General features: G+C 48.3%; 1 protein-coding gene and 3 long non-coding RNA genes across 4 annotated transcripts; 3 read left to right on the forward strand and 1 right to left on the reverse strand.

Annotated features, from left to right (window-relative positions):
• The first annotated feature begins 8146 nt into the window (after positions 1 to 8146).
• LOC128897911 (uncharacterized) lies at positions 8147 to 18309 on the forward strand. Its single transcript, XR_008462635.1, has 4 exons — positions 8147 to 8298; positions 8577 to 8724; positions 16400 to 16491; positions 18203 to 18309. It is a non-coding gene; the product is annotated as an uncharacterized LOC128897911 (long non-coding RNA).
• Positions 18310 to 18799: 490 nt separating this feature from the next.
• Positions 18800 to 35871, forward strand: LOC128897912 (uncharacterized). Its single transcript, XR_008462636.1, has 3 exons — positions 18800 to 18910; positions 34450 to 34588; positions 35826 to 35871. It is a non-coding gene; the product is annotated as an uncharacterized LOC128897912 (long non-coding RNA).
• An 8510-nt stretch (positions 35872 to 44381) lies between these two features.
• On the forward strand, positions 44382 to 46448 carry LOC128897913 (uncharacterized). The gene is made up of 3 exons (XR_008462637.1): positions 44382 to 44587; positions 45175 to 45395; positions 45949 to 46448. It is a non-coding gene; the product is annotated as an uncharacterized LOC128897913 (long non-coding RNA).
• Positions 46449 to 52049: 5601 nt separating this feature from the next.
• On the reverse strand, positions 52050 to 53605 carry ARL4C (ADP ribosylation factor like GTPase 4C). The gene has a single exon (XM_009910113.2). It carries the CDS (start codon positions 53388 to 53390, stop codon positions 52812 to 52814), a length of 579 nt encoding a protein of 192 aa, XP_009908415.1. The 5' UTR covers positions 53391 to 53605; the 3' UTR covers positions 52050 to 52811.
• Between the last annotated feature and the right edge of the window lie 17347 nt (positions 53606 to 70952).

Genomic DNA, 70952 nt, shown 5'->3' on the forward strand with positions numbered 1-70952 from the left:
CCTGTAAGGCTTTTGATGCAAGTCAGGGGGAGAGCAGGCAAATGTTTTCTAGCAGGGGTAGGAAAACCCTGCGATAGCCTGTCTTAACCCTTGCACCTCTACTAATGTCTCTGGTGTGGGGTGACCAAAGCAGGTAGAAACCTGACTTACTTACAAAGGTTTGCTGGAGACCATCTCTCTCTGCAGCTGAAAAATGAAGGGCAGCCTCCTCAGGGATTGGATGGAAATAAGAGCCTGGATAACAACAGATTAGGGAATCAGCGTGTTTCATAAGCAACTGGTCCTCAGAGACCATTTCTCCGCAGAGAGGAGGAGAGAGCTTGGGGGAAGCTCTTTTGGAGGAAAAGCATCTTTTGCCACAGCAGGCTCAGAAGAAGGGAGGGGAGATGTACCAGAGAGACAGCTGGTGGGTGGGAGGAGGGAAGATGTGGAGCTTCACAGCAGGGCAGCAAGCGACGTGTATGTTTGCAGGATGGGAATTTTTGAGCCTGGATACAGGAATTTGCTTATTTGTAACAACCGAGATTTTACTGGTAGAGGAAGATTTCTTCTCCACCATACCAGGCCCCTTCCAGAGCCAAACCCCAGTGTTGCTAACAGTCTATAGCAGCAGCTCATTGTTTGCCTTTTTCTCAAAACCTCAGCTCTGAAATATAATTGCATGAGAATATCTGCTTTAGCCTTTTCAGAAGGGTGGTTTTCAAACAGGTTTGTGAACAACCCTGCTTGATCTAGAAAGAAGCTTTAAAACCATGAAAGCCCAGAAGACAGAGGGACACTGTGAACAATTATAAAATCTCTCCAACAAGCCACTCATCTTTCAGGGACATTCACAATGCTTGAATGCATGTGGCTGGCAGGACTGCAACTCCAAACCACAGCTGCTGGAGCTGTTGAAAGAAACACCACCATCTCAGTCACTGCTGTGACAGTTAAAAGCTTGCCTCTGGTCCTCTTCCCTCTTCTCTCTCCAAAATCTGCCATTTCTGGTGCAAATAAAAGTCACCTTCTTTTATGTGAACACTGGAAGCTACCAGCAGACACAGCCTGGCTTTGACAGCCCATCTGCTGGGGGCAGCCTTGCTACCAACAGGGTGGTGAAGGCCACCAGCAGCTACTAGACAGTTCTCACTGCAGCCTCTTCCCCTGTGCTAGCATGATCAGTGTGGACCTCAAAGATTCCTCCCCTCATGGAGAAGTGTATTAATTATCCCTCATAAAAGCCCTGCTCATATCTTTTTCTCCCTCTGGGTTTTGCTTTTCTCCTGGCCCGCTATCTATTCATGGCAGCACATTACTTCTTGGTTCTTCATGCCCACCCTCCTTCATGGCTTGTGCTCTGGGCTATGCACAAGATCCACACAAATGCCTGCTTCTCTGGCTTCCCATCCCCGAAACACTCAGCAAATGCAGCTTCACACTTGTGGTCCCTTCAGTGCCTGGGCTATGATTCTTCTGCTGTAGGTTCATCTGTCCTGCACACCTTTCCTAGCCCAGCCAGAGTCTCACCACCAGTATCACCACCACCTCTTGACATTTCCACTGTTGACACTGTCACTTGTCAGGAACCTTTGCATTGCTACAGCTCCCAAGACAGGATTTGTCCCTGCAGCCATCTCTGTGCCAAGCTCTCCTGCAGCATCACTTTGCATCATGCATATGTGCCATTTGCAAACTATGGAACAAAGCAGCCACTCCTCTGCCACTGTGTCTGTCTTTTCCCTCTGAGGTGCAGCATCCTCTCGCAGCTTTTTGAAGGGGCTGTAGCAGGGGAAGAGGGGAAGCATGGCCACTCACCACAGGCTGTCAGCTGAAAGGCAAAGACTGCAACCAGGTAGCCCAGGCTGAGAGTGACAAGAACGGTGATTAGGCTGGGCAAAGGCTGTGAGAGATTCCAACTTCAGGCCCAGGAAAAATACTCTGAAGAAATTACTTGGTCTCAGCCATCCAGTCAGTCTTTCAACGAGCTAACAGTACACTGGTGCAAGCCATGAGAAGCCAATGTCTTCAGGAGAATCATGTGGGAAACTGGTGTCAAAGGCATTACTAAAGTTGACGTAAACAATATCTACAGCCTTTTCTTCATCCACTGAGTGGGTCACCTTGTCACAGAAGAGGATCAGGTTCATCAAGCAGGACCTGCCTTTCATAAACACTTGCTGACTGCATCTGATTGCCTGGTTGTACTATGTATGTTGTGTGATGGCACTTAAGATGACTTGCTTTCTATGACTTTCCCTGGTACTGAGGTCAGACTGACAGGCGTATAGCTCTTCAGATCCAGTTTCTGGCCCTTCTTGTAGATGTTAACTGCTAGTCTGCTGAGACTGATGGGCTGTTAGACATGTAGAACTCAGTTGGTAGCACATAAGACCCTTAATGGGAAGCTTGTGAGTTCAAGCCTGCAGTGGGCACTATTGTCCTCCCTACTCTAGTCATGGAGTCTGTGGTGACAGGTTGGACTCGATGATCTTTGAGGTCTCTTCCAACCTTGGTGATACTGATACTGAATACTAACCAAAAGCAGAAGTGTAGTTGTGTAGATGTGGCACTTAGGGACATGGTTTAGTGGTAGACTTGTCAGCGCTGGGTTTATGGTTGGAATCTATAATCTTAAAGATCTTTTCCAACCCATATGGTTGGATTCTATCTTTCTATGATACTGCTTGTGCTGCAGACAGGGCATTGCTCAGCCCTGAGGGTGTGTGGTTTAGTGTTGCTTATTTCCATGGGAAATACTCACTCTTCTCTTTAGCCTGGTGCCTGGCTTCTGCAGCTGCTCTCACAGTTTGGTAGTGTCTTGGCCTTGCTGAGGATGTTTCCTACACATTGCTGACCACTGAAGCTGAATTTTCATTTCTTTAGTAGACCCAGACTATTCATGGCCAGGGTTTTCTTTGCCATCTTTTCCTGGGTTTGCTGTCTCTGGACTCAAGCTGAGCTGGTGCAGAGTCTCTGAAGCTGTACCCTGCATACGTGGGCTGCTGTGGTCCTGCCAAAGGACTCCGTGGCTTTCTGTGCCACTGACAGTCATTTGTGGCTACAATAATTATAAGGAAGTGCTTGAACGTCAGGGGAGACCTAACTGTATTTAAATTTTGGGGATTGGGCAGCTTTCTTCCTCTGTTAAATTGTCCTTAATAACACTTGCTTAAAGAGGTGGGATAGTTGCAAGGAGTGGTTGGTAGATAGAGCAGGAGGAATCATGATGTCTGTTTATGTCCTTCTCTGCTACAGATTGACTACCTCTGGTAGTACTCTTGGCAGACCCCACCAAGCATTAAAGGTGCTTTTGTTAAATTGTCTGACAACATGCAGTAAAAAAAAGAGCAGATGATGGAAGGTGCCTTTGAGTTTTCTGGAAATGAGTATAACCTGCATGTGTTGGCTTGGCTACTTCAGGTTTGGGCAAAGCACAGAGCTGTTGAGACAAGCCAGAGAGAAGCAGGGTGGCTAGAAGGACCAGGCTGCAGTAGTGAAGGAAGAAGAGCTACCTCTGAATTTAGTACAGTCATTTGATAGGTGCTAGGGGCTGTTTGTTTCCTTATCCTCACACCCTGGCTCCAGGCAGTGTTAACGCAGAGACCCTCTACATCACCCACTATGCAAACTGAAGGGAGGAGGAGGGGTGTCCAACCAGCCCAGCACACAGGGATGCAGTGACTCAGCTGTGGCATGTAGCAAAGATGAGAGCTTCTCTCCAAAGATTCAGTTAAAGGGACAGCAGAGAAGCTCCTGGCTTGGTTGTGTCTCCCATCAAGATCACTGCGAGCTAAAAGCAGTGTCAGTCTCTGGGATCACAGTCCCAGAGGGACTCCAGTGACTGTCCAGTTAACACCTGAGAGAGTCCTTCCTTGCATGGGAGCAGGTGCTGGATACAGTATTTCATTGAGCTACAAGTAGGACACTGAGCCCCAGCTCTTGCCTACACAAGGTTGAGGGATTCAGTAATTCTCTGAGCTCCCTGCCCACTGGAGCATGCATTTCATAGGGCTGAGTCTTCCAGTAACATGTTTTCCCTCATTCTTTCTGTCCTTTGCCTGGGGAGAGCTTTCCTGTGCTGCAGAGATGAAGTGGGTTTTGTTTCTCAGGAGAGATCAGGTTGCAGTCATCCCAAACACAGCCCTTTCTTCCCCAAACAGCTGAGAGTACTCCCTCCTGCCCCTGGCCCTGCTCTGTCATCCATCATTAGGAATCTTTAATGCAATTCCTACAGGGCTGCTATGGATGGGAACAGATGATGCCAAGGCAAAGGTTAGGCAGGTAGTTTCGCTCAGTGTTGCAATAAGGGCATGCAGGTGCATCTCCTTTGCAGGCATGTTGTTATTATTCACAACCTTCCAAAAATCACTGCTCTGCCCCAGCTGCTCTTTGCCTGTAGGAGTAGTTTGAAAGCCACATTGCCTTTCCTCATAGCCTCTAGTCATGCATCTTCTGTGAACTGGCTCATCCCCTACCTAAGAGACAGACCTAGCAAAACCTCTGGGAGCTCACAGCAATGGTTCCGTTTTCCGTTCTGCTGGGTAGGGAGTTAGGAGGATCTGCTTCTGAAAACCCTCTCCCAGGCCATGTTAGCTGTCCCCAGGTGGCTTTATGCCCCTTTCACTGGGAGGTTTCCACAGTGCTCTGCTTGTCCACAGGTAGGACACGGTAACTGAAGCAGGGGTGGGGAGAAAAGCAAGTCACTCCCCCAGGTCACCATCTGAGCAGCAGCTCAGGTGTGGATGAGCCCCTTCTGAGCAGATGACATGCTGGATTTAGGAGTTCCCTCTTTTCTGGTGGTGGACAGGCATCCAAACACAAGCCCAAGTGGCCATCCTGTGAGTAACTCTGTAACAAGTTGTGCAATCATGAGAATAGATCTCACATATAATCTTCCATGGCGGAAATATTCCACTTATTTTTATCCTTGTTTCCCGTCTGTTAGCCAGTTAATTATTCCTCAGAGGACTTTCTCTAAGTCTCTTTTGGGAAGGAAACTTGGCAAATGGTGCCTGAATGTCCTTGTCTGTTCAAATGAGAACAGAGGGTTCAATTTTAGTATCTTCTGGAGAAAAAAATCTTTTTCTTGTTGAGACTATGTGGTTGTTTCTTCTTCTGACTGCAGCAAGCTGCTAGTAGAAATGCTTTTCTCTTTGGATCTTCTCTGCTACAACAGGAGTGTGAAGAGGAGGCTCTTGTATTTCAGCATGTCCATGCTTCAAATGGATAGACACCTGGGCTTGCTCCCAAGCTGCTTGTACCATTATGGGGCCATCATGTTGCATCACATCCCTCCATTCTGATTATCAGCCTCTTTAATAGATGTCCTTGAGGAAACATTTTTAAATGCATAACATTTTTTGTTGCCATAGCAACCACTCTTCTGGAAATGGAAAAAAACTGTGCATCCCTTGGAGGGTCAGGCCACCTTGGCAGATGCTGTGGGTTTGTGGTGGGTGCTGGTAGCAAGATCACAGGTTGCAGCTGCCTGCCCCAGGTTCTTCACTGCTGCTGTAGGGCTGTGTGGGAGTCCCACTGCCAGGTCTCAGTGCCTCCTGAGAGGAACAGCATGGGCTTAACTCACAGATACCTCCAGTATCCACCACCCCTCAGGCTCCTGCAAGCCCAAGCGGCAACTTCCAGACAAGAAGGCGTGACTTAGAGTTTCCCCACAGGCTCAGAATTAGCACAGGGCTGCCATGTGAAAGAACAAAGCATAGTCACTGCATCCTCCCTGCCATCATCTGTCCTTTTGCCACAGACAGGCAGGGACTGGGTGCCAGTGTCTCCAGTTTTCCACTTGCAGACTGATGCTATTAACTCAGAGAAGTCACTCACACAGTAGTCCTCATGCCATGCTTGGGATGATAGATGGCAAATTTCTCATTTAGCATTCCCATCAAGACAAGGGAACCTGTCCAACCTTCTGAAGCTGAGGACTCAAGTGCAAACACAGAAAAGTGCTGGCAGCAAACCCACTGCAACCTTCACCTGCTTCCAAAACCACAGATGGTAGCATTTAACCAGATTACCCCCAAACACCTTGTGGATACTGTTTCTGTGCAAATATACAGGGAAACTTGGGATACACTTTTAGGTTGTTAGCATAGCAATGGAAAAGGTACTTCCAGAGCATGGCCACTAAGTGCGTTCCCCAGCAGGACGATTCAGAGCTGCCAGACTCTCTGCTGAGCACATATATGACCAGGGCCAGACCTTTGGCAGGCAAAGATGCTGAGATTCTGGAGTTCCTTCCACACTGGAGTTGTGAGCTAGAAGGGACTGGGGAGGGAGTGCATGATTTAGCAGCACTTACAAAAGTCCCCTCCAGTTGAGGTGGCTGCTTTGTAACATGTAATCTGTGCATCTGCAGTGTGCTGAACTCAAATGGCCTCTTTGGATCAAGCCCCAGGGGAAAGCTGCCAAGGCTGGTAGTGCGCTGCTGGAATTGCCCTCCTGGACCTTACTCCTACCTGTGCAGAATACACTGAGGCGTGAAGCGGAGGGAACTGGTCTGGGCATTGCTTTAGTGCCTGAATGATCTCTGCTCATCTTTGAAAGTCTTGTACAAAGAAGAGGAAGTTGCTTTATCTCTGAGGCACCTCAAATACTCAATCATTGATCTGGGGGGGTCTGTCCTCTGTCCTGACTCTGTAGAAGAGATGGTCTTCTCCTAGTGCAAGTTAGTGAAACTTCCCATGAAGCCAAGAAGGACATCAACCCTTGACTTTTAATTGTTTTGGCTTTTGACTCTCGTATGGCTCCACCAGACAATTAATGCACAAAAGTTTGCCTAGGGCAACTGCTTCCCTGTCTCCAGAAATTATTTCCAGTCTTGTCTGACACCAAGACACAGATAGGCAGAGCCTGGAAGCCAACCAAACTGTTGCACCTTCATAGATTACGGACTGTAACTGAATCACAGCAGCAGGATGTGCATGTGCTGTTAGGCAGCAAGATGTTTGAGGTACAAAATGCTCTTGGACCTTCATCTGCATTGCAGTCATATATGTCCCAGAAAGCTCATATAAAATGCTGCATGTATTTTTAAAGTGTCATCATCTCTCTTTTGCCTTCAATATGCTGAGTGAGCAGTTCTCCATCTAGGAGGAATTCTGCTGAGATCTGTGAGTGATCAGTAAAGAGCAGTAAGTGTTGCCCAAGGAAGGACAAAGCAGTGATCCTTCTGAGATACAGAGATGTTGCTGGGGTGGTGGTGGTGTCACAACATTTCTCATGATGGATTCCTGTTAAATTATCTCTCAGCAAGAATGCAGAAGATCTTACGTATTTGCTCTTGTGTGAAATCTCCAGTCCTGAAATGTCCAGTTATGCTTCCATCTCTCCTCTCTTTCCCAGGGATGTCTGCAGTGGCCCCATGTGCTCACGTGAGATGGGCAGGACCCAGCAGATCTGGCAGCTGTATGCTATTGACAGGAGGATGGTGTAAACCTGAGCATCTTAGTCATGTTCAACACAGTGCCTGTGGGCTTTACTCCATGTATCCGTGGTTGAATGCACATAGAATAGACTAGAATAGACCAGACCAGACCAGACCAGGCCAGGTTGGAAGAGACCTTTGAGATCATCATGTCTAACCCATCATCCAACACCATCTAATCAACTAAACCATGGCACCAAGCACCCCATCAAGTTTCCTTCTAAACACCTGCAGTGATGGTGACTCCACCACCTCCCCAGGCAGCCCATTCCTCTATTAGATGTCACTCTTTCAGTCTCAGAGCATTTGGGGTGAGGATCTCCGGTTCTGTGGAAATTAGTGAAGCTTTTGACTTCCAAACAGTCAAGGTCCTGTTGCTTTGCTCCCTGAAACACAAACACATGACTCTCCTGTCCTTGCAAGATAGAGCAGTTTTCCTGGAAATGGTAATCTGTAATACTTCTTATCACTGATATCATTAGCCTCAACAGATTTGATTTGGGTTTTTTTAGCTGAGTTTTGGACCTGTTCTGATTTGGCCTTGGTGCCTTTGGCTCTGCCAGGGATGTTCTTCACAGAAGAATACATCATTGAGTATTTGTGCCAAAGGAGTGGGACCATTAATTTCCTTTCCATTTATAGACCCAGCTGCATGCACATCTTTTGAAAGCAAAGAAGTCATTAATGTAGAATTTTCTTCTCCAGCTGTAGAAGCATCACTGACTTCTACACATCCATGCACACATTGGTGCTTCCACCCCCCTCCACAGCCCAAGCCATTGACAAGACACCTAGCTTGAGACCCAATCTCTTGTATCAAGCTCCTCTGACCTACTGGTAGGACTCCTTGGATGGAAGGACTGATTTCAGACAAGGTAAGCTATGACAGTGTTTTGAGCAAGTGCTCATATGAGCAGCTCATCTGAACATTTGTGTGATATTGCACACTTAAATATATGAAGCCAAAACAACTTAGCACTTTTTATTTCTAATTCTACTGAAGTGAGTAAACCTGAACCTTGTTACAGAAATATCAAGTGGGTGAGAAATAGGATGAGAGAGAGTCAACAGGATGTGTTCAGAAGTGACCAGCACTGCTCAAGGATTCCTTCTGGAACCTGTCTTCATTGATATCTTTCTTAATGTGTCCTAGGCACACATGGAAGAGTGTACTAATTGCTTCTGCAGATGGGACAGTTGAGAGCATTGCCAGTCTGGAAGAGGACCTGAATGTCACACAGGGTGGATGGAGCAACCTTGAGGATTGTTTACAAGAAGTGGTGTGAGATCTTGCAACTCAGGTAGTGTGTTTGGATCTATTAATAAAACCTTATTCCATGTGCTTGACTCTCATCCTTGTGAATTGCCAGAGGAAGAGGAAGTGGAGTACTAACTAATTGCAGGATGACTATAGGCACAGGCAGATATTGCTAATGCAGTTCTGCGAGATGTATTTAGCAGAGAGGGAAATGTTGTTGCCTCCATATGAAGCTCTGATTAGACTTTCTCCAGAATGTTTCTTATAGCTCAGGAGGAGCAAACTGCCAGTAGAAATGGTATGGAGGAGCAGGCAGTGGAGATCCTGTCCTACAAGGGGATGCTAAAGTGTGGGCTTGTGGAAACAGCAAACTGAATGTGGGTACAGTTCTGCCCCTTATCTGCTTTCCTTGCAAAGGCCACTACATTAAGATACTGTGTCACAGAACAGGTGAACGTGGGCTGGATATGAGGCAGGCATGTGGCTGGAAATTCAGCAGTCTCTCTACCATCCCCCTAGTGAGGACATCAGTGCTGCCATGAAAGTGTTTTACCTGTGTAGAGCTATTTCCACTCAGAAAAATTGCTGTTGTAGTGTGAAGGCATGCCTAGGGCAGACTGAAAATTGGCAAAAAAGTGAAGGCTGCAACCTGATGACTTCACTTTACCAGTGTGACACCCATGCCTACATGTGGGCACTTGTCTGTGTGCACCTGTATCTCCTCCAATAATCTTAGCTGGTTCCATTTCCAGCTTCTCTAAACCTGTAAACTTTCTGTTAGCTGCCTTCCCAGCTTGACACACAGGAGTATCATTAAGGCTATCAAGGCAAGGAAATGATCCTACATGGCTTTTGTGAAGTAGTGTAATCCTGGAGTAATTAACTCATGTAATTCTTAACGTGAATGCTCCTGCTGCCAGAAATTAGTGCCTTTGTGGTCTAGTGCCCCACCACCACTGCACTGCTTGAATTGCTCTCCATAGGAGGTTTATGCTTGAGGCTGCTCAGCAACAGTGCTCTCTGCCTTCAGGAGGGAGTGGATAGAAGCAGGGTAAGAAGTGCACTCTCAGCAAGCTGCCAGCTTGGGAAAAGTGTGCATGCAGCTTCACAAGTCTCTCTGCCCTGCAGGGTTTCCTGGACCCAGCCCAGGACATGCTCTAGCATAGGGCTCACTCCTGACACCAAGCACAGATGACTTTCTGTAGCAAAGCTATAAGCTCTTTGGATCTAGCAGAACATACAGAGCACATCTTGGCTTTCCAGGGAAGCTGATCTGTCCTGGAGCTCTTGTTCAACTCTTGTTCATCCTATCCAACTTTCCTCTGGGACCTCTTCAGAGCCCTTTGTGTTTAGCCCTCATACCTCATCTGCAGCAACCAAAATGAATACTGGCAAGGAAAGGCATCCTTGATGTGTTTGTGAAACTCCTTTGGGCAGGTGCTAGCTAATAAATCTATAAAGAAAGATTTTTCTCAGTGAAACTAAATCAACCCTTGATGAGGGCCCACAAAGCACAATCATGGTGCCTGTTGCTTCTGTTGCTTTTTTCAACATGCAGGCACCAGATACTGTATTCAGCTCAAAGGTGTTAATGTAAATCTCTTTTTTTCCATCAGTGTTAACATCATCAAATACTCATTTACAGCACATGCTGGCAAATACAGGCTTAACATAAAATAATTTCCCCTTGGTATGTAGCATTTAATGTGATTATTCTTCAGAGTAATCAAGCCTCCTTTGGCAAAAGTCAGCTGAGGTTTCAGGAACTCACCAAGCAGGCAGAGGTTTGGGTGGGCGGTGGATGGTGGGAGCATCCCAGCCCCAAGTGGACAAGCAAGTTATCTTGAGTGTAGTGACCCTGGCTGGCAGCACCAGCAGCAACTCTCCAAAGCCCTGGTGGTCCTGCACTGCCCAGCTCCAAAAGCAGGATGTGGCTGGGCCTATGTGGCAGATGAACACATCTAGATAGACAATTTAATGATGAACTCTTGGTGACCTCCAAGCACTAGAAGAAGCAAAAGCAGTGGGAGGCTGTTTCAAACAAAGCCCATGGGATTCCTGGCTGCCAGCTGGTGCTGACACCAAACACTCTGCATGAAGCTGAATGAGAGGTGATGCCCACACAGGCAACAGAGCTGGAAGCTTTTCACTCCTACATCTCTTGGAGGATTAGAGATGGGAGAAGCTTTGGACATCAGAACCTGGCTCTGTTGCAGATTTTAGGAAGAGTTCACTAGGAGCTTCTTCTGGAAGCAAGTGGGTCATTGCTGTCCCTCCAGATATATGTCTAAATGGTGCACTGCTCCAAGACACATGTTGATTGCACTGTTCCTCTGTCAAGGCAAGGCATGGAAAAAAGGAGTCTCATCTGCCCAGGATGGACAAAGTGCTCATACAGTCAAGAAGTTGTGAGATACTACGTTTTTACCTTCAGGTCTTGGCATTCAGAGACATAGAACTAGAAAGAAACCTGCTGGAAATGGAAACTGCATGTGGTTCAGTTTGCATAGTGCTGGATGATGTTCAGATTGCACCCCAAGGTGTAGGTATTGGGAGAAACCTGAGTTTCTTGAGGACTTTCTTGTGTGTGGTTGCTTTTAAGCCATTCTTCCAGCTGTGGGTACTTTGCTTCTTGTCATGGGATCATGGGAAGATAACATCACTGCAACTGTGTCCTTAAGTTCAGGTTCTGACGCCCTAGAAGCTATCGTCAATAGCTTTTGTAGATGTTGTTGTAATGAGCATGTGGGCCCTCACTCTCCTCTAGCTGCATTTGCTTTCCTTCAGCAGCTCCACTCTGGGTGACTTGATTGTTCAGAAGTAAAAAGAGTTTCATTGTAAAGCAACATTTTCCTGCAGAGAAGATGGCCAGGGTCCTTGTGCATTCCTGGCTGAGCTGGGCAGGTGTTTTGTGGCTTCCCTGTGCTCAGGAATTTCACCGTTCTCCCCCAGCTTCTGTGCCAAAGATTGTCTTCATCTTCTTTCCAGCTCACCACTTGCCTCATTCTTTCACCTGAGGACTCCTGTCCCTGGTACTATGAGCAATGGCAAGCACATCTCGCATGCTGCAGTGCCCCATGCCTTTGGTAAGCTGCTGCCCCCTCTCTGCGGGACACCAACATGTCCTGCACATGTGGGCAGCGGCAGGGTCTGACTGAGACCACAAGGTCACGGAGAAACAAAGCTGCTGTTTCCAAGGAGGCATCACTTCCCTCGCCCAGGCTGGCTCTGCCCTTCTGTGCCACACTGGTGCAGCTTCTGTCCCATTTCCCCACTGAAGGGGAAGCACCGCAGCATCAATGGATGCTAAGGAGCGGGCTTGTGACTGTGACACATTCCTTGTTAGTCAGCAGTGATCCTCTCAGGATTCAGAGTGGCCAAGGCAATGAGCCCACACCTCTAGGGATCTGCTGGGAAGGGAGGAACGGAAGGCAGATCCAACTGAGCGGGCAAGCTGCAGCGAACCATGCTCTCAGGGAGGGAGGGGGTTTAGGTATTCAGGGATGTTTTAGACACGGACTGTGTGAGCTGTGAGCTAGACAGCGCCTGTGGGAAAGCAGGGATTAGGAGGGTGAGGCATGATCCCACACTGAGCACTGGCTGCCGCCTCTACGTCCTCTGCATGACTAATGCATTGCAAAGGACCTAGCAAGAGTCCTGCCTCCAGCATGTGCTCCTTCTTGGCCTCCCAGGCCTGTGGGCTCAACAAAGCAGTGAGGGGTGAGCAACACCCTCAGTGGCCTTGGGACTTGATAATTACACCTGTAGTCTTGTTTTCTTGATCTCCTTGGTGAACACACTTGACTGCATAGCTACCTGAGTTTCCTCAGCACCTATAGCTCACTTCTGGCTTCCCACAGTGCAAAAATCCTCTGACAGGCAGTGTGCTCTGATGACACCATCCCAAGTCACATGGTGGTGGCAAGCACGGGAACAGGTGAGCCAAACTGCAAGAAACAGTCACTGCAGATCTCTGCTCTGGTGTACTCCAGGAGCTATGTGGAACTTGAGGGACCGTTGCTTGCAGCCTACATGTCATTCACACCAGGCAAAGGTGTGCCTTTCCAGATAATGGTAGCGCATCCATGATGAGCTACAAGGTGGGGTATTTGGTGAGCTTAGTGGGCATGGGTGGAGGTTGAACTGTCTGTATACTTCCTCTGGCCTTCCACCCATTTTTCTCTTCAGGCTTTCAGCATTGACCAATGAGCTCTAATGAATCTTCCCTCACCACCATTATCTTCAGTGGAATCTTAGGCTGTCTGAAGCCCCTTCAACCTTAGTTGAGCTTTTGAGCACCATGAGGAAGAGGAGACAGTGGCAGATTTCAGGTCAACTTGTACTGTCCCATGACTCCACTGAGCTCATGCCTCTTGCCCTGTAGGAAGCCAAGCCTCCAAAGGCAGCACACAGGGCTTGCAGATGTGGGATAGGAGAGATCTATCTATCCCTCATGGTGACATGAGGTTGCAGGGCTATAATGGACAGCACTTGACTGAGCTCTGCGAACAGGGCTGACTCCAGCCCTACATGGCTGCTGAAAACACGGTCCCTGAGATACAAGAACGTGGCCTACAGCATGGCCACACCTTGCTTGTTGCAAGATATTCATCTTGCAACCCCTGCTGATCTGCAGAGCAGGAAAAGCCTGTGTCAGGCATTTACAGCTCTCTATTGCACTGGCCCTTGGGTCTGCTGCCTCCAGGTTTTGGCTTCCAGTACAGCTTGGGTTTTCTCCTGAGCAGACCTCATGTCTCTGCCTTGAGTTTATCCAGCTGTTATCAACATATGTGCTTCCTTGGTGACTCACGCCTTGTTCCCTAACCACATCCCCTTCTCTTGTTGCCCCCACCCACCACAACTGAGTCACTTGGCCTCCTGTCACAAGCTAGAAGCCTCTTCCTTCAGTCATGCATATAGACACTTCAAGCCAAGTCTGACATAAGCTCCTCCTGCTTTCCTTTTAAGGAGGAGGCTACTGAATAGGAGCTTGCTGGCTATTAACAGATTGGTCCTGACTTGGCTGCATTCAGTGCATGCTACCTAGAGCAGATATACTCAGATTCTGTTGTTCTTTCTGCATGCAAAGAGAATTCTTCAGTACGGTACTGGCCTCTCTGCTGCTCTCCAGTTCTTCAGAAGGACCAGTCCAGACCTAAAGAGTATGTGAAGGCTACATTACTCAACAGCTGTGGGCAGCATTCCCCAGTCTTGGCTGGCTTGACTGAAGTAAGACACGGCTTATGGAGGTGGGAGCTGAGAAAACCTGGTGCTAAAAAGCCTTTCCCATCTTCTGACCTCCCAGCAGCCCATGGGAAATGACTTTATGGTTTTGTCCCATGCCCTGGTAGCTGAAAAGCAGCTCAGCCTCATCACCACAGAACCCCATCTTCTACAAGATTCATTTCCCAACTGTTGTGTTATGAGCGGTGTGAAACGTAGCCACCACTGTCTTACTTTGAAGGCCTGCCACACAGCCAGAAGGGTCCAGGTCTGTGGTAGACACATCAGACCGAGATGGCATTCAGGCTGGGTGTATATTTGTAGGTATTTTCCTTAATACTTCCTGTCTATGGTGGCCCCATCAATGATGCTAAGCTTTTGCTAGATGTCCTCTTGGTCAATGAACAAACATACAGGGGTTTATTTACCATCTCTCTGACAAAGCTTATTTATTTCTAACTTGAAATTACTTGCCCACAGCTATCATTTTTATGAACTGCAGATCCAGAATTCTCCAAATTCTCCCTGCATATCTGAGGCATTACCTGAACTCTCCCACTACCAGCATTGTGAATTACAGAGCATTTTCAGCTGCTCAGGGAGGGCATTTCAGCATGAGGAGAACGTCAAAAATTGGGATGCCTATTTCACTGTGCTTGCTGATAAGAGAGATGCTGCTGGGCACCTTAATTTAGGACTGTATATGTACTACTCCTACCACATTAGATGAGATGCTGATGTGATATTTCATATTCCCAGTATCCTTGTGAAGCAATGTGGTGTAACTTCCCAAGGTGTGAGGGCTACACTCAAGATAAAAACCTAAATTTGTCTATACCATAAGGTTTTAATGATATAAAACAAGGTGAATTTTTACATGGGTGTCACTTGTGGTGACTATCGTTAATTTGAGGTAAGATGCACTACCAAAACCCAACCCCCAGATCCTTTCTTTGGAGAAGGAGCGTTGTGTGGGTGCAATCCTGGGCTGAAAAAAGCTGGATCAAATCCTGGGCTCCCTGCTTTAGTCATCCTGAGTGAGCAGACAGCCACTGCCTATCCTGAGGTCAGACATGGTGGAGGAGGAAGATAGATATCTGATGGGCCATGCTACTGACAAGTCAGATGTAATAATACCCTACAAAAATCTTTCAGACAGGCCTTGAAATCTTTGGATGTTTCTTATAAAAACAGGATTGTTGTTTTTCCGCCTGGCACCTGATGAGGTGGGCTGGCAGACTGCCCTCATTCCCTCTGTTTTGAGAGATATGTAGCTTCCTGCAGGAAAACTGTTCCAGGTTAGAGAGAGTTGGACTCCCATCACCTACTCACCCTTTCCAGTGCCCAGCTTGTCCCTATATACTGGGAGTGCTGGTTAGAGCACTGACTGTAGGTACAGGAGCTGGATAAATGCTTTGTGCTGGTCCTGATTTACACCAGAAGAAAATCTTCCTGATGTAAACACCTTTCCTCCGGGAAAGCCAGGCTAATTACCGTGTCGCAGCCTGATTCACTTGGTTCTGACACACTCCCCTTGCTGCCTCCGTTTCTCTCCTGTGGCGTCATGTTCTGCTAGTCCATCCGTAGCTGCAACTTTTCCTCTCTTCCTCCTTGCCCTCCTTCAATCCCATGTTTTATCTTTTTTGATTCCACTGCTGCACTTCACAGGCTTGTGAGTTCCCTTCCTGGCAGGGATCCCTGCCAGCCTGCTGGTCTGGCTTCTCCCTTGTACTGGAAGGGCTTTGCAGTTGTGTGCATGACCTGGTATAAATATCTCCTCATTGCTGCCAGAAGCCACTAGCCTTTCCCTCTTGCAGGAAAAAAAATACCAAAAAAAAAAAAAATATATAAATCCAGTGTCTTGGTTTCCTGCTGGAGAACAACAGTGCTGCTTTCCTCCCCAAAGCAGTTATTTAGCTCCAGAAACTACGTAACATGATGTAGGAGTGGAATTATTCCAGGGTGGGTTGTTTTTGGTTTTTCTGAGATTTGATGGAAGTGCAGTTGTGGTAAACCAATCATTGCTCAGAAACTTCTTTTGTTTGACTTGTGGGGTGTTTGCTTTCCCTCTTTCTCCTCAGCTTCCCTTGCAATTAGGTGCTGCAGGCTCAAAGGGCACAGCTTGTTCAAAACAACTGCCTTCCCCAGGTGTGGATGGCTGAAATGGCCATGAGCTCGGGTCCCTCTCACACCTCCTGCAGCCTACTGGAGCAATTGCTTGCCTTTGGGAGTGAAACTCACTGCTCACCCCAGCAGTTCTATATCCCTGTTACCACCAGGGAACTATATTTGAAAGTGAATATCAATGTCCACTAAGCACTAATGTCACCTTAGCCTTTTATGCTGTTTATAGACATCCAACTCCTCTTGCTTTCAAAGCAACTGAGTCACTCATGATTCATGCAAAGCCTGAAGTAGAACAGGGTAATAAATCTCATATCTTGTGTCACCAGCTAGTGTTGTAACCTCTTCTGAACTGTCTCCTCACTTCACAGTGTCTTATGTTTCTGAAGAGCAGAATGTATGAGGAGGAATGTGTTGGGTCAAGATGTCTCAAAGAACAAGTCCAACACCTTTAAACTGGAAGGTCAGTGCTACACTGCATGTTTGTGAGGAAGGCAGCTGAATGAAGTGCATTTGGACAAGCAATAGCTGGAAATCCTGACTCCCTCACTTCTGCTGCTTGCTTCATGGCAGGAAGAAGGACATGGAAAGTAATTACAGCCTAGTGCCACATGGCTCACTGAGAAGATGGATAAACTCAAGGCTAGCTGGGGTATGCAGAGAGCTTTCTTTACACTTTAAAGGAAAGACCAACAAAGTCTGTGTCATGCCAAGATCAGCAGATAAGGGAAGGTGACTTTCATCTTCTAGTCTGCTTTTGTGAGCTCTCACCTGCAGTACTGCATTCAGCTCTGTGTCCCTGCACATAAGAAACACATAGGCCTGTTGGAGTTGGGGAGGCTGCAAAAACACTCAGAGGGCTGGAACACTTTGCTGTGAGAACAGGAGGAGAGAGTTGGGGTTGTTCAGTCTGGGGAAGAAAAAGCTCCAGGGACACCCTATTGCCGCCTTTCAGTATTTAAGAAGAAGAAAGATGGTGAGGGACTTTTTACAAGGACAAGGGGTCATGGCTTTAAATTGAAAGAGGGGAGATTTAGGTTAGACATAAGGAAGAAATTCTTTACTGTGAGGTTGGTGAGGCATTGAAACAGAGTGCCTAGAGAGGTTGTGGATGTACCTGCCCTGGAAGTGTTTGTGGCCAGGTTGGATGGAGCTCTAGTGGAAGGTATCACTGCCCATGGCATGGGGTTTGCAACTAGATGATATTTAAGGTCCTTTCCAACCCAACCCACTCTTGTAATTCTGTATCAGAGCTGGAAGTAGTGGAGGCTACAGCTGAAATCAGCTGGTTGTGTGGCAACACCTATGATAATGCAGCAGTGATGAAGGGATTTGTGTGGGGTGGGTTTTCTAGGAAAGCCAGAAATGCTGCAGCACGTGATGATGGAGGAAGCAAAGAGAAGGCTTTTATGAGAACAAAACTAACTTAGCTAACTTACAGAGCTAATGTTGGGATTTGGGAGCAGGGAATTTTCTACTGCTCTGCTTCTGCTAGATGTAACTGCACATGCAGGTTCTCTGTAAAAAGGAAAAAGGAAACTGGTGGGAAGAACCCTGCCTGGTGCTTTGCAGACTAACTCAGTGAGGTCTAGGTTTGGCTCAAGCAACTGGCCATTGTTAGAATCTCTTCTTATCTAGGAGTCCCTTAGGTACTAACAATGGGAACATAATCTGAGTCAGTTTTCTACAGAGGTACTGAGCAGGTCTAGCTTGCAGAGCTACTGACATCAGAGCTACTGGATTCATCTTGGTGAGAATCTCTGTTAAATCACAGTAATTTTCTTCTCCCTGGATTCTGGAACATCATGTTTCAGCCTTTGCCTAGATATTTTGGAAGAGAAAGAGGGAGATCCTTTGGGAAAGCAGTAGCAAGTGCACTAGAAATGACAAAGGTCCTTCAGGAGGACCCAGTAAGTTAGGTAGATGGCATGACCGTAATGCTTTTACAGGCTTTGTCCTGGAGTATCAGAGGCTGGCTGTGCCTGGTGCTGATTTTCACCTGTGTGGGGTGGTGGGGACAGGCTTGGGCAGAGTGGGGACAAGCTTGGGTGGCAAGCAGGATAGTTCGCATACAGCCAAAGAGCATCACCACGCTTGAGTCAAATGAGAGTACTACCTTGCAGCCAGGGGAGCAGATTTATGAACCTTTCTTCTTGTTTCTGTTTGCAAACCAGGAGCAGCTTTTCCAATTCTCTGTGGCTTTCAGCTGCTGTTCCTGCCTGTTCTCTGCCTCTGAAGATATCGAACACTGGAGCTGCTTCGATTCCTGCCCCAGCTGCAGGTCTGTGAGCAAAACAGCAGGCTCCATAACAGGGAGTTTAACCACAGTGTTGTGTGTGGGATTCCACAAGTGAGCACAAAGAAATGGTCCCTCCAGGCTGGGTCTCACCTGCTCTCATCATGCAACAGGGGGACAAAATACAAGGGCTTTGGTCTTGGTGCAGCTTGCAAGCAGCCTTCAGCTTACAAAAAGAGGCAGAAAATTCTGCAGCACTGGGGAATTCCTTCAGCTGAAGCTGTTATAAGAAGCTGCCTACAGCAGACCTTCCTCAGAGCTGGGGCAGGCAGGGGACTTCCAGCAGTAGGACCACAGAGCCACAGCTCTGGGCAGTGGTCTATCCCTGATGTTCTGAGGTGCCAGAACCCTTGCCAGGGTAGCAGAATGGCTCATTGCATCTGTATTTGTTGCAGCCAGCAGTTGCTTCCTCCAGTTTGGAGCACTGGGCTGGTGACATAGGGGGTTCCACACAAACACAAAGACAAGCTTTTTCACTGTGAGGCTGAGAGCGCACTGGAACAGGCTGCCCAGAGAAGTTGTGGAGTTTCCTTGTCTGGAGACATTCAGCACCTGCCTGGATGTGTTCCTCTGTGACCTACTCTAGGTGATCCTGCTCTGGTTGCACTAGATGATCTTTTGAGGTCCCTTCCCACCCCTAACATTCTGTAATTCCGTGTGACATCTCCTGGGGGCATTTCTATGGAACTGGTGCTTGTGACATCTTCTGGGGGCTATTTCTGTGGGCTGTGACCTGCACAGGCGCCCAGCAGTGCATGGCCAAGGACACTGGCTTGAACACTTAGTGAGATGCCAGAACTACTTTCTTCCCCTTCTCCATTGGGTTTGGGAGTTCTTGCTGAGGCTTTGAGGAGCAGAATGGGATGCCCCAGACTTCCCGTTCTCCCAGGGTCAGGACTTGGTGCAGGAGCTTGTTGCATCCCAGGGTTGCCTCAGGCTCCTGTACAAAGCTCCCTTTCTCCTTGGAGCATCCGGGAAACATAATGGGGCAGGAATTACTGGGGCAGGTGCAAGCTTGGGCCTGGGAGATATGTGGCAAGGAGCCCATTATTGTTAATTAGGCATGGTGCTGTTGGCTAGCCTGGGGTTTTGCTGCTGTGCAAGAATTTGTTTGCACCAGGGGAGCTTTGTGGCTGGCTGAGCCCTGAGAGGCTGCTGGGAGCCAGGCATGCTTGGGTCAGAGCAAGCCAGAAAGGCTCAGACCAAAACCTCATGCTGAGCTGACCCCACTCAGATTTCAGGCCAGGCTTAGCCTGCATGCTTTCCATGAGACAGAGGTGAGGCATTAGACTAAGCTGCTCTCCCCTTCGAAGGAACAGGGCTATGCTTTGCTACCTTCCACACTAGTCCCTCAGGCTGCTGGTCCCTCATCCCTAGCTTCTTTTACTCCATCATAGACATGCACAGGCCACAACAGGAAAGCTGAGTGCTGAGGCCAGCTGGGAGAAGCACTGATTGACCTCCAAAGTGATATCCATCCAATGCCGTCTTAGATTGTCCTGTAGTATATATGGGAGTGCATATAGGAGCTGTTTTATCTCATTATCTGGAGGATGGCTTTTTAGTGCACCCCACACAGCTGGGGGGGGATCCTGAAAACTTAGAGTGAGACCCCTGCCCATGGGATGGTGTGAGACCAGGGTGCCAGGACCCCTTTTTCAATGCAGGGTGTGACCTGACTACCCAAAGCACACTCCTTCAGCCAATCCTTCTCTTGTCATACTCATCCTTTTTGCTTGGAAGGAGACCTGGAACTTCCCACACACATGGAAGGACATCTGGAACTTAGGGTTTCACTGATATGTCCTGCCTCTGCAGGATAAAACCAGAGCTCCTGCCCATCCCCTCCCTATCAGAGAGCACCAGCTAGTCCTTTGATCACAAATATGAGGGTGTACAGCTGGGGGGAGTCCAAGCCAATGCTCCTTTGGCTAAAACCCATGAGAAGTTAAAATAAGACAGAGCAGGGCTAGAAAAACTCTGCACTACCTTTCTGTGACAGAGCAGAAGCAAGAGAGTCCAGGCTGCCAGCCCAGAGTGAGCAGCCAGACACCCAGATCTGTAGCCTGCTCAGGAAATGGTCTTTTTGTTAGGCAGCTCTACACAGCTCTAATTAAATTATGGGATTAGAGCCATCTCATTCCTCACTCATCTGGTGCCAAACGCTTGTTCCAAGGGAGTGCCCTCCATTAAAGGGAAAACTGCCCGCGCAGCGCTCTGCACTGTCTCATCAAGAGTTCAGGCTGCCACAGAGTCACTACTTGATTGCACTGCATTGCAGATGGGCTGTCTGGAGCACTCTCAGTCGTATGTGGCCTCTGTCTTTGCTCATCTGTGGGCCTTGCAGAAAGCTTTTGGGATGCTTAATCCTCTGCTTGCTGCTCTTAGCTGTGTGCAAGGCTGTCAGTTGGTGCAGACCAGAAGATTCACAGCTTGTTCTCATCCAAGGGGCTGAGATGGAGCAAGGTCTTGCTGTGCAAGATACTCTATAAGTATTGCAAGGCCTGCAGTTGATAGGAATGGAGGAGAAGAGTGCATAAGAATCTGACAGGCCAGTGGAGCTGGGGACAAGACTTTACCTTCTAGGAAGCATAGCTGACCTTAAAGAAATAGATCACAGCAGCCGGCAAAAGAGGAAGTGAGGAGATGCAAAGTGGTGTTCCCTTGAATTTGCTTTCGTTGTGTGTGGTTCTTGTTGACAGATGATATACATTTCCCATCCCAGGGCAGACCTCTGCTGTGCCTGCTGACTGTAGGTTTGGGCGGTTTCTCAGTTTACACTTCGGCACTGTTTTTCCTTCTGTTGCTTTACAGAGAAGTTGCCAGGGAGATCTGGCACTGACAGAAAGGCTTCTCTCCTTCCAGCACACTCTTCACACCGTGAGTTATCACGACACTTTGGGGAGCTGGGTAACCTGCACCTTGGTGAAGTGAGATCCTTCTGGCACAGCCCATGTGCAGAAAACCATGGACTCTCCTACATGCCGGTGCCTCTGGTCTCCCACTTTACTAAGCAGTGCTTAAAGCTTGCTTCTTTCACCAGGAGAAGTATGGGTCATCAGATCATGAAAATGCCTCCTGTGCCACAAAGCCTGGTCCCGCTGAGGGCTAATCAGAGGAATATAGCTCTTTGGAATATTCCTGCTCTTATTTGCAAATTCCCTCTTACCAGGGGGCTGCTTTTTGCAGGCTGCAATGGGATGTCCTGTTGACACTAGAGTGCCCACACAACCTGGCTGGAGGGAAGGGCTGCAGCCGTCTTCCCGTGTGAGCAACTCCCTCTTGCTTTGCAAGGCAGGTGCCAAATTTCTTGTATCCCTTTGCAGTGTCGCATTTCCCCCCACTGCTGACCGAACATGGCCATTTTGGCTGGGTCATTGGAGTAGATAGTGCTTGTTTCCCTTGCTCATTATTCAGTGCGAGAGCTTATAAAAGGTCTTCTTGGTAGCACCGCTGCCACAGGATGCATGGCATGAACTTAACCCCAGCTGTCTCCCCCATTCAATCGCTGAGCTGCATTATTACTCTTGGAGAAGTAATTTTTTCTCATCTTCTGTCTTCTTGGCTGGAGGCATAACATGTCTTAGTTTTAATATATCACCTTCTCTCCTGGCCAAGCCCTCAATCTCTCCTGCTTTGGTAGCATTAAGTAAAATGGAGAAAACCCTGCCTGAAAAGAAGCATCTTCAGACAAACTGAATTCATCCTTGGAGACAGTCAAACTGCAGTTGAACGCAGCCTACTTACCCTGGCATGGGAAAGGGCATCCCCTAACAGTGCCAAGATTCCAACCCCCAAGCAGAAAGCAGGAGGGGAGCCTTCAGAGCTGGGACCAAATATTTATCCTGTGCATGGTATGTCATGGACAATTAAGGCAGCTGAGCCAAAAGCAGAATGTTGGGAAAAGCTGTTTGCTTTTCGAACCGGACCAGCAAGCGCATATTAAATTACCTGTATGCCAGATAGTATTTAGCCATAAATATTATTAACTGTGCTCTGCAGCAGTGCAGATGTGAAGGGAGGGAAATAAAGAGAAATGAAATGAGGAAGGGATAGGTTTGAAATTATAAAGAAGAAAAGAGGCAAACCCTGGCTGATTGCTCAGTTTGCAGCCAAAGGGTTTTATAGAAAGGGGTTCAGCTCCGTGAGGAAATCAGCTGGAACAGGTCTGGAAGGATAGCTCTCCAAGTGAGAGCTCTTCGTGCAGAATACCAATGATTTGCATCCAGAATAAAGCAGCTAGAGCAGCTATTTCAGGAGCTCTTCCTGCACTAGGGCAGGAGCAGAGAGGTGGAGGGAGCAGAATATAAAACACCACCTGCCTTGGAGAAGAAGAGCAATGCAAAAGGTTGGAGGGCAGATCTTTGTGCTAGTTTGCCTTCCTGCAAGAATAGCTGAGGTTTGTTTTCCATTTGCTGCTGTTCTTGTTTTTTCAACCTGCCTCTAATATTAAGACAGCCTGCTTTCCCCAGATCCCAAACCCAGGCAGCTTTGTGACCCTTGGAAAGTGTGCTGAGGAAGTCTCTGCGAAGGGCTGGGTGTGAGGAGAAATGCCTCTGTTTGCATAAGGATACTGGTTTAGCAAGCTGTCTTTACTTGTGCTGGGGCTCTGCCAGCCACATGGCTTTGCACTAATGCTCTTAGAATCACAGAATAATTTAGGTTAGAAGAGACCTTTAAGATGATCAAGTCCAACTGTTAAGTCAGTACAGTCAAGTCACTGCTAAACCATGTCCCTCAGAACCACATCTAGAGGTATTTTAAATACCTCCAGGAATGGTGACTTCACCACTTCCCTGCACAGCCTGTTCCAGTGCTTGACAACCCTTTCAATGAAGAATTTTTTCCTAACATCCAATCTAAACCTCCCCTGGCACAACTTGAGGCTGTGTCCTTTAAAACTGTTTGTTACTTGGGAGAAGAAATTGACCCCCACCACACTACAACCTCCATTCAGGTAGTTGTGGGGAGCAATAAGGTCTCCCTTGAGCCTCCTTTTCTCCAGGCTGAACAACCCCAGTTCCCTCAGCTGCTTTTCATAAGACTTGTGCTCTTAGTGCTGGTTGCCGGAAGCAATGAGCTGGCAGATAGTGAGGACAAAAAGCTAGCATCAGTTACAGCCTCATAGAGGATGCCCTCAGCCCTTCCCTTCCCCAGCCTGAAGGACTTGGTGCTGAGTTCATATGGTGCTTGGGCCACCATCAGGCCCCAGGAGATGCCACAGTGTGGGCTGGGCAGCATCAGTACCCATTCCTGTTGCTGGCTGGCATGTATCAACAGTGCAGGCATTCCCTGCTTTGCCATAGCTCAGTTTGCCAGCAGGCTCCAGCCTTCATTGTTAATCTTGGCCAGAGAGTCTCCTGGGTTGTTTGAGGAGGAGTCACGCTGAACTTCTCTTCTCTGAGAAGGGCACTGTGCCACGCACCAAGCTGTCTCACTCCCAGGAGCAGCAGGTCCTGACAGGGGCTGGGGCAGGATGGCTCACCCAGCAAGGAAGGAACCTCCCATCAGCCAGGCACAGTGGCAGCCTCCAGCCAGCCCTCCTCAAGTGCTGGCTGCCATATGTGCCTTTGCTCTCCCTGGGCGCGGGCTGGAGAGGTGAGAAATCACGCCTCAGGCGTGCTGTTTCCTGAGAAGCGTGGGAGAAGGCTTTGCAGACAGCAAGGCAGTGCCTTGAGGCACATTTCCATCTCCCCACAAACAGCTTCCCAGAGATGCTGATCCCTAGGCTCCAGCCCTGCCTTCGCACCATCAGTGCCACCTTGGTCAGGGGCCACGTGTGCTTGTTGTGTGGATGGTCAGCAAATGCAAACCACAGCTCCATCTCTCCTTTCTCCTCACCTATGTAGGAAGGAAAGGCCACAGAAAGCTGCTACAAAGTTCCTGCTTTGCAGGAGACCTCTCAGGACACATCCATTCGTGACAGGAAAGGACTTGGGCATGGCAGCCAGGTGTGCTTTAAACAAATTGAGGTGATGCTCAGATGCACACTGTCCATCTGTTTCCTGCAGGACAGGGTATCAATCCAGAGCGCTGGAAAACAGCACCATATCAAGCCCTTTGCTTCTGGTTATCAGCTGGTGACAAGGGCTGATGGCAGGAGGAAAGCTGGTATTTAAAATCTCTGATCTGAACCCTGCTCTGCTGTTTGTTTCTGGATCACAGATGAGGCCATACAGAGCTTGTTTCCAGGGTGAAACCTGATGAATTTATACCTGGGAGAGCCAGAGATCACAGGAGTCACTGTTCCTACTCTGAAGGAATTAGGGGGTGAGCCACAGAGGAAAGGACAGTATTTTGATCTTGATTTTTTTCTTTCTAGATGTGACATTTCAATGAAACATCAGCCTTTTTTTTCAGGCTAGATAGTATTTCAGAAAGCCTTCCTTGCCAGCATGCTGCTTCTTTCCAAACCTTTCTCCTGCATCAGCCACGTGTGCATGCTGTCCATGACAAAGCAAAGCCAAAGTGAAGCCTTTTTCATCTCCCAAAATAAACTGGTGTGGTCACAGTCAGCTCTTGCTTTGGTAGCTCAAGCTGCCCTCATGGATCCCATGGATGAAAGCATTCTGGACCATGACCATTGCTGCTTCTGGTCAACAAAAATGCCTTGTAATTGGCTGTGTGCAGATTTCTGTTGTCTGCTGTGTGACTGTGCATAGGCTGGAGCAAGGCCCAGGGGCTGGAAACTTACTGTGGCACTAAGCAATTGCTGCTTGCTCCTTATGCACAGGTGGAATGTGCCTCATTTCCTTTGACTGATGATGGAATGGCTTGTTGACCAGGCCAGTGCTGAGTGATATAGGGGGGCTGGGGGGTGTCTGTGCCTGTGCTGCCTGCACAGGCTGCGTGTCTGTGGGGGAAGCAGCTGACTCAGATGGCTGAAGAGAGATACTCCTTTGCAGGGCTCTGCAGGAGCCTGCTGTTAAATCCCACTGTAACAGCACTCTAGTCACAGCACATTAAATAGCAAGGTCACCTGGGCATCTCCTGCCAGAGACCTTGCCAGAAAACAGCCATCATGCAGGTGTGCACCTTGTAGCACTTTACTAGCTCAGCTTTGGCACATGGATAAACCTTTGTCTTATCTCTCCTCCCAGAGAGGAGAGATGGCCACAGACATTGCTCCACTTTGTTCAACAGCTGCATTGTTCTGTGATGAGGAGCCATGAGGGTTGTGCATGTGCAGGGACACCATTCCCCACTGATCATACTCCTGACAAATGGGTCAGACTCCTCCTGTACTAGCTGTTTCTTCCCTGAGTAGGATTTTTTTTCCAACCTTGAGGGATTGGAAATTCACTGTGCTGAAAGCCTGGGTAAAGAGCAAGGTGGGAAAGCACCTTTTGGAGGATTTTGTTGGCACATTTACTCTATTCTTGTCAAATCTGAGGGAGCTGATGATATGCAACTGAAGCCAGTTCCATTTGTTTTTAAGTTCCTCGAGGGCTGCTCTAAGCAGATATCTTCAGGAAAGCTGATTTGAATCAATTTCCAAATTAGAGTAATTAAACTATATTAAGCCTGTGGGGTACAGCCCCTGGATGGATGATGCACTCAGCTCGGGGCTGCTCTCATACTGCAGTGGGGTTGAGATTATTTGCCCTTGTCACCTAGATCTGCCCTTGTTCTCAGCACTGGTTATGTCACACCTTGAGGTATTGTGTCCAGTTCTGGGCCCCTCAGTTTAGGAAAGATGTTGAATTGCTGGAACATGTCCAGAGAAGGGCAACAAAGCTGATGAGGGGTTTGGAGCACAAGCCCTATGAGGAGTGGCTGAGGGAGCTGGGGTTGTTTAGCCTGGAGAGGAGGAGGCTCAGGGGAGACCTTATTCTCATCTACAACTACCTGAAGGGAGGTTGTAGCCAGGTGGAGGTCAGTCTGTTCTCCCAGGCAACCTGTGACAGAGCAAGAGGACACATTCTCAAGCTGCACCAGGGGAGGTTTAGGCTGGAGGTTAGGAAGAAGTCCTTCATGGAAAGAGTGATTGCCCATGGGAATGGGCTGCCCAGGGAGGTAGTGGAGTCAGCATCACTGGAAGTGTTTAAGAACAGACTGGATGAGGCACTTGGTGCCATGGTTTAGTTGATAAGATGGTGTTGGGTGATAGGTTGGACTTGATGATCTCGAAGGTCTTTTCCAACCTGGTTAATTCTGTATTCTGTATCTCCGTCCTTTCCCTTTGCTGTGCAGTAGCAGTGTGTACCTGGGATATCCCCTGTCATCATGACATACTTTCAGTGTATGCTCTAGTATCTGTGCCTGCCTGCTCTCACTCAGAATTACTGGTGCAAATGTGATCCAGTTTACTTCCCTTTGAATCACAGCTATGTTAATCCCTCTTAAGTACATCCACACAGAGGTTTAATGCAATTTAACTGGATAGCTGCACATTTAGTAGAGGCTATGTTTCTCAAGCTCCCTGTGCAGGACACTTTGCTGTCTGATGGCCATAGCCAGCAGGTGAACTTCTGCAGCACGTATGTGCATGGGCTGAAATCTTGGTCCAGAATCAAGGCTTGAATAATTCCTCCTACCTTATTCCCCATGGTCCCCATGAGAAGGACTTGACCCACAGTTTTGACTGTCAAGACCCATCATCTCAGATCCAATGGACTTGGAGCCAATCTGTGCCATGCACAGGGGCAATCCTGTCTGAACCTACCTACTACTGCACATCTCTGGATTTGGGGAGATTTGTGGGCTGACATCCCAGAGGTCTGGAAACCACAACAAAGAGATACCAATCTGTGTGGGTTATGTTGCAATCACAGATTTATAGCATCACACCATGGACAGTGTTGGAAGGGTCCTCTGGAGATCGCCTAGTCCAACTCCTTTTGTTAAAGTAGGTTGCACAGGCTCATCCAGGAAGGTTTTGAATCTCCAGGGAAGGAGACTCCACAACCATTGTGGGCAGCCCATTCCCATGCTCTTTCATATAGCTATATCCTTTCAGAAGAGGTCTATGTCTCCTGTGAAAAACATCTTAGGTGGGCGGTATAAAGCAGGCTTGCAGAGGGGGCAAAGCATTTTGGGGTGGTACCTAGCTTTCCCCCAGCCCCATCCAGCTATTAATCCAATCCAGTTATGGAGATTTGCTGACCATTAGAGTGAATTTCAACAGGAAGTGGCTGAACTAGAACCAGATTGATATTGCTGTCAGTCTGTTGTGGTCTGAGTCCTAGATAGAGACAGGCATTGCATTGCATTTGCTTGGAAGATTTTAAGGAGATTCAATGTTCCTCTGCACACCTGAGGCAGAGGCTATGTGGTTGGGAGCCAGGTGGAATTTGGAGTCCTTCTGACACAGAAAATTTTGGAATACTGGTTTCTTTTCTCACCCAAACCAGAAGCCACCTTTGCCATTTCAGAACTTCATGTAGGAGAGATCTACGTGTTGACCTAGAGCCGAGCAAGGAGAAAATACTAAATGGGGCCAGAACAGATGATTTCACAACAATTATCATGAAATAGTGAATTGAAATATTCTCTAAGGATGAGGAAGCTGTCAAGCAAAAGTAGTTGTCACTGTTCCTGGACCCAGAAGTCAGATGTTGCATTTCTCCTTGGGGATATTTCCGTTCCTGACCTTTCTCAAAGAGGTCTTCAACCTCAGGTGAGAGAGAAAGGAGCCTTCCTCACTACTTCTTCTTGCCTCTGATATTGTGCCTTTCCCTCACAGACTGTTGCTGTCAGTATGTGCAGTAGAGATGTTTGCTCGTGTTTTGGTGCCACACACCAAAACACAAGCAAACACAAGCACCCCAGACCATCGGGGACTCTTACATACTGCACGTACCTTTCACGTTCTTGGCCATCTTGGCCAGAGCAGTGTCTTAGGGAGGGACAGTGTGTAGAAGCTAAAAACACACTGCTTGCTAAACATTGGCCATTAACATGGGCTCGTGCTCCTAAACAGGAGCTGCCCTCTTTTAAAGCCTGGAATTGACTGCTTTTAGCAAAAGCAGTAGCTGCAGTGAGTCAGATCCCCAGTGGGGGGGAGATGATCCTGCTGAACTGCTTTCCAGATGCTTCAGCCCAGATCTGTTGACCTCAAGAGGCCAAATTTATCTGCAATTCTGCTGCAGATAATCCACCCCTGGGAGTCAGAGGCAAGGCTGATGGGCAATGTCCTGTTCGCAGCCAGGCTGTAGCCATGGAGTTGAAGGAGGATGTGTTTCTCCTCAGTATACAAAGACCAAGCTATACACAAAACTACTGGGGCTCTTGGTGAGCCTCTATATATCTGATGGGAGCAGCTATGAGTGGGGGCTGAGGAGAGGTGAAAGCAGTGTCCTGTTCTTGTTTGGCAGCTATTGATACACTGGCATCATCTCACAGAATCACAAGAACCACAGAATGCATTGGGTTAGAAGGGACCTCGAAGGTTGTCTTGTCCAACCCCCCTGCAGTAATCAGCAACATTTCCAAATAGATCAGGTTGCTCAGGGCCCCATCATGTCTGAGCTTGAATATCTCCAGAGATGGGGCCTCCACCACATTTCTGAGCAACCTGTTCCAGTATTTTACTCATGGTTGTTTCAGAGCCCTCATTGCTTCTCATGAAAGCAAAGCTTTCAATGTGCTTTTCTTGTGGGGTAGGTCAAAGAAGGGCAGGAGAAAAGGTCTGGTGCATGGTTGCATTGGCTTTGAAGCCTCTGGCTTTGCTGGAGGACTTTCAGGAGGCCTCCTGAAGTGGTTTTGCAGAATGAAAAATGGACCCAGGCTGGAGGCAAAGCATTCTTCTTTCTTCCCTAGCTCTCTGGAGTTTTTTTAACCAGGCTCTGAACCTCTCCTGAGTACTTGGGCTGCTGTTTTCTTTAGTTTGTATTGTGGTGCTTTCACTGCTGCTGTGTTGGGGGGGGAAGGGGGAGGGAAACATGATAAAAGAGAAGAGGAAGGAGAGGGTTTTTTTCTGTTCTTTTTCCTTAATGTTAGAAATGAGAAAATGGAAAATACAGAAGAACATGACAATGCCCCAGTTCTTTCAAAGTAGTTCCTCAACAATTTCCATTCTCAGTTACAGATTTTTTTGCCTCAAGGACAAAAAAAAAAAAAAACAACAAAGAAAGAAAGAAAGAAAAGTAAACTGTGTACTCCTGTATATAGGAGTATTTTGCTTTGTCCACACGGGCTTGGGTAGTGACCCTAGAGACATGGGAACACTTTCCTTTGAGTTAGGTGGCTTTGAAAGATCCATTGTTCCCTAAGAGTGATCCTTTATGCTGAGGTGCACATTTTGTGTGCATCTGTCAACAAGGGAGGGGGGAAATTATTGAAATGGGTAATAAAGGAGATGAAAACAATCCTTGCTGGTCTCTGGATAACAACCAGCTGACATTAAGCCTAAGCCTAGCTGATAACAGTCAATAATAAATGGGCATTAATTAAAGCTAAATTACAGGGGAAGGTGCAGGTTGGGCTCTCAATCCAATTAGAGCCCTGTAATTCATAATGGAGAGAATCTGTCCAGCCTGTGAATAAATGATCAAAGGCTACAAAATCAACAGCAGGCCTGTTTGATAGTTTGCATGATGCCTCAATAGAGAGGAGGCCAGGGAAGGATTAAGAGAACAGCAGCCAGACGGTTCAGTGGGTTTGCCATGCAGTGTGCCATTGAGACATGTGGTGGTTCACGTGTGACAACCCAGAGCTGAACCATGGTGTGGCTCCAGAAGGTTTAGAGATGAGCTCAAAACGGGAGGTATGGCAAGAAGATAGATATTCATCATGAGCCCCTCATGGTGACAACATGAGGGAAAGGGCCCTATGGAACCTGGTCGAGTCTGTGGGTGGTGTGCAACAAAGGGGTTTAGATGACCATTGGTGACATGCCATTAAAAGACAACAAAGAGCAAGTGAAGTGTTGATGGCTGTGATCAAAAGCTGCCACTGAGTCTCAAAACTAGCTCACTTGCACTGATGATCATCAGGTCCAGTATTGCATCCCCTCTGGTAGGGCTGCCTGGCTTAAGTTACCCACCCTGCATGCCAGGAGTCTCCTGGATTACCCACAGCTTGCTATACTGACTCAGATGTGCTGCTCAGCATTAAAGGGAAAGCTCTCACCAAGGAATAAATGTGTTGGTTTCTTTCTGGTTTAATGTAATGAAAAGAACGTGTTTTTGCACTGTCTCAGTACAGTTTTGTGTTACAAGTATCCACAGGGGTAATTCAGAAGAATGATCTAGTTTAGACTTGCACCCTCCATAATTACCCACCAGGTGTAGGCTGATTCCTATGGCACCCATGTGAAGTATAAGCTGGAGGATGGCTGACACAGCTGAGGTGTTAGGGCTTGCTGGGACCAGATGAGTGCCAACTTGCACTGACCAGTTTAGACTGGATATTTGGGAAAACAGTCTTTACCAAAAGGCTTGTAAAGCAATGGAACAGGCTACCCAGGGAAGCAGTGGAGTCGTCATCTCTGGAGGTATCTAACAGACTGACAGATGTGTTTCTGAGGGACATTGTTTAGTAGTGACTTGGCAGTGTTGGGTTAACAGTTTACTTGATGATCTTAAAGGTCTCTTCCAATCAAAATGATTCTGATTCCATGCTGTTGGTGATGTAAGCCAGGGTAAAACCACTGGCAAAGTTTAGTTTCCTTGGCACAGCTTTGTCAGAAGCAGCTGCTTACTGACGTGGAACAGTATTTCCTAAACACCACATCCCATGGTCTCCAGGCCAGTGTCTGCATGTGCCTGCACACAGAGCAGCTGTGCACAAAGGACATCCACACACATTGTGCTGGTGGGCAAGGCTGGGTTGCTACAGCATAACAATGCTGTCTTCAAGAAGCAGCAAGATGGAACTTGACTCCCCAAACACAGCCATGAAGAATGAGAAGAGCCAGAAATATTTTGATTATCCTTTTCCAAACAAATCCATGTTTACAGAGGCTTGATCTCTCCATACTTCTAGGTGCCAGACCTGAGCATGCTGACAGCAAGAGCAATTTTTGAGGGATGCTCAGCTGAGGCTTAGTAGTCCTGGGAAGACACCAAAACCCTCTAGTCTTCAGCAGTGCAATGCACTGAGCTCCCCAATGATTCCCCCAATGAACTGGCACCTCCAGCACCCAGACCTGATGTGAACATCTGATGTGAACATCTGATGTGATGCTTAAAGAGTGTCACTTTGATTCGAACTTCCTTCCATATGAAGTATCAACGTTTAAGATTTTGGCATGATTATTTGAGCCTGTTGTGTAGGAAACTGCCTTCAATCCATTCAACTGTGATTATTTCTTTCCCTTCCTGACCTCCAGAGATTATTCTGGAAAAACAATACTCAAGATGCTATGGCAGGAGGAATAAAAATAGCTGAACGGATGAGTTGGTCTCTCTGGCAGTATAAGTACTTCCAAGTGCTTATAATACCAGAGAAAATGAAGCTTGTAGCAGGAAACAGAGGGAATCCCTATATAAAAGAAGGAAATTTGGGAAGAATGACTAATCTAGGAGAGGAAACTAAGAGCTGTGGCCTGTTGTTAGGCAAGGCAAGTTTCTCTCAAATCATCAAGGCAATGTGCATGTCCTGCAGGGCACCAAAGCACAATGCTCCACTACAGCTGATTGTTCTTGATGGAGCAGGGCTGCTGGGATCTCCCAGAGATCCGAGAGACAGAGGGTCTAATGACTCAAGTATTCCACCTGAAGAATGGTGTGGGATGAAATTTGAAAATGCCTCTAAAATACCAACCTGGGAACTGCTTACACCTGAGTGTTGTCAAGGTGATTCAGGAGAGAAGCACAATTTAAGCTTCCAGTGCTGAAAACTCTTGATTTTGAGTGGAATAATAATTGAGACAGAGCTTGCTGGCTTCTATAGCTTCCTGTGGGTGCTGATTTTGTGATATGATCATTCTGTTGCAAGGAATGCCTCTCAGAGACAACAAAGAGCACACAGTAAGTAAATACACATCTGTTTTGCCCTTCTCATCCATCTCCCTTGTGTTAGCAGGGCTGTCTTCCTTGCCCAGGGCTCCCACCCTCAGGAATTCCTGAGGAGAGAAGATGTGGGGCTTTGGTTTTACCCAAGATTATACTGGGGAATAGTTTGGCCTGTTGGTGAAGGAGGGCTCATACTTCAGAGGTGACTTGGCTACAGCACTCACAGGACTTTGGGGAAAGGAGAAAACAGATAAGAAAAGAAGGAGGAGCTGAAAAACAGGTAAGACTCAGAAAAGCCTTCACTATCAGTTCTACCTCAAGCAAAAGACCTGGTATCATTGCTTGACTCATGGATGGGGAGAGATTTGGAAAACAAGCCACTAAGCTTTCTATCACCTGCAGGCTTACCCTGCCAAGATGTGAGCTCACTGGGCGGAACAAATTCATCAAGACCTTCCCCTCCATAGTCTATGCCTATGCTCAGACCTTTCAGAGAGCAGCATCCCACAGACACCGTGGGAGCCACTCTCTTGAGCAATAGACACTGTAGAATGTGCAATGATATAGGCATTTCTCTATGGCCTTTCACACTACTGGTGACCCTCTATCGGCTTGGTCACTGTCCTTGGCCACCCTGCCTGTGTGCAATACTAATCTGAATCCATTTCACTCCTACCCTCCAAAAACTTGCTGTCACCGGCTTCAGGGTGAACTTGGTTACTTCAGCAGAATCTTCCAGCACAAGTCAACAGCCTCAGACACCATCATCCTCCTATACATTGCCCTGTGGCAGATTCAAAGACCTTGACCATGCATTGAGCAACCCTGGGGTCTGTAATGCTGTCTGTCTGTTGCTATGGTATGTGAAGATTTGAGTGAGGTCATAGCAGGCTCCATGGCTCCAGTTCAGTGATGGATGTCCATGGCATGCCCCAGACTAGGGGTTATCTAGGCTATTTAGGTTATTCTAGGCATCTACATTATCTTGGTATTCATTATCCAGCCCTCTTCATGTTCCTGGATAGTGGAGTTTCATCCCCACAAACTTCAGACTTCAACTTTTAACTGCTCCTTTTCTCCTTTCTGTCACATGCCACTTCTGCCCCAGCACATCTCACCTGATTTCACTGTCTTCACCAAACAGTGCTGTAAGAGTTTCCTTTAGCCTGCTAAACCCCCTCAGAGCCAGAGCACAGTATTCAGAGTGTTTGGTTTAACAGCTCACAAAAGCTGAGAGACACCCTGGTCTGAGGGAATGGGCTTTGAACAGAGAGCTGTAGTTGTCCTTGCAGCTCCTGGTCCAGCTGAGACTTGTAGTTGTTATCCTCACTTGCAGGTCCCAGTCCCTGGCATGCTTGAGTCCAGCCATGGGCAAAAAGAAGATGAGACACAGGGGAGGAAGAGAGGATGGACTTGTAATGCTGATTCTATTTTATGCATCATAAAACCATGTCCCCGTATCTTTTCAAGAGTACATTCAAGGCTGTAGATGGCAAACAGGCTCTGGTAGTTACCACCCTTCAGTCCCTTTGCAGACAGCATCTTCAAAGGAAGATGTTATCTCTTTTGAAACAGATGGCTTTCTATCCCCAGGAGATCTTAGCCAAAGGGACAGGGTGCCCATCACAGGATCACAAGCCAGGCAGTGAGTGTGAATACCTGGGCTGGAGCAGGAGCACCAAGGATGTCTGGATCCATTTGGGCTTCACCATTGTGGTTGGATTCTTTGATATCTCACAAGGAGTGATTCATGCTTGGGCCTTTCTTTGTGGCAGGGAATTTTGTAACAGCTTTCTCTGCAGTATAATAAGAGCTGAGTGAGTGATGAATTCTCCCTCACTCAGGATATTTATAGCACTTTTCTTTCTTCTCAAGCAAGTCACCTATTTTCGCAAGGCTCGTAGGCACTTCATGTCAGTCAGACTTCACCTCCTTTGCCAAATGTGGGGGAGACTGACCAAACAGTTCAAAAGTTCCTCAGGACTGGGATGGTGGGCTGGCTGGGGGGATGGGAGGTCCCCATTGCATAAGCCTTGCATGTTAAGAAATCAAGCTAAAAGCCACACAACTGCACAGTTCACTAGTTTTGGAGACACCAAGGGTCATATCTTCCATCTGCTTCTACACAGACAAGCAGGCTAATGTTATGTTTCTCAGTTTGCACTGGAGCTGGGCTCTCTGTATTTTCCTGTGGAAGCTGGGATTATATTGCTACTATCTCCTCCAGGGTGCTTCATCTCTGACCATACCAGGTGGGATGAGATCCAGAGCGTCTGGTGTGGGTCTATTATAGCTCTCCTGCTTACACAGAATGGATGTGAACCAGCAGAGATTTCTTTTCACCAAGGGCTTATTCTGCACTCTGGGTAAGGAAGTGTAGCTACCTGATTACTTCTGTGTCTCCAAAACATGTGTCTGGATAACAGGTTTCCCCTGGAGGGCTCAAGAAAGGAGAGCGAGTCAGCAGAAGAGTCTCCACAATGTCCATCCATCTCCCCTAAGACTCTGATCGATAGTCTGATGTACAGAGCTGGAGCTGCAGGAATGAACACTTGCACAATGCTCAAGCCTAAGGGAGGTCTCCTGTCTAAACATAAAAAAATGACAGGTTTTAAAACACTTCATAATCATTTGTAACTTCCTCCAAGGAGACTCTTGTCTTCTGCTTCAGCAGTGAATACAGGCTGCCATCTCCCATTATGGCAAGAATATAAACCAAATTGCAACAGAAATTAATATTCTGAGGGCTTTTTCAATCTGTACCCAATCCACTGCTTCTATGGTTTTTTCCCCTGCATTTTCCTTTTTTTAGGGTTTGTTTTGTTGTTTTTATTATATACTGCCAGAGGAAAACCAGGAGACTTTTTTCTCCCTTTGCTCTGGCCAAGATCCCAGGACTCCCCATCATCTGCCCTTCTGTGGATGCCACCTCTGCGATGGTGCTGCCTGTGGTCTGCATCCCTCATCTCTGAGCTGGTTTGTGGCCCAGGTTATCCCCCACATCCCCCCTCCCTCTGCCTGGGGGCGGAGGGGCTGCCCTGTACCATCCTCCAGCAGCTCTGTGCACTTGTGCCCTCTTCCTCTTCCCACAGCCTGATTTATTTGGTTTATCTTTCCCTTTTACAGCCGCCCCTTCCCTGTGCCTGATTGCACTGACCTCTGGTCCTTGCATAGCTCACATTCCTTTGGGGGAGCTGTGGGCCACCAGAAAGGGCTTTCTCCTTCCCTGGGCCACTCTGGGTGAGATCACCGGGGTCCTTCAGCCATATGCATCCATTCTGGCATCCAGCCCTACATCCTCTCTGCCTCAAGTGGGCAAAAGCTAAGTGGCTGGGGGATGATGTAGATCTCCAGAGAGGCTAGTCCTCCACAGGTTCAAGAAAGCAATGGTGGAGTCTGCCCCTGACCTGGGGTCATACTGCTCCTCCTGTCCAGCCTATGTCAAAAACCTGTCTCTCTCCCTTCTTGAAGCTGAGGAGATGTGGTGCTGGACTTCCCCAGGGCTGGCACATGTGATAGGGTTAGAGAGAGGCCATGCCCCTGGCACTGAGATAGTAGTTTTCTTTTTATTGTTCTCATCAGGTTTTCTCTTTCCCTTTCTAGCCCCTTTGCAGCATCTAAGCAGGTACAGTGATGCCAATCATGGGGATCACACCACATCAAGTATTATGCCTGGCAGAGCCAGGGCTATTCAGACAACACAGGGCTGGAGAATATCCCAAACTGCTGACAGCAGTCCTGCCTGTCTGTGCATGTTGGCAGCTCTCTTCTGGGTAAGTTCCCTCTCCCCACCCTACCCAAAAGGGCAGAGTGAAAAAGCCACACTTCTGACGTGCATCCCTCAGCCACAGCTCAACTCCATGTTATAAAAAGGAACCATTTTGGAGGTGGACCAAGCCCAGCTCACTTGGGGTTGGAGGCCACATCCATTGGGCTGCTTCCTGTTCTCCCCTGGGGCTGCAACTGGGCACCTCTAGATGAAGCCACAGTGCTGTGCCTGCTCCAGCGATTCCTGCAACTTATTCAGCAGCCAGGAGTATGCCTACACTGTTTGGCTGTTTGGCTCCAGGAGCTGGGGCATGTCCTAGGGGAGGGATCAGCAAGGGTGAGGGCTGGAGCTGGACCAGGGATGAATCACCTTCCCTATCCCTGCTTCCCCTTTTCTCCAACAGTGTTAGCACGGAGGCCAGAAGTGGTGGCTTAATGGGCAGAGGGTGAGCAAGGAAAGGAGATCCTCTGTTTGCATCCTCTATGGGAACTGCACTTTGCTGGGAGTTAAGTCTCCCATATGAGAGTGAAATGGTTGCTAGAGGTTTTAATTAAGGCCTACAGGCAGAGGCACAGCACAGGGGTGGCAGAGATCCCACTGCTCCCCAGCACCCCACTTATCATTCTTTACAGTGAGATAAACCAACCAACTGCTAGGGGCACAGGGGCTCAGCCCTATTGCTGTATTGCTTCTTGATTTTGTCACTGCTCACTTTTACCCAAAACAAAGCTTTAGGGCCAAACTTGTGTCTGGTGTCTCTGATGCCATGAATGAGCAGTCTGTGTTTGTAGGCTGTCTGGGATGGGTCTTAACAGATCCTCTTCTGACATGGGTTTCCAAACAGCATCCCACATTCAGTGTTGTTTAAGGGCTTAGACTTGGGTTTTTTCCTTTGTATAGAAGGAAGAGAGCATGTGATGTGATGTTTGAATCTGCATGATTAACTTGGCGTTTTTGGACTTTCATGGCTCTCTGTTTCATCCTCAGGAGACTGATTATACTTATTATAAACACAGTTTTGGGGTGCATCTCTTTGCATTCAGAAGCAGGGTGCTTGAGGATATGGACAAAGTCAGACCTTTGGGAAAGCATGCTTTTATCTCCAGCTCTGCCAGCAGTTTGTTGTTTGCCTTGTGGGTGGAAAACCCCAGCCTGCTGGGCTTTGGTTACTGCAGTCACCCTGTGTTTTCTCTAGATGACTTCCCTAGCCTTACTCCTTAGGAAGGCTTTGCATGCAAATTCTGCATACGTGACTGTTAGGAGGAACAAAACCACTTCCAGCAGGCAGAGTTAGACAAGCTAAAGTCTCCCAGAGAGAGTTAAAATCCACAAGGACACATCATGACGGGGACCAGAAGGGACTTGCCACATGCGAAGAGAGAGAGCATCTTGCTGGGCAGCTGGGCACTGGTGAAGCACTGAGCCTCTACTCAGCACACAGGCACAGACTGAGGGCCATGCCACAGCTTGCAGGAAAGCTATGCAATTCATTTTTTTCTGGAAGAGGGCTGTGACTTCATCAAGAATGTGCAGGTAGAAAGGGCTCCTTTACATCCTCAAATTAAAAAGGAAGATTAAAAATCATGAGTCAGACTACTGCAAAGTCTTGAAACTGGCATAGAACTCATGGCTTACTTTTTAGGGTTTTTTTTTGTTTAATGTTAAGAACTGGCTCCTTTTTATTTCCCGTGTCACCCATGGTGCTGCAAGTTCTCCTTCTGACACCTGAGAGGGAAGGCGGAGCTCCTCCGTGAGCAAAGCTACCCCCAGGATGTGGGCTTTAGCTTTTGCTAAACCACTAAATACCACAAAGCTCCTGATAAAGTTCCCAGGAGTGGCAATCACAGTATTGTTCCTAAGGCAAAGCAAGCAGCAGGGTCCTGCAAAAGTACACCCTGCTTCACAGTGTGGGATGGATTCTGCACAGCCTCACGGACAAGGGTATGTGCACCAGAAAATCTCTACACGGCCCAGAGAGAAAACACCCCCCATAAAACGCTGCCCTTAAAGTCATTGCACATTACCAAGTGTGACTCTGGAAACCTTCACTCTGTGAATCAGTCTCCTGTGCAGCTGGGCAGGAGAGGATCTTGCTGGAGGTGTTTAGAACTGGAATGTGACATGAAACGCTTGAAATGCTGGAAATTAAATCTGAGGGTTTAAGAGTTTACCTGAAACTAGTATTGGAAATAACTGGCAGCCAAGCTATGAGATGTCCTAGCCTACGTGAGTGATATGCAGTGATGACTGATGGAAAACTGTATTGCCAAACCTTTCTCTGCACGTAATTACATATCAGCAAATACCCTGAAGTGATTAATTACTGCCTGACGTGCTTTTGGAGCTGACAGAAGTGAGCTTGTAGAGGCTCAGGGAACCCCCCCATCAACCATTTTTCTTTCCTGAGAGGGAGCCTTCTGGTAGCTTTGTTTATAACTGAGACTGATTGAGTCAATGTTAGGAGAACAGCATCAGCCGAGAGTTGTGACTGCATATGGGTTGTGAAAGGGGTGTGATACACAGGCGCACATGTGCACTCACACCCCTGCGCACCCCCTGCCAAATCTGCTCCTCCCTGCCTGCACCAAAGGTGCTGATCCAAAAAGGAGCTCCTGAGGAGGGCTGACTCTAAAACTGTCAGGTTGCCCAGACTCTGAGACATTTCTGCTTTTGTTTTCTTTTAATAGAGCTATTTTTGGGGGGAGAGAGGAGAGGATATGAGAATCATCAGATTGATTCAAACATGCCTCTCTTTTGGATGCTGATGCAATAACTCTTGCAGTGGGGATGAAACCCTTCCCAGCTCCTTCTGGCTGTCCTGTTGTTGGTCAGGGAGGTGGGAAGTGGAGTGATGATGGATGATGAAGGGGCTAAAGGCTACTCAGTGGTAGGTTTTCCAGTCTCCTGGCACAGTTAACTTCCAGCAGCAGCTGCTGCTGAAGGGGTGTTAACATGACTGTGCAAGGAGGTATGGGCATTCTAGCAAAGCCAAAAGAAAGCTCTTTTGAAACAGTCTCATGGTGACTGGACCAAGAAGCTTGTCCAAGCCCTGATGCTCTCTATATCCTCCTCTGTCTCATCTTTGGAATGGTTGCCATGTGGCTTTCCTGTGTTTTGGCTAATGTGTCTCTTGGTGCTGTAACTGTGGATTTTCTTGGTTTCACCTGTACGAATTGAAGTTTGCTTCCCCTTCCACACCCACCCCCCCCTGCCCCACTCTGTGTTAAGATCCTGTCTGAAGACCAGTGTGGCCTGGTAAATGTGATAGTGATTGAATTTGTTGCCTGGAGCCTGTATCAGTTTCAGATTCTCCCAGTGTTTTGTTTTGTATGTTGATTTCTTTTTAATTCTTCTGCAGTTAGCACCTGCTGCTTTCCCTTGAAGATGCTAGCCCTAGCCTGAGCACTGTTGACCCAAAACTGAGTTTTCCAATCTGTTCTTGTCTTGCAGAACTTGTTGCATCCAGCCTGACTGAGGGACTTCTCTGCAGTTCAGCCAAGGTTTTGCAAGGCTCCTGGACTTTCATTCCTTCTTCTTGCTTTCCATTTCTCCTGATGACTGAAAGCCAATTCTCAGGTGAGCTGAAAAAGAAGCACCTGAGTAGGGAAAAGACTCCTCTGTGCCTCCAGGCCTTGAGTCACAGAGCTTGAGATGTGCTGTTGGAAGTGATCTTCCATGCCTTGATGATAGTCCCCAAGGAGATAGAAGCACCCTTAAATAAGACCCTGGGCCACCAGGTCAACCTGAAAAATTATCAGAAAACTTACACAGAAACCCTGGAGCACCAGAAACAGTGTCTTGTGTGGCAGGTTGAAAGGAGGATGACAAGAGGCCAAACCTGCAGGGGATGAGGTTTAAATGACTTGCTGTCTCTGTTACATCTTGAACATGTCCAGAGCTTGTTTGTGAGCAATTAATGTGGTTGTCTTAAGCAGGCCGTGGAGAGCACAACTAAGTCATTAATAGTAATTAAAGTCAAGTTATCTGCAGGCATGTTTTTGTGCCCATCCTGCACAGCCCTACACCAGCTTGTCTGAGCAAGGGCTGAAGTCAAGACCGTGGGCTCTAAGCCATGCATCACTGTGGGCTCTGTTTGTCCTCTCCACTGGGCTCACTGCACACCTGGGATGACCCTGGGGAACCTTCCCCACTGTCACCAGCCACCCAGAAATAGATGAGCCTCAGCAGAACTCTGCTCCCATCTTCACCTGCCCCAACAGTGTCCAGGAAAGGAAGGAAGAGGGATCTATGCAAGGGGCTGAACCAGTTTTGACAAAGTAGCATCTTATGTTGCATTCTGATTAACAACACTGCACCAAGCAACTTGATCAACTTAATTAGGCCCTGTCTTTGCAAAGCTCCCTCTCTGTCCTTTCTCACTCAGGCAAGACATCACCCTTAGGGGTTTTGCCATTAATGTGGGGTCTGGCTAAAGGAAGTTTCAAGCAGGGATAGTAAACCAAGCTCACTCCCTTCCTATGCTCTGCTAAAGACAGCTGATGAGGATGGGAAGCAGAGAAAACCTCCAGGTAAGTTGCTTTATTTTTCTGAGTGACCCAATGAACAGCAAGGTCAAGACAGGGCAAGAGAAGCAGCAATGTGAGGATGGATCGAGGAATTTAGATTTTTAGGCTTAACCTTTCTTTGCTTTGAAAAGGAAGAGATCAGTCCCTTTTGAGATGGGGGGCGGGGGGGTGTGGGGTGTGTGGAAATAAAGACTGAGCTTTTTAGAAATTTCCCTGCATTATTTTATGAATCAGACTTGAAGCTGCCACTCACCAAAAAGGGCATCTCTTTAAGCAGAATTACCTCTTCAGCTCTAACTGCTACTGGTCCTCCTTGCCTTCAGCTATGTTTTGACAGCAGGAGTAGACTTCTCATGATCTGCCCTTAGAAATGTCCTGGGAGCTCACATCATGCACTGGAGTCTCTGTTTCCTACTTCCACTTTCCCCTTCCTTGTCAACATTCCCTGCCTGCTGCAAAGAGTAGCTGAGCTGTAGATCTGCAATTCTCTTTATGCCTGTGGCCCACTGAAGCATTGCAGGATGTTACCCAGAACCAAGAAATGAATCTGCCTCTCCAAGTTGCCTCACATAGCGTAAGGCTCCCAGGCATTTTCCTGCAGTCAAAAACCCCCCTGACATTTCAAATATTAAATCTGGAGGGTTTTTTTGGCCATGATATTTTTCCACAAGCCAAATATTTGCCCTTGCTAGGGTTTCTCAGGGGAAAAAAAAAAAAAAAAGAAAGAAAGAAAGAAAGAAAGAAAAAAAGTGGTGTCAGGACTTCTGGTTTTAGCCAACACAAGGAGCTTTCTTGAGAGTGAGTCACTGTGCTAACAAGGCTGGAACTGGAAGCTGGATTACTGCACTGTTACCAGGACCTTCTACTGAGAAAAGCTAGTCCAGAATATGCAAGGATGCAAAAGAATACAGGTTTAGGGTAAATCTGGGGACAAAAATTGTTGGGTATTTTTAATTCATTTGTTTGTTTCCCCCCTCCTATTTAGCAATTACACCCATGCTGGATTGCATTACAGCAAAAAGGAAGGCTCCCAAGAAGGTCCCTATGTAAATAACCCATCTGGGATAATCAGGAATAGCTATTCTGGGCAGGGCAAAGCCTTGGGAGCAGCACCAAGGGGAATGAAAGACAAACTCCTTTTTCCTTGTGTTCTCCCTCTCATTATTATCTTCAGATAAATTATTCACATTCTTTGCAAGCCAAGTCTTGTCTTGACTGAAGGAGTTCAAATCATTAGCAACCCAACAATTTTCTGCATATTTCATCATAAAAGAAGCTCTAATGGGGCAGGAGGTTGGGAGCAGGGGAAAAAGGAATAGGATTTCTTCTGCTGCCATTTCTGCTCCCAAGAATTTCCTCAGATTTCTGGTCTACTGATACCACAGATCGTGGATACCCAGGGAGAAAAAAGCCATAGCAGAGAAGATGAAAGAACCTCCCAGAGAGACCAGAGAACCTGTTGGTATTGGGGTGAGATGTTCATGAGGAGCATCACCCCAGTGGGAGGAAGCCAGAGATGCTGTGCAGGTGGGGAAGAGATACTGTGGAGCACAGGCTCCCTTTGTGCCCCACTTGGATTTTGAGGTAGATTTTGTTTTTTATATATATATATATACATTTAACAACAGAATGTAGCTTTAAAATTTTGCAGTGAAGAAAATGCACAAGCTTGCTGCTTTTTCACCCTTGTAGTAGCATTTTGCCATCAGCATTTCCATGAAATGGCTGATTTTTGATGAATTCTCAGGTTTGGATGACAAGGGACGAGGAGCACTGGACAGTTTCCAAACATCTCCATTACAGATGCCAGTGAGGCCTCTCTCACTCTGCTTTATTGACCACCAAGACACGACCCCGCAGGGCTGAGTCTGTCCAGGAGTAGGCAATGATTTGGCCTGGAAAGCTCCACTGCAGCACTCCCAGTTCAGGGCTTAGTGGAAATTTGAGTCTGTCCTCTCAGGAGGCTGAGCAGAGACCTCATTGCTCTCTACTACTACCTGAAAGGACATTATGGAGAGGCTGGTGCTGGTCTCTTCTCACAGGGAATTAGTGATAGAACAAGAGGGAATGGCCTCAACCTATGACTGGGTAGGTTTAGACTGGACATTAGGAAAAATTTTTTCACAGACTGTCTGGTCATGCACTGGAATGTGCTGCCCAGGGAGGTGGTTGAGTCACCAAGCCTGGATGTGTTTAGAGGTCATTTGGATGTGGTACCTGAGGATATGGTTTAAGGGTGAACCTTGTAGAGCAGGGTTATCAGTTGGACTTGATGATCCTGAGGATCTTTTTCAACGTGAATGTTTCTGTGATTCTGTGATCTGCCCAGGCAAACAGACTCCTCCAAAAGGACACCTCACCCTGCCCAGGCCCTGCCATGGCTTAGCCAGCAGACAAGAAGGCTTCTTAAAAGGATTGGAGTTGATGAGTCCTGTACCAGACCTCAGTCTCACAAGCTGGCAGCAACAAGTCAGCTCAGTGTTGGCATGAGGCTTCCACCTCACCCCAGTGCCGAGGGCAAGTACAGGAACATGATGGGGGAAAGCAGTTTTCATAAGGTGTGATGCTTCAGTTGGTGAAGACAAGGCTCTTCCAGCTTCACCTTGTGTTTGAAGTTAGCCCAGTGTGTCTCTCTCCTAACATACACTTGGGCTGCCATGCCAGCACTGATGTATGGTTACCTTGGGAAAATGAGTCCTGGTGATGCAAGACCTAATGAACTACTTGCAGTACACTCTCCCTCTGTGAATTTTATATATAAATACATATATAAAGTGGAACGTGGATTGGTTATAAACATACATAGACATATATATAAAAACATATTGAGGATTTATTTGCAAGTAATTACAGTAAGAAGCTTGAATATTGAGGCTGTCTCAGCAGACAGAGCCCCACCCCTTCTCCCTCTCATCCTTCTGCGTCACTCTGTTTTCCAGCTAAAAATAAAGGCGCTCTGGGCACCCAAGTCTCCCATCGGTAGCCACACGATAAACATCAAGCCATGGTGTTAGTAACCCATAAACTGGGTGGGGAGTGGCAATTGCTGCCTCAAGAGGCACCTGGACTCCAGCCCTGCAGTAAGGATGGTGTGGGAAGGAGGTCAGGGACCAGGACATTGCTCAGGCACCCTAAGCTCCCAGCATTAAAAGAGCCAGTACAGGCTCTGCTCAGCTCAGAGAATCCTCAGGAGCTATAAACCCTCAGGCCACAATGGTAAAACTCCAGCAGAGTTCACTTTTCCCAAACCAGTCCCTTTGGTGACCTCCTGACAGGTTTATAATGTCCTCATGCTCCACTGCTCTCTTCAAACACGTCACACCAGGATTTCTCTGCCTGCAATCACACTTTTAAGTTTCACCCTTTACACCCCAGCAGTTACCAGGGACACAGAGCAGCCAGGCTGAAAAGAAATGCTGCTGCTGAGGTTTAATGAACACTTACCACCCACTTTGCTCTAAGCAAGTTTCCCTGGGGAAGGAGCCTCAGATGTGCTGTTTGTCCTGTGTGAGGTTTTGCAGCTGATGAGGGACAAATCATCATGAGACTCTGCTGCATCATACCCTTGTGATGAAGGTAGGCAGCACCTTAGGAGAGCTTGGGCTGGGTGGGAAGAGAGCTGGTTTTGGTACCAGAATCATAGAGTGGTTTGAGTTGGGAGAGACCTTAATGATCACCTAGTTCCAGCCCCACCTGTGGTAGTCAGGGACACCTTCCCTTAGACCAGCTTGCACAAAGGCCCATACACCCTGGCCTTGTAGAAGCTGTAACCAAAACTGGCGGGGGATAGTTTTAAACCATCCTTGCTCCAGGCTTACTCTGAGATGCTCCAGAGCTGTTAAGTCTCAGAAGTCAACCAGCAAATCGCAGGGCTAGCCTGAGGTTTACAGGGAGACATTGGCAGGGTGCCCCCATCTCTCTGGGTCCACCAGATGCTACTCCTTGGCCTTGCATGGAAGACAAAGACCTGTGCAGCTGTATGGGGAAGGCTAAAGGCCATTTCTTCTGCAGAGATGGCTATGCTGGATGGGGAACAACCATGCACATGCTCCAAGAATTGCATATGGATGGTAGGTAGTTCTTTGGTTTGTTTTACTTCCCAACAACCTGTTGTCATCTTGGTACCAACCAAATCTAACAGATCCCTCCTTCTAAATAATCTTAGGTTTAGGTTCCTAAGGCTGGCAGGGAAGGAGCATAGTACATCAGGAGAAAATGGGGTGGACAAGAAAACATGGCAAAAACTGTAGCATTGCTATTCCCACTCCTGCCTTTGGACGTTTTAAACAGGCAGCAGAAGCAAAAGGATGGGGAAGTTGCCAAAGAGTTGAAAGGGCCCCCTTGTTAGAGAGTGCAAGCAACAAAGGAGGGGGCTTTCCAAGAGCTACTTAAACATTAACCAGCAAAACAATTGCCCTGTGTTGCTGTTTCCCATTGCCACTTTCACCTCCGCGTGGGTGGATCTGAAGGGTCCCAAGCTGGTTCCAGCCCTAGAGACACAGCATGTCCACTTCTGGTCCAGTGCTATGGTGGTAAGAGGAGTTTCTGTGCTATCTCCTCTGCCAACAAGACTTCATTACCATCCCCTGTAGATGTAGGGAAGCCCACAGGTATGGGGCTGGGAGTTTAAAATGGGTTATTAACTTCTCTCTTGCAGCCATAACTTGGAGGATATGGCTGGAGGGTTTCAGACTCACAGCTCATAAAATAAAGTCAGCGTGGCATGCAACTGATAGATGCTGAACGTGTACCCAGAGATGGAAAACCTTTTAATCTTAGAAGATTTAAATTAATACAGAGAGCAGCAAATGGAGGTGTCATATCTCATCCTCATGGGAGAAAAGTGATGGCTGGAAGCAGGCTGTACTTGCCTCTCTGGTAAGTATGCAGGCACAGTTTCTAGTTTCTCTTGCTTTCTCAGTGTGATACCCGAGAGGAACATTCAGAGTCATGGAATCAGAGAAAATTCTGATTGGATGGAACATTTAAAGGTCATCTAGTCCAACCCCCTACAGTAAACAGGAACATCTTCAACTATGTCAGGTTGCTCAGAGGCTGATCCAACCTGACCTGGAATGCTTCCAGGGGCAGGATTTCTGCCACGTCTCTGCGCAACCTGTGCCAGTGTTTCACCACCCTCATTGTAAAAAGTTTCCTCCTTAGATGTAATCTGCATCTTCCCCTCTTTTACTTTAAAACCATCACCCCTTGTCCTGTCACAACAGGCCCTACTAAAAAAAAAATTAATGGTCCCCATCTTTCTTATAGGCCCCCTTTAAAAGCTGCAATAAAGTCACCCCAGAGCCCACTCTTCTCCAGGCTGAACTACCCCGACTCTCTCTGCCTGTCCTCATAGCAGAGGTATTCGAGCCCTCTGATCAATTTTGTGCCCTCCTCTGGACAAAAATTTCCATGTCTTTCCTGATTCCAGAGTTGGATACAGCACTGCAGGTGGGGTCTTGCCAGAGCAGAGGGGCAGAATCCCCTCCCTCAACCTACTGACCACACTGCTTTTGATTCACCCCAAGATACCAATTGCTTTCTCCAGCTGCAAAATTTGGATACCATTGGTCTAAGATAATAAACAATAATTACTAATAACAATAAATAATAATAATAAATGATAATATAATCTGTGGGTTGATGAAGATCTGGATGAGTTGATCTGTGCTTCCCATTCCCTGGTGTCTGCAGGCAGGCAGTTGTCCTTCTCCTCCAGTGCCCCGTGGCTGTGGGCTCACCAGCACGTCTCCCAGATTCACCTCTTGCAGCAGCATTTTTGCAAGCCATAAGATGTCATTAGTCAAGGCTGTCAGGGAGGGAGGACAGAGGGGTCATTAGACATAAGGGATTATTTCTGGTCACCTGTCAGTTGGGTGTAACTCCTGGGTAATTTATAAGCTTCATAACCCACCTGCCACCAGTATTTTAACATAGCTAATGGAGAGCTGATCTCCCTTTTTTTCCTTTTTTTTTCTTTTTTTTCAAGCTTTCCTCCCTTAAATCTCACTCAAATATCTAAGGGAAGCAAACACAAGCTAAGCTGAAATAAACAGAATGGTTTATTAGAGCAAGTATTCCTTGCCTGGGCTCTCCATACTCTGGAGTCATCACAAACTACCCTCAATAAGGCTATGCTTGTGCTGAAATGTCTGTTTTGCTCATCTTGGTAAGTGCTACCTGTTTTGGTTTTTGTTTGTTTGTTTGTTTTTTAATGATGTGTGTAAGGTGTTTCATGTCCTGCAGCCCTGGCTCACAGCAGTGGCCTGTGATTTGGGGTGATTCATGTTGCAGAAGCTCTTAAGATGGAGTTGCCTACACAAAAAAAAAACAATTCAATCAGGGGCCAGGTTTGAATCAGTGTAGGATTCTTTTTCTTCTTGTAATGGTTTTCAGTCCATTTTAAAGGGATGGGCATGCTCACCCCACTCACACTTTGAGCAAATATACCTTGTACTGTGCAGAGAAATAGCTCTCCTTGCATTACACCAAGCTTCAAGGATCCCACACCCTAAGAATTACAGGAACCAAGATGATCCTTTTAAAGAGACTTGCTTGGGAGGCAAATCCCATTTGAAATAAAGCAGAGGGATTTAGCTTAACAAGGCAAATTGGGTGAAGAGGGGAAGAAGGATGCATGTAGCCGAGACAAGCTGACCAAGAGGCAAGGCAGAATGAGAACCTGCAGAAAAGGGGCCATGGGTGATGTCATGAAGCTATGTGTGTGAAAATGGAGGAAATGCCAAGCCATCACGGGAGCATTTGAAGGACTCTCGTCCATGACGGCAGATTCAGAATGCTCAGTGGCCCTCCTTTGGTGGCCTTCAGAGAGGGGACCTGCAGAGAAGTGGCAGGGGACACATTGGTAGCTCATCCCTGCTTATATCTCCATCTCCTGCTGTTCCTAGATGGACCCCAGCCCTGATACATTCTCTCCCTGCCTTTTCTGCCATTTTAAAGGTCACAGGTCCTTCTCACCTGCTCCTAGACCACGCTTGCAGAGATCTGCTGCAGCTTATAGACAAACCACTTCCTTACTGCTTTGTCTCCTGGCTGGCCCTATGCAGGGCACTTCCTTGTGGCCTGGGTGCCGCATGCCGTATGGGTCCCCAGACATCAGGCTGGGGACCATAGCTCCAGCATCACTTACTTTTTTGCTGAACTGCCTGCCTGCTTTGGGAAATGGTACAGCAACACAAATCACAACCAGTGTGCTGCTTCAGGGCACTGCAAGGTCAGCAAGCTCCTTCTGCAATGTTTTCCTGACAACCGGCCTAAACACACAAAACCCCCTGCTGACAGAAGCACTTGCTGGCTGGAGAGGCTGTGTGCCTTGAAGAAGGATGTCCACCCTTGCAGTGTGAGGCACAAGGAGCTTTGTCTGCAGTAAGTTAAACCCCTCCCACCTCTTCCCGCAAGCCAGTGGCTTTTCTAATAAAATAGACTGAGACATCCCAGCTTAGCCACCCCCAACCACATGGCTGGGGGTAGATAGAATCATAGAATCTCAGAATCATTTTGGTTGGAAGGGACCTTTAAAATTGAGTGCAACCATTTGGCCAGCACTGTCAAGTCACCACTAAACCATGTCCTTCGGTACCACATCTACACATCTTTCAAATCCCTCCAGAGGTGGTGACTCCATCACTCCCCTGGGCAGCCTGTTCCAGTATTTGACTACACTTTTGGTGAAAAAAATTGTTCTGAAAGTCCAACCTAAACCTCCCCTGGCACAAAACTTGAGGTTGTTTTCTTTTGTTCTATCACTTGTTACCTGGGAGAAGAGACCAACCCCCCACTTAACTACAATCTCCTTTCAGGTAACTGTAGAGAGCAATAATGTCTCCTCTGAGCCTCCTTTTCTCCAAACTAGACAATCCCAGTTCCCTCAGCTGCTCCTTGTAAGACTTGTGCTCCAGCCCCCTCGTCCAGTTGCAAAGTCACACACACATGAAGTCACAGCCTACTAAAACCCACAGCCTACACCCTTCTGTTTCTTTTTCTCCATCACAGGGACACAGCAGGACAGAGCAGGCTCCCCTGTGTGTCCAAAGGATCCAGGTCTGGGATCCCTGAGGCACAGATAAGCCTCTACAGGGACAGGCCACCAATGTGCAGAACACCATGCCAGCAGGAAAACCTGCATAAATACGTCCTGCCAAGTGGGATCAGTGAGAAGTCCCTTCATGCTAAAGAAGAAGGCACAGGCACTGCAGCATCCACTCCTGGGCTTTCATATCTATGACACAGGCCTGGAGATCTATGTGATGCCCTGAATGCTGCCTGGAAGATGGGGCCAGGGGTGCAAAGCAATGTTTAGAAGCATCTTCAGGAGTGCCAGACTGGACCATGCTGCCCACCGCGACTCCTGTGTGGCAGACAGGAACCCATCTGTCAGAGGCTCTCTGCATGGTCCTGGGGCAGCTGAGTGCTCAGCTGCTCAACCCCTGAATGCCACAGATCACTGTCTAACTCAGCTCCAAGTGACTTCTGAGCAAGCACCAAGACTTGATAGGAGCTCAGTAACTGCCTCCGGGTTCATTTTGAGGTCCTGCAAACCTTTAGGGCCCCACAGCTCTGATCCTGCAAAGCATGTCGTCTCACCTGGACACTGTGCAACCTGGAAACCAGGGAAGCAGAGAGGAGCCTGGCCCAAATCTGGAGAGGAACAAGTGCTCATACGCCCTGCCCAAACTGTGCTTTCACGAACTGGGTTCTTCATTTCCTCTCTGCATGCCATGTCATCATTTTAAAAAGAAATGAGAAGTCATTTACCACCCAGCTCGAGCTCTCCTCTCCAAAATGTCACCCTATGTTTCCTGTGTCAGCAGCCACCCAGCAGCAGAAGCAGCCTCCAGCTCTGCAGCATCCTGCTCTCAACTGCCTGCCGGGTGCTTTAACCCCTGCAGACCTGGCTTTCTGCCACCAAAACGGCTTGCCTGAGGCCATGCATCTGAAAAAAAACACACCATCGAAAACAAAACTTTCTGGCTTCCCCTCTCAGTGCTGTGCTAAGGTCATCACCTCTTTCACATAGATTTCAAATAAAAAGAGGCAAGGGAAGAAAATACCTACACCAAACTTTCAACCTGATCTTGAATATTTCCAGGGATGGAGCATCTACCACTTCTCTGGGCAGCCTGTGCCAGCATCCCACCATAACAACCATAAAAAATTTCTTCCTTATGTTATTATATACATGCTGCAGAGAGCTGCCACACAACAGACCAGTGCCAGTGTGCTGCTGGGTGCTGAGTGATCCTGAGCAGGTCCCTTCTCTGTCACTGTGCCCACATCTCTCCCTGGGGAGGCAGAAACAGCCTCCTTCACAATGTGCACAGAGAACCAACTGTAAAAACGCAGCATCGATATAGAGAAATAAGCAGAACACTGTTTGGTTGTGGTTTGTTGTTTGTTTTTTATCAGGCCCTTTCATTGTATAAATAATTTATTTCAGTTCACAGCATTATGTCTGCATCTTTTAAAAAAAGAAGAAAAGACAGGAGGAACAGAGACTGATGGACAATGGCAAGGGTAGGACACAGGCAGCGGGATATCCAACACTGATGGGAACACTGCAAAGGTACCTGGGGAAATGAGATCAGTACCTTGTGACAGCTGCTTAAAAAAAAAAAGGGGGGGGAGGGGGTGGGAACCCAAGTCATTCAAACATATTCAGAGAAGATGCACAACCTTGCAATAAGCCCAGCTCATTTCAGAGTAACAACCCAGTCTGTTCCCCTTAACCACCGTTTGGCTGAGGCACCTCTTCTTCCAGCCCACCCTAGGCAACACACATCTTCACACACGAGAAATCAGCATATGGTTGGGAAACGTTACAGAAATACCACAGAAGTCATTAGCTACTAATTGGAAAAGTCTTTTTAATTATTGCAGAAAGCAGAGTTGGTGGGAACGGCACCACCACAGCGTTGTCCCACCTGGCTCAGCTGAACCTTCGAGCAGGGGCTGCCAGTGCAGCACCAGCTGAAGCGTTCTGCCAAAACCCAGCCACTTCTCCAAGGGGATGCTCAGCTGAGTGGAACAAACCCCCAAGAAGGATGGAGCTCCACAAATGCATACCACCAGGCTTTCCACACCAGCATTTCCCAAACCAAGACTTAGGTCTTGACAGCAAGGAGGCAAAACCCGCAGCTAATAGTCTGCACGTGTCATTTTAAAAACCTGATTGGTTTTAAGCTGGTGGGGGAAATGTAGCTTTATGTTTTGCCTCTAAAATGGGTTGCTCTCAAAAAAAAAGGGTTAATGCATGTAGCTTCTGTGGCATCAAAATACTTTTTTTCTTCTTCTCTCTCGACAGCAACTACCGAAGTGTTGGAGGTGAAGACAAAGCAAAGGAAACCCAAGGAAGCGGGAACAGAGCCACCTGAACTGATGGGACCAGCCCACTTACTCAGCGTGCAAGTCAGGACTCGCTTTGGGAACTCAAATCCCACAAGAGAAACACTAGGTGGGTGCAACATTTGTTTCCTAACAAAACAAAAAAACACCACTATGTGGAAGGTGCTGCACTCATCACTGCAAGGGGAGAATCAACTCCCTGAAACCTGAAGGGCATTTTTCTTTTGTCTGCTTGCTGGTTTCTCCTTGGCTGCTCTGGGAAGAGGCTTTCAAATGGGAAGGCTGGTGTAAAATCACCAGAAAATCCTCCCAGGCTGCGTGGCTCAAAACTCAGGGTATTTGGCCCCTGAATGCTGCCTGCTCCTGCCCCGTGGGCAGCATGGAAAGCTGGGACCCTGGGTTTCTCCTCTAGAGAGCTGGGTCCCAGGCCAAACCAGACAGCAAATGGCTTTTGGTCCCGGTCTCATCCAGGTACCAAAATGATCATCTGCAAAAGGACCGTGGGCGAGGCCTGCCCCTGCCCCAGGCGCTCAGTGGGCAGAGGCGGCCGCAGCCCTACTCAGATACTGCCGGCAGCAAGGGGCTCTCTGCTTTGAATCAGGTTTAAATCTTTATAAAAAACTAACACCCCCGTACGTTATCGCCCCCTACACACACACACACCCCGCCCCTGCCATTCTCCCGGCGCTGCCGAGTCCCTTTCCAGCAGAGATTTTTGCAAGCTCCAGCCATCTCAGCGGGCAGCGCCAGTAACCATCCGTCCGTCCATTCATCCTGCCCTGCCATGACCCCCCAACCCCGTGTTTGGCAAGCGCTGCCCTGACCTCCTGCACTGACCGCTGACCAGCACGGTGACCAGGACCAAGGATCTTGCTCCTTTTGTTGTTGTTGGGTTTGCTTATTGGTTTGGTTTTTTTTTTCTTCTTAATAACCCCTCGTTTGTCTCACCCCAGCTGGAGCAAAATAGCACCTTGGAGCGTACATCTGCCTGGGCTCGATAAAGACCTGCTCAGGGCTTTGCTTTAGCAGACAACACAATGAAGCCTTTGAGAAGGGGGACTCCTAGACAATCCCCACACACGCATTTCCAGCAGCGTTCACCCCAAACCCCTTGTTGCTTTTTGTTGGGATGTGGTTTTTTGTCGTTTTTTTGTTGTTGTTGGTTGGTTGGGTTTTTTTTAAGCAAACAGCTTAAAACTCAGCACCACTCTGCAGCTGCTGAGCACCCCCGGCACCGCAGCCTCAACCCCTCCCTGAGCTGGAGGCTGCCTGTCCTTGCTCTGCGCCCTAAAACACCAGCCGATAGTGGGGGTGGCACCTCACCCATAGCCCCCACACACACATTTTGTGCTGGTCCAACCCACTCCTTGCCATAGACAAACGTGGTGGGCGGGGAGCGATGCGGGCAGGTATCGGGGTGCAGATGGAAGCTCTCTCACCGCTGACCTTCACCCGAGCGCTGCCTTCCCTCCCTCCCCTTATCATCCATCCCTCCCCACCCCAAAATGCACATGATAAAGATCCAGAAGCACACCGGGCTTCTCGCCAATGCACTTCAACAGGGTCCTGCCCTGTTCGCCCCCCGCACACAAAAGCTCGGTGGTTCCCAAGAACGGAGGGGGTCTCGCGCCTCAGGACGACTCCAGCCCGGCCCGGGGACCCGGGAGGTCCGGATCCGGCCCTTGGTGGTCCACAGAAAGGATCAGTGGGAGAAGGGAGATGCCGGCTCCCACCCGCAGCCGGGATCTGGTCTTGGCTGGCAGGAGCGGCTTTGTTATCACCACTATTGTCTGTTCATTTCGAATGGAGGGGGGGGGGAAGGAAAATAAAAAGGACTAAAAGTACAATTAAAACAAAAAGAATCGCTTTGGTTCTCTCTCCCCCTCGGTTCCTTTGTCTGCTCCCCCATCCCTCCCCGCCTCTGCAGGGCTTCTACCGCTTCTTCTTCTGCTTGAGGGACTTCCTCCGCTTCAGGATCATCTCGTAGAGCTTGTCCATGCCCTCCGTGAGCCCCTCACCAATGATGGCGCAGGCGGGCTGGATGTGGTAGGTGGTGGAAGGGGTCAGCTCATGGAGGGCCAGCTGCTTCTCAATCTCAGCCACCGGCAGGGACTTGGGCAGGTCCTGCTTGTTCGCGATGACCAGCAGCGGCGTGCCCTGGTTCTCGGCGAACTTGGTCACCTTGTGCAGCTCTGTTTTGGCTTCCTCCAGCCGGTCCACATCCACTGAGTCCACCACATATATGATGCCGTCGGTGCAGCGGCTGTAGGACTTCCAGAGCGGGCGCAGCTTCTCCTGACCACCCACATCCCAGAAGTGGCAGCTGATTCCCTTGGCAGTCCCGTTGCTCAGACGGATCTTCTCCGTGTTAAACCCGATGGTGGGCACAGTGTTGACGAACTCGTTGAACTTCAACCGGTAAAGCACCGTGGTCTTGCCCGCCGAGTCCAGGCCCAGCATGACGATGTGCAAGGACTGGAAGGCGGAGATGTTGGAGGAGATGTTCCCCATGGCCACGGCTCCACGCCGCCCTCACAGCCCCGCGCCCATCCCCGCCGCTCCGCGCCGCCGAGCCCGCAAAGGCACGGCCCGGGATGAGCTGGGCTGGGCGCGGAGCAGGCGGCAGGCAGGGGGCAGGCAGCGCGGGACGAGCAGGCAGAGAGCAGAGAACGAGCGACGCTGCTCCACGCGGCGGCGGCGCGCGGGCACTGCCGGGCAATGCCCCGCCCAAGGGGTGGGGCCACGCCACCGCTTTCCGCCGCCGCCACCGCCCCCTGCCCGGCCCCTCCTTCCCGCGCTGCCCCCTGTTGTTTAAGCCGCTGGCTCCTACTGCCTGCACCAGCCCCTGCCCGTCCCCTCCCCTGCCCGCACCGTCTCGTGCCCGTCCCGCCCCCCTGCCTGTCCTGCCGCCCACACCGCCGTCCGCCCGTCCAACCTCCTGCCTGCACCGCCGCCTGTCCCGCCTACCTATCCCTTCTTCGTTCCGTCCCTCGTGCCCGTACCGCCGCTTGTCTCCTCTCCTCCTTCTGCCCGCATGGCTGCCTGCCTGTCCCCTCTCCTGCCTGCACTGCTGCGGTCTGGGACCTGCTGCACCCCTTCGCCCCGAAGACAGCCCCCGGTGGGCGTCTTCTGGAAGCGAGTTCCCCGCTGTGGTTAAGCTTGGTTGTCCTTACGCTTTCATTGTCACTCATCACAGAGATCATAAAAGAAAGGGAGGAGGGAGAAAGACCCCTAAAAATAGTGCTAGGCCAAGGCATTGTTAATTGCACGTGAGGCACAAGGAAGCACCTTCTGCTGCACCATGCGTAATCCTCAGCTGAGGGAATCGAGTGCTTCAGGCACAGCTCTGCAGGGACAACAGCAAACAGCTGAGCCTGAGAAGCAGGAGAGCAATGCTGTGTTGCTGGAAAAGCTGAGCAGTTACCGCCCCCACCCAGCGTGGTGCTGGCATGTGGAGCATCTACATCCCCCAGGATGAGAAGAAGCTAAAAACAGGGCTGTGAAAACGAGGAGGGGACTGGCATCTCTCTTACGAGTAAAATCTGAGAGACCTGGGGCTGTTTAGCCTGAAGAAGACTGAGAGGGGATCTTAGCAATGCTTAGCAACATCTAAACAGGACATGTCAAGAGCATAGGCCTAACTCTTTTTGGTGGTGCACAGTAACAGTGGGCACAAACTGATACAACGGAGGTTCTATTTGAACATGAGGAAATACATCTTTCCCATGAGAGTGACAGAGCAGTGGAACAGGCTGCCTAGAAAGGTTGTGAAGTCTCTTCTGGAGAGATTCAAAACCTGCCTGGATGCAGTCCTGGACAGCCTGCTCTAGATGTCCTTCCTTTAGCGGGGAAATTGGAAGAGAGGTCCCATCCAGCCCCCAACATTCTGTGATTCTGTCTGAGATGCCAGGAGGAGAAAAACTTACCTGTACTGAATCCAGGGCAGGGGGAATACTTACAGTCATTGCTACTGTTAATGCTTTTTTTTTTGCATCTCATGCTTGATAAACACTGTGAATGCCCACAATTCCTGAGGTCCTTGTGGGTGGCCACCTTTCAGTGCCCAGCACAGCTCAGTTTCCCAAGCCACAGAGCTACTGGCCCAGCTGCTGTTCTTGGAAGCTCATTCCAAGTCAGAGTGGGGACAGAAAGTCACCTCTGCAAAGCCAAAGAGCAGCAGCAGGGCTGATTCTCCAGTACTACCCATCCATTCATTTACAGCATTTGTAAAATAAATATCAGCTGTATCTGACAGCTTGACTAGAAATCCCCAGAGAAGGAGGTGTACTGCAGAAGACAGATACTGCTTTTAATTTGAGATGCTTTCACCACGTGGTGTGCAGTGAGGATTGTCAGGCTGGAGTGGGATCATTCCTCGTATTCATATTTCACCCCAAGGATATGTGTTGCAGCTTTGCATGGAGATAAGGATACCTGCTATCATATGCTGTCACTAAAAATCTAGGCAGCTCACTGTGATGGTCTCTGATAGTGACACTGGGCAGAAACCACCGTGTGGTGACAGTGTGAAAAGTGCAGGGAGTCCCATTCCTCCCACCACTACCCAGGCACACAGCTGGGAGAAATGTTCCTTGGCATGTGTAAGGTGGCGTCACCTCCACACTCTGCTCTGTTCAAGAAGTGAAGCACAGGCATCATATGACCTGGAAAATGGACATGTTTGTTGCATCAAACTTGTCTTGATCAGATGGCTTCTGAGCTGGCATGAGCTCAGGCTTTCCTTTGCGACCAGATGAAAGTAATGAGCTGCCACAATGAGCAAGTGGAGAAAGCTGTGAGTGATCACCTAACTCTAGAAGCTGGAGCATTAAAGGGGGGCGAGGGGAGACAGAAATAGAAGGATAGGGTCACCAGCAGATCTGGCGCTATTCTCATCTCTTCTGCCTGAATTGCTCCAGCAAAAGCTTTCTTAAATGCTGCTCTGGAGGATAATCCCAAGGCAAGTGCAACCCGGGCTGTCCTTAGAATTAGTGGCTAATCTGTGCACAATGGGTTTGTGCTTTAGGAATTTGCTGTCAGATCCAGGAGGGCCCAGGAGATGCTGTTTCAGCACTCCCCAGGAATTTCCCCCTCTCCCCTCCATCACTTTCAACCCTCTCCCTCCCTCCTCTTACTGCTGATCCCTACTGCTGAAAACGGCTTTGAGCCTCAAGTCCTTTTCTAAACCGACCACCACAATTTCTTTTCCCCCAGCTGACAGAGTCCAAAAGAGAGGATTCTCTGCTTTGCACTCTTACTTTTTTCACCCCGGCATTGTGAGTTATAAATAAAGGTAAGATTAGATAGACAGGCTGATCAAACCTAGGGGATGTTCTGAAAATCAGCCTTATATCAGATGATCCCAAGGGGATGGAGATAAACAGGAGCATGGCAGTGCTGAATTATGCTGCAGCTAATGCCAGCTATCCATAAATAAGCTGTTAAGACCTCCACTGAATATTAAGTGCAGAAATAACAGCGTTAATCGCAGCTGAGAGGAGCCTGCCACATTCAGTCGGTGCCAAATTTAGGGAGAGGAAACCCATAAGCCCCCCCACCTCTGCTTTTTCTCCCCCCTACTCTCCATCACACCAAGGTTAAGCAGCCAAGGTTAAAGCCAGCATTAGCATCTAAATGTGTGTCTGCCAGGAGTATTTGACAAAGGGATGCTCGCTGGTCCCCAACATTTCACTCCAGCAGCAAGAAGACTGTTGCTGCCATAGTAACTGTTTTCAGACATGGCAATTATTTCTTCTCAGCTCTCCCCACCTCAATCCCATCTCCCTTCCCCCGCTCATCTTGTGCTTCAAAGTATCTTCCCCCATTTTTGGGGGTGAAACACAAAGGGCCCAAGCCTGCACACAACCACCAGCCCTGTGTCCAGAGAAAACGGAGGGATGCTTCCCTCACTCCCACAGCCTGCTCATGGATTATTCGTGATAGTGACTTTTAATCTGTATCCAATTAGCTCTTCAGCACCCAGGCAAAGTGAAACCTTGGAGCAGCAGCTCTTGCCAGTGCTTTCTGGCAAAGCCAGTGACTTGAGGAAGGGGAAATTCATTCGCAGAAAGCATCTCAGCTTCTGGAGCATGCAGGATCCTCTCTCCTTCCCCTGCTCCTTCCTTCTTAATAGAATCTCCTGTCTTAGCCTGCTACCTTTGGTTTCTCCATTAAAACCAGAGACATCAGGCCAAAGTTGAAAGATGAGGGCTGTAATTAGGGCTGCCTCTGTTCTTGAGGACCACTGAGGCTAATTAATACCACTCCCATGACTAATGCCTGGGATGCCAGAACAGCAAGAAGGGTGTGCTGAGAGCCAGAACTGCAGCAGTCACCTCCCCAGTAGCTAATCATGGGACAAGGCATGGAACCAGTATCTCTAGCTGGCTTAGGGGAGTATGCTTCCTTCTTTTTCCAGGGATTTTTTGGGTGAGCTCTGCCTGAGCAGCAGCTCTTCTGGGCCCACATGAGCGCATGTGGAAAAGTGCACCTGCACCTGTCATGGTTAGCATCCTTGTGCTGCTCTCCTTCCTATCTTCATCCACCTTCTTTCTTTCCAAGGACCTTTCAGCCCACTCACTGGATAATGAGGCCAGGTAATGCAGGATCATTAAGGACTGAATAGCCTGTGAGTCCCACAGGAGCCTTTTGCATATTAACTCTGAGGAAAAAGAGCATCATGGATTTAATGGGATTCCTTCCTCTCAGGAAAGGCAGAGTTTTATTCTGTGGGGCTGCAGAAGCAAGGTGATACAGCTAGATACCCCCACTGAAAGGGTGAATGGGGGAGAGCAAAGGGACACCAGGGACTAATAAGAGATATAGACAGATACTGTATGTTTCACACTAGGCTATTCCTCTAAGTGCTCAATTCACACCTCTGCTTCCACTTCCTTCCATCTAGAGACAGCCACAGTTGGGTGTTCAACCCAGCCCTGGGAGAATCCATGTCCCTTGGAGTGGGGTCCTCCAATCCCTGCCTGCTTCTGCCCACTTGAGCATATATGATCTTGGGGCAAGGGCCTAGGAGGTGTTGTGGCTCAGGAGCTCCTGGGTGGGTTAGTGGATGGATGATGGAAGGATATGTGGAGGGAGGGGGGGGCGTCTGTGGGGAGAGGTGGAGAATGGGATGCAGGATGGATAAAAGTATCAGCATAGCAGAGAAATGGCAGAATCCACAGAGCTCCTAACGCAGGAGTGAGAAATAATCCGTTCATCTGCAGCACAGAAGCTCAGCTCCATTTCATGACCTCAGATGCCTCCTCAGGCCATGCAAAGTCCTTCAAGGACCAACTAAAAGCCAACTTTACAGCCTCTTCCCCAGGAAATGCTAAAAAATGTCACAAACTGAGGAAGAACAAAAATCTTCCTCTAAAGTAGTTGATGTGAGAACATCCTTACCAAGGCAGATTGAAATCCATCTAGCCCAGTCATGTCTGCAGGCAGCCGGAGAGGGGGGAGACCATTGGAGGAGCTCAAGACCAGGGCAGATGTCAATTAGAATTTTTGGTGTTTTTTCTTCTCCCCTCAGTTTAGGTGAGTGCATACAAAAGCACTGTGAGGCTTTACAAGCTTCTAGCCTTCTCAGCATCCTGGTGCAGAATGCCACGACTTCCCAGTTTTTGATGGATAAAAAGGAATCTCCTGAGCGTGGGACTGCCTGGAAATGTGCTCTGCAAACTCATACAGACCAAGTATGATCTTGCAGGTTTAAAGCAAGGTGAGCACAAAGGTTTTCTGGTGCATTAAGGTGGGATTTTTCACAAAAAAAAAAAAACCACACTCTTTTTTTGTTCCATGCTTGCACTTCCCCCATCCAGGTCCATGAAATTCGTCAGGAAGAACAAAACCTCTGACTGACTCGAGCAAGCAGAGACAAAAGAAGCAAGCTCACTTCCTTTGTTCCTGCAATTTACTGAGATGACAGACATCATTTTTGCCCTGAGTGCTGTGTCCCACCACTGTGGCTGAGAACACCGGTAGGGGACGCAGGGCTGTCTTACACTGGATCAAGCGAAATAGCACTTAGCCTTTCTCCCTTAACACCTGTGCTCTGGTGTGGGTGCCCTAAGCTTTGATGTCCTAACTAAACTTAGTCTGAGCTTGGACACTTAGACTAAAATCCTGCGGAGAATGAGGAAAGTAGAATGCCCTCTTTTGGTCATTTTAGAGGTTGAGGTTTTAATCAGCTCCACAGTTTATCTTCTGCATCTGTGACTCCATGAATCGAAATTTACTGCTGCCCTCAGAAGGGGTCCAGGAGCACTGCCAGCAGGGAGAATGTGATGATTCTTCACCTCTGTGCACCTCCTGGTTCCCAGCGTTGTGGCTGCCGGGCAAAGGAAAGCCCAGGAACAGATTTCCCAGAGAGGTCATAGGTTTCCATCCCTGGAAATATTCAAGGTCAGGTTGAATGGAGCTCTGGGCAACCTGATCTAGTTAAAGATAGCCCTGCTTGCTGCAGGAGCATTGGACTAGATGACCTTTAAAGGTCCTTTCCAACCCAAACCATTTTGTGATTCCTCGCAGGAGTGGAAGAAAGCCCTGGAGAAGGCTAAGCTGGATCTGGGATGGTCACCCATGGAGAGCCCATAGGAAAACAGATGTTATTTGGGAACTCTGTTCCATCCCCTCATCTTGCTTCACCACGGACACATCTATGGGTGAGTGAGATGCCATCTGGGCTGAGAGAAAAGAGAGAGCAACCCCTTCCTCCTACTCCATGAGACTAGACCCCCCCAACATCCTTTGAGCTAGCAATTCCTGGAGGGGAATAACCACTGTCCCCTCCAAGACTTCCAGCGGTGTAAATAACCACTCTGAACGACCACTATTGTGCTCACAAACATCCTGAGGCCGTGGAATAGGAGACTGAAAATCCAGTGGTTTCATTGCCTCAGGACATTGCTTTGGTTTTGAATACAAAGCCAATGGAATACTGGGCGGGGGAAGCGTACCTGCACCCACCTAGACCTGTCCCAGGCAGGATGTCTTATGCTTGCTTACACACTGAACGCCCCTGCCGCCTGTCACTGTGAGGGGGAGGAAATCTGGCCTTGAAAGGCTCATTTGGAGCTGCACAATCATGTGGAAGCCTGGAAACTTAAAGGAAAGTTAAAACTCTCCTACATGGGAGGAAGGATTCTGAATCCAGGAGAGTTAAGCACAAAGAGGTATGGTGTATAGCATGCTTCAGGTTTGTCTGCAGCTGCATGGTCACACATCCCTCCTTCATTCCTGTCCTGAATAATGCTGGGACTCAGCCACTTCTTATCTTGGCAAAATTCTTGCCCACAGAAGTTTTGTGTGAACTAAGAGTCAGAGATGCAGATTTTGCCCTATAATTTTCCTTTGATACAGCCTGAAAAAAAAAAAAAATGTGGATTAGCCTTGCTGCAGAGATAAGCAGAAGGCTTAGAAAAACCCTCAATTCTGCAGCACCCATTCCCAGGGCAGTAAATCTTGGAGCCTACTGAGCTGCAAGTGTGGCAAAGAGAGCGAAAGCCCAGAGCTGGTGGAGATTTACAGCTCATGAATCAGGCTGTGCTGCTCAGCAGCATGCCAGCATCTCAAATTGCCTCCTCGGGTGATTTGCACCACGAATTTCTGCTGAGCCCCCCAAAATGTCAGAGCCCTTTATTCACTCCCTGAGTGTCCTTTTCTTCCTCTTATTTAGTTTTATTTTCCCCTTAAAGGAGCCCTGTGTCCAGAGTGGAAAATGCTGAACTGATTTACCCATATTTAGGTGCAGTACAGTTGTCTGCAGATACTTTCGTCAGCTGGAGCCCAATTTAGAGAAACAAATGCACCAGGATCATGTAGGAAGTCAGATCACAGCTACTGATCCACACCTGACTAATCACCAGCCCCAAACTCCCCTTGCAGCAACAGCTTTAATAAACTGAGGCCTGCAGGGAAGTGGCTAGTCAGGGGGACGGGGAGCATGCCCACTGTCTCCATGGCACTGTGGGCAGCTCACATGAGAAGACAACCCAGTTTCAAGGCTGCACCCTGGGCAATCACACCTTCCTTGTTCCAAGAGGCAGAGGGGTAACGCAATATCGATTATTGCCTACATCCCAGCCAAGCCTCTGGGGCCTGAGGAACTACCACTCTCCTTAGCACCTTTCAGGCACAGTGGTGAAGTGACACAGATGATGCCATTTCACATTGTGCTGAATGTTACCTGTCTGCCAATCCAAGAGACAGCTCAATGCAGCAAAGCTCTAATTCAGTCAAGTAGGGTCTGAGCCACGTAATGAAGTGTAGAAAGGGGGCTGGAGCTGCATGTTCACATCACCAGGCTGGAATTACAGCCCAAATGATGCTTATCCTCAGCTGGGTGATTTCTCACAAGGGGTTGCTCCTGCCAGGTGAGCTGGGAGATGAGCATTAGATGGCCATTAGAATCATAGAATAGTTTGGGTTGGAAGGGACCTTAAAAGGTCATCTAGTCTGACCTCCCTGCAGTAAGCAGGAACATCTGCAACTAGAACAGATTACTTGAAGCCCCATCAAGCCTGATATTGAATGTCTCCAGGGATGGAGCTTCTACCATGTCTCTGGCCAACCTGCTCCAGTGTTCCACCATTCACAGGAACTAACTTCTTCCTAATGTCCAAGAATTTCTGACTCTCACTGAGCTGGTGGTATTACTGTGACAGTAACTTTGACTGAGGGGTTTCTGCCACAGGTCCACCTTGAAGGTCCCTCAGAAGAAGCCCCCTGCATGAAGCTGTGTGCAGGGTGATGTCTCACAGAATCACAGAACAGTAAGGACTGGAAGGGACCTCTGGAGATGGGAAGGTCACCACAGGGGGAAATGACCTAGGAAGGAGCCTTGTTTGAAGCTTTGCAGTCAATCCATGGGAAGTCCACACTGATGTTTGTGAGCTTCAGTAGCCAGAGGCTGTGCAAAGCCCTTGGCTCACAACTGATGCCGCTGGTGCCCTGATCCTATCTGCACATTTCTTCTCTGGCCAGTATCTGCATTTGCTTTGCTGGGCTGGAGGGAAGAATCAGAGCTAAAAGCTGCCCTCTTTTGGCCTTTTACATTTAGTAACCTAAGTTTCAGTTTGCTGGAAAAATGAATTAAGAGCTGGGGCAGGAATTTCTTAAGGCATCCCAATTACTCTGCACTTCATCACTCTGGTGCCATGTGAGGGACAGGCATGGTACCTGATGTCAGGTGAACAAGGAAGCATCTTCCCCTGCTTAAGCTTCACAGATGGCACCTGTCAACACAGAAAGATAAGTCTGGGCTGACACAGAGGGTCTTTGTAGCAGAGATTAATCCAGATCTCCTCCACCCCGGAGCAGTGCTCAGCCACCTAATCATACTGCCCCAGGGCCCAGGCTCCAACTGTGTCAGGCTCGATGCACGGCCTGGCTGCCAAACATCCGCTGCCAGCATGTGGCATTTGTTATATGCTTTTCTCTTCCTGAAGCCATCTAAAATGCATGGTCTTGTATGGATAACCTACCCTGAGAAAGCTGTAACTGCTTGAATTGCTTTTCCTGTGGTTCTGTGTTCCCTCCAAAGGAGGGGAAACAGCCACTGGGTGCTTGTGCTTACTGGCAAGTGAAGGACTTGCAAATCAATGTCTCCCTTGCAATCAACATCTCCCATGCATGAATTCTCCATTCGGTGCCCTCCAACTGCCAGGTAGACAGCATTGGTCGGCACCTCTGTGACAGGCACAGTGCTGGCATCTGGCTGTCCCTACTATACACACAGCGGCTGAGCGAAGCAGTGACCCCTTGCTGCAAAGGAGCCTAGTTTTGATACCAAACAAATATCCTATGGAATAGAATCATCCGTCTGTGCTGCCTGGCAGCAGGGCCAAAGCTGGTCCAAGGAGCTCAGGGCCAAAAGGACCTCCTAAAGATCACAGAATAGTGGGGGTTAGAAGGGATGTCTGGAGATCTAATCCAACCCCCCTGCTAAAGCAGGATCACCTAGGCCAGTAACACAGGATGTCATTCAAGTGGGTTCTGAATCTCTCCAGAGAAGACAGGTCTGCAACCTCCCTGGGCAGCCTGTTCCAGTGCTCTGTTACCCTCACAGTTCAGATGGAGTCTTCTGTGTTCCAGTTTGTGCCTATTCCTCCTTGTCCTGTTGCCAGGCACGACTGAAAAGAGTCTGGCCCCAACCCCTTCACACTGTTTTGGTCAGTGAAAAGTATTGGTAAGATTCCCTCTACAGGCTAAACAGCCCCAAGTCTCTCAGCCTTTCCCTGCAAGAAAGATGATGCTGCAGTCCCCCACATCAAAGACTTCACTGGACTCTTTTCATTAGTTGCTTGTGTCTCTTGAACTGGAAGCCCAGAACTAGTGAGAAAGACAACTGCAGATGACATTAGCCTCTGTCCTGCTCTTCCGAAAGCCAAAGCCAACAAAACAGAAGCAATCCCGACTAACCAGACAGGGAAGGTTCAGCTACACTGGCAAAAGCTGTTTTCTAGGGCCACCTGGTGATGGTCTGGAGACAAGGTGTGCTTTCACATTTCAGGGGCCCACAGGAACTCTTCACACCTGGTGGCTCTAGGGGCTGTAGCCTGGCAAAGGGCTGCCCCTTCCCACCCCTTCCCATCAGATTTCGAGTCCAGTCGGTGCATATAACATTGCCTTGGGTGTGTCCATGCTGTACACATTTAACATGCGGTTTGGTTCCTTGGACACCTCTGTTCAGGCAGGCAGTGAAAACAAAAAGCTGGTGTGCAGAATGGCGAAGCAAAGTGATGTGAGTTGACCTGCTGAGAAGAGTACCAGCTTTTTCACCCTAAGAGGAACTGGCCTTTGGGGCTCGCTGGAGGCCACAACTTCAGTTTAAATCAGCAAGGATCTGAGCAGTGAAGAGCATAGAAAGAAGCAAATGTGCTGTGAAGAAGAAGGAAGGTGAGCTGTCCTGTGCCCTGGGAGCAAGTGACCATACTGGCAGCACCCAGAGCACCCAAACCATCTCTTTTGTGTACTCCTTCAACCAGCTGACAGCTTTTCCCCAACAGCAGCTATGTCCACCTCCCACTTGTGTTTTCCCTGTGGCATTTGAACATTTTTTGCTGCCACAAAGCTGTCCTGTTGCCATCAGTCCCCAACCCATGCTGGTTGTTAATAGGCACGAAGAGCCAACCAGCTGCTCTTGGCATTGCCTTTTTTCAGTGCCCTGGGGAAGTCAGCCATCTCTCAGTTTCCCAGCTCCTTGCATTGCTCCTGCTCATTCTTCTGCATTTAAGCAGTCAAAGGGAGGAAGGGACTATATCCAGTGCACCCAGCAAGGTCTCCACTGGTGTGGAGGTAGTGGTCACCCTTCAATGGATGCTGAATCCATTAGTTGAGACTGTGGGGTCTACGCCATGTGCCCATCCCTGCTGCCAGTGCTGCAGGAGCAGAGATCAAGACGAGCTTTCAAGAACTGGAATAGATGAACTACCCAGCTGCAACCTCCTTGGAAAGTCATAGAATGGCTTTAGTTGGAAGGGACCCTAAAGATCATCTAGTTCCAAACGCCGGCCATGGGCAGGGACAGCTCCCACTAGACCAGATTGCTGAAAGCCTCATCCAGCCTGGTCTTAGACTCTTGCTCTTGTGCTCTGACGTCGCTAGGGGGAAGCGTTTGACTGCTGGATGGAGCTGCTGCCCGCCGGGTCCCAGCTGTCCCCACCCTGGGGGTGGCCACCCCCAGCCCCTCCTCGCTCGCTGGGACATCCAGGGCACGGCCAGCCCTTAAGCTCCCGGCCACCATGCACTTGCCATGCACTTGCCTAGCTCACACTACAGTTTCATTTTAGAAGTCGGTCGTGGATCAGATCCGGTTAAACGTCTTTGTTAATGATATAGACAATGGGACACGGTGTACCTTCAGCAAATTGGGAGATGGCACGAAACGGATGAGCGGTTGATACATCAGAGGGTCGTGCTGCTGTCCAGAGGGACCTCAACAAGCTGGAGAAATGGGCTGATAGGCAGTTCAAGAAGGAGAAGTGCAAAGCCCTGCACCTGGGGAAGAACAGCCCCAGGCACCAGGATGTGCATGGGGGTCACCCAAATAGAGAGCACCTGTGCAGAAAAAAACCTGAGTGTCTCTGTGGCACCGGGGTGAAAAGGAGCCACCTGGTCTAGTGGGAGGTGTCTCTGACCATGTCAGAGTGGTTAGAACTAGATGATCTTTAAGGTCCCTCCCAACTCAAGCCATTCTATGATTCTAAGAGTGTGTCCTTGCTGCAAAGACAGCAAGTGGCAACCAGGACTGAATTAGGTAAAGTATGGCTGGCAGACCAAGGGAGGAGGTTCCTTGCCTCTGCTCAGAGACAGGAACCTACTGGAGAGAGTTCAACAAAGCACCACAAAAAGGATGAAGGGACTGGAGCACCTCTCATCTGAGGTTGAGGAAGTTGGCACTTTTCGGCCTGCAGAAGACTCAAGGGGATCTTGTTAATGTATGTAAATACTTGCAGGGAGAGTGCAATGTGGATGGAGACAGGCTCTTTACAGTGCTGCCCAGTGCCAGGATCAGAGCAATGGGTACACCCTAAACCAGGTTACCTCTGAGCACCACTTCTTCACTATGTGGGTGTCCAAGCAGTGGCACAGGCTACCCAGAGAAGACGTGGAGTCTCCTTCATGTATTGAGTATATGTCATATACTCAAATGCCACCTGGACACAGTCCTGGGCCACTGGCTCTGTGTGACCCAGCTTGAGCAGGGGAGTCATACCAGATGAACTCTGGTCTCTTCCAAACTCAGTCGGTGGTTCTGTGATTCATGCATGGCTTCCATCACCCCAGTGTGTGTCAGCAGAGGGAACATCTGTTGTTCCCCCACCTATGTCTCTGCTGCTCTTGCAACAGCTTTAGGCCCATTCCCAGCACACATCCCTGACCCCAGGCGAGTTAAAAACCGTTAACCTGGAGGCTGCTGGAGACCAAGCCCAACCTGGGAGACAGAAGGCAGAAAAATATGAAGACAGAAAATTGCTTCTGCTAAATGATACCTTAAATAATTTTGACATACCTTCTTATGCATTCAGGTCTTGCTTTAAGTTTTCCTGTAAATTTGGAATGCAGAAGAAGCAATTTAAATTGAGGAGATTAATTAATTAGTGTCAGGCACATGCAGCCCATTCATCAAATGGGAATGCTCCAGAGAATTTAGGTTTGTTTCAGGCTTTTTTGTTTTTCTTCTTTCTCAAAGATGAATATTTCTTAGAGGTTTCTTATCAGCCAGCAATCTGTGACAAGAAAGCAAGAAGCCACATCTTCTAAAACACAGATAGTGTCACCATTTTTTCTTGCTGTATTGCATACAGTCTTTCATATTCTTATGCTTAAAACCTGGGAGAGCTGATCAGTTGGTAATCTTTGTCTTCCTTGTGAAAAAAAAATCAAAATCAAAACACAAACTAAAGCAACGCCCCCCGAAACTCCAAAGCCAAAACCTTAGTTTTTTCTTTTAAGTCTTATGGGTGTCAAGCTAGTTGCAGAAGGGAGAGTTAAGAACTATGAATACCGAATGAACCTTCAAGATCTTTAACAAACCAAGCCAGGGTCTTTGGGTGTTTGGTGTTTCAGTGTTGCTAGCCTTGCAGGAGGGTGTGCAGTGGCATTTTCAAGATGGTTTGGCCAGAAATTTGTACTCAATGTGAACATAAATCAGTCTATAGGGCTTTTTTTTTTTCCCTGGCCTGGAATAAAAGCACTGTTGAATCCTGCAAAACACCTTGCTTCTATTAAATGAGGCAAAAACTCCAGTGTGAGTCATTACCATAAATAGCTGAGGGGCTGGGAACCAGGTACAGACCCCAGGAGCTTGGCCAGAGCCGTTTCCCCCAGCAAGAAGTTTATTAATAGTGAAGGAAAGGTTTTGGTGATGTGGAGGGTCACTTCAGTGGCTGATAGGGGCCAGCTCTCAATTTCCAGGCCTTCACTTTACCCAACAAATGTAATGGGGCTCAGCACAGATAAACAGAAGTGACTGCTATTTTCTAATGAGGTTTTACACGGGTGACCAAAGCCTTTCTACACAGCCTGCTGTGCATTGCTCCACCTGGCAGTAAGAGAAGTCCCTGCCTATATGGCCACAGCAAGTGCTCCCAAAGGGAGATGTCCATCACCATGATATGCCCCTCCTGAAAACGTTTTGGGCTCTCATAAAGTGCCTGCAACTCAGGCCACCACTGGGCTCACAAACTATTTTTCCAGTACATCTATTTTGAAACACTTTAACCCTTTTGGTGTATATTAGGATGTGTCAGGTTACACCCATCCCTGGAGGGAGTGGCAGGGGGGTGGGCTGAAAAGAACCTAGCACCAGGTGGAGGAAGAAACCTGACACAGGTGAGCAGAGGGACAGGTCCCCCGGCGGTCTATTCCCCTCCCCCTACTTGCTCACCAAGCCTATTTAAGGGGAGCCATTTTCCTGGCTACTTTTTGCTGCTTCCCCTCACCTGCTCTACAGATCCTTTGCTGCTCCTGCTGGCACTGTAACCACGAGGTAAGACCTGCTCCATGCTACATCGAAACTCTGAAGGACTGCATCCAAGGGGAATCCACGTTTACATCCAGAGAATCCCATGCCAGCTGGGCCTGGGTTCGTATCTTTTTTTCATTTACCCTTTTTCCTTACGCCCTTTGTAAGTTCCCTTTTACTCAAATGCAATGCACATATTTTGTTAAACTTAGCTTTTCACTTCCAAATAGATTTTAAATTAGTTTCTTTCATGAATTTGCCTCTCTTTTCTCCTGCCTAATTTGCTTATCCCTACTGGGAAAAAAGGGAGAGGGGAGGCAATCTAAATCTGTTCCATTTGGGCTTTTGGTCTCCGGGAAAGCTTAAACCACAACATATGGTGTCTGAAATATGTGATGATGGGAAGGAAGATGTCGCAAGAATGGATGATACATTTCTCAAGCACTCTTACTTCTCTAACCTTTTTAAAACCAAGAGAGTTTTCAGCATCCATGTTCTTCCATGAGGAGCTGCACCTTATAGGAGCCACCTTTTCTTTTTTGAGCTAAGGTAATTGCACATAAAGGAGCAGCTGGGAGCCCAGGTTTGTGAAGATGAGAATTGCTGAGCCACTTTCAGCTGCCTGAACAAGAAGGAGAGGCAGCACTTTTCCAGAAAAGTGTGGTCCAGTCTGAAATATGCTCTTCTGGAAATGGAAATGCTTGTTGCATGGGTCACTGGGATATGAGATCAGGACTGGGAAGATGACATCACTCCAAGTCATCCTCTCTGACATGCTGCTTGTCACAATGTTAGTCCCTGCACGAAGATACTGCCAGCATCCCCTCTAAGTCCTGCCTGTGGGGTACCTGGCTCTGTTGCTAGCTGGCTTGCTGGAGCCAAAATGCTGCAGTGTGGGATGTCCCCAGCATACCATGGCTGACCTTGAAGTCAGCATCTCAGAAATGGGATCCAACAGCAGTGGTGTTTGAGCTGATTGTTTCAGGCAGCAAGGACAGTGAGGAAGAAGTGCTGCATGAATCCTCCAGGGTATTGTCCCATCACAGCCTCTGGAAGTGTTCTCCCCAGAAAGGAACATACTAGTCGTGCAAGCTGAGGGATGAAAGTCTAGTCTAGGAGCTTTCTTGTCAAAAGAGATAAATGTCAGAACTTGTGTAGCAGGGAGAAATGGAAACAGGTTGACCTCCCTCATTAGCATCACTTAGACTAGAGGAAAGAGGCTCTAAAAAGAAGTCGGGTGATTTGTTCTCCTTTAAAAATGTTTCTGTCATCACACTCCATTATTTATACCAGCAGCACTGTTGGCACTGAGCCTAGTCTGGTAAGAAAATAATACAGAGACATTCCCTCCTCTTTCTGCCACTTTCCTGCCTTCTCTCTGAAGGACATGTGGGTCTGTACTAGCTTATGTGACAAAAGCCCTGGCTGGGATACTCCCAGTGTTGTCCCATCATTTGAGTCAGTGACCTTTGGGACATGTGGGACACATCGCAGGTGCAGAAGGGCACCTTGGGAATGCACAGGAGTTATGGAATGCTTAGGCCAGGAAAGGATTGGCTGGATCAGGGGCAAGGAGTCACAGCAGCCTCACCCAGCTCAGGATTTAGGGTGCTGTGCCTCCCTCTAAAAGCTGCTTCTTCCCAAGCCACATCTATCATCTCCATCTTTTCTACTACCCCAGGCCAATGCTCAGAAAGTCATGATTTCAGGGCTTTTTGGTTTTAAAGTTTGCTTTTTTGCTTTGTTTTTTGTTCTGCTAGCAGATATTTGGGTAAGTGTCAGCCACTGCTATTCAACCCTAAAGCTTGGACACCTGAGCTTCACATTTTGTAGAGCTTTGACTCTAGGGCTTGGAGCTTCAAGGGGGAAAAAAAACCACCACACAGGAAAAAAAAACCCAAAACACCACCACCAAAACCCAACAACCCTTTCTTTCCCAAAACATTCCCTATGATGTTCAAAGAGTGGGTAGAAGTGAGGGTGGATTCTTCAAGGCTTTGTGGAAAACACAAAAAGCTTCATTTTTATACACCTTTTCAAACAAGGAAAACACACATCACCCTTTCCCTGACCTCCCTTCCCATCCCACTTGGACCATCTTTACTGTTAATTCCCATTGATCTTTCAGCTCTTTGACAAATTCCAGCTGCTCACCCCATGTGCAAAGCTCCAGCTCTGATTTTCTGTGGAGGTCACCAGAGACACCAGGACCAGTTACCTTTCCTCCTGAACTTTCTCAGCCCTCTGGAGGCACCTGTGACTCAGCTGCTGCAATCAGGAAATAACAGGGAATGGCAGGAACACCCACAGGGAAATACCCACAGAATCAGATTTCTCTTTAAAGATGCTTTTACTGTGACCTGCTCACCACCATGAATGATTGTCACCCAGCCAAGTTCTGAACTGCACTCCCTCATTCTCAAAGCATTAAAATAAAATCACCTTGCCATCTCTTCTGCCTGGGCTTTGGAGACCTGCAAAGGTTTCCAAAAGCTTGTTTAGCTTGTGTCTTTGCAAGGTCTTAGAGCACCTATACCAGGGAGGACTCACATCTATGGAGTAATTCCAAAGAGGATTTGGAAAGGAGAGGAGCTCCTGGTAGAGGCATAATTGCAGATGCAGGTGGAAGAAAGTTGAGTGAGTTCAACCTTACAGTGACATAAAAGCACTAAGGAACAATTTTGAGCATCTAAAATCTCTGTAGAAAGGGAGCAAGCAGTGGCTTAGAGCAAACACCAGGCAAGGGGGCAATAGGAACAAAGGGTTTTACCTATGGTATCACTTTCATTCTTAGGGCTGATGTGCACACTGAGTGTCTCCCGCACTGCTATTACATAGGCACACACAAGTGGCCATGCTCTGGCTATCTGGGAGCAGCAGACTTTGGAGAGTCCTTGGCTTTGTCTCCCTAGTAGTTGACCATCAAACTCTAGGGCAATCTACAGAGGGATGCATGACCATTTGTCACAGAAACCTGTTTGGGAGAGGAGGCACTATCTTGCAATATCACACTATCCATTGCACACTGACGATCTCATGGTGTGCTCTCTTTCCTTTCTGCAAGACATCCGGGTGTTTTGCCCCATCTCAGTCACTGCTGGGGAGCTGCACTACTTGCAGAGAACCAGGTGGATGGTCACTGAGGATCCTCAACTGCCCTGGACCAGAAGTCTGACAAATCAAGTGAAGTGCTATCTTTAAGCATGCAAGACAAGGATCCCAGCCCTCCTTGTGAGTGCAAATCCCAAGGCAAACCGAATGCTGAAACTCTCATCATCCGTGTTTGTGGTTTTGCACAATTAAGGCTGAGTAAAGTAGAATCTGTACCCAGGCATTTTCCCTTTCATCAGCAAAATATAAAATAAAGGTGGCTCTGGAAAAGAAGAGGATTTTTTGAGATAGGACACAGTATTAAAAGGGGAATAGAATAGAATAAACCAGGTTGGAAGAGACCTTCAAGATCATCGTGTCCAACCCATCATCCAACACCACCTAATCAACTAAACCATGCAACCAAGCACCCTATCAAGTCTCTTCCTAAGCACTTCCAATGGTGGCGACTCCACCACCTTCCTGGACAGCCCATTCCAATGGCCAATTACTCT

This window comes from Dryobates pubescens, chromosome 2 (assembly GCF_014839835.1).
Source record: "Dryobates pubescens isolate bDryPub1 chromosome 2, bDryPub1.pri, whole genome shotgun sequence".
NCBI classification, from domain to species: domain Eukaryota; kingdom Metazoa; phylum Chordata; class Aves; order Piciformes; family Picidae; genus Dryobates; species Dryobates pubescens.

Coding starts and splice junctions, on each gene's coding strand:
- ARL4C (XM_009910113.2), bottom strand. CDS start 53,390: ATGGGGAACATCTCCTCCAACATCTCCGCCTTCCAGTCCTTGCACATC.